The sequence below is a fragment of the Benincasa hispida genome, chromosome 1 (genome assembly GCF_027475165.1).
Source record: "Benincasa hispida cultivar pf3 chromosome 1, pf3_genome.v1.1, whole genome shotgun sequence".
Classification (NCBI taxonomy): Eukaryota; Viridiplantae; Streptophyta; class Magnoliopsida; order Cucurbitales; family Cucurbitaceae; genus Benincasa; species Benincasa hispida.
The window spans coordinates 83,808,873-83,880,961 of NC_143478.1; the positions used below are offsets into that span (position 1 = coordinate 83,808,873).

Here is a 72,089-nt window from a genome sequence, read left to right on the forward strand (position 1 = left end):
GAGTCAAGATCAAGGTGAATAGGGGAAGTAGTTCATAATAAGTGGGTGAAAAATATGTGTCAAAGTGTCCTGCGGTCTCTTTCGTTAGTTTGGAGTGTGAGATTCGTATGTTGTACCTACTGATTAGCTTTAGGCGGCCCTTGCTAGTCGTTTAACAACAACTATCCCCTCGAAGGTTTGTAACATAGAAATGGATAGGATTTCTTAGGTCCATTCCCAACCTTGACTTTCCAATTCGATAGCATTGTTAGGTTCTACCTCTAAAGTCTGAAATTAGAGGGTTATACTCACATAATTACTAAGTGTTAGTAATTTCTGACCGAAAATGATAACTAAATGACTATAGGAATAAGAGTTATTTTGGAGATAGTATTTAGTCAAGAATGTCTTGCTTTAGTGAAGAAGTATTTGACTGCCCCTCAGTAGCACTTATTCTGACTTACTATAGTATCGTTGCAAATAAATAATGATAATGAGTACATTATTAATTTTTGCTAAAACTTGATTTGGATTGTCAGCATGTCGAATTCTTCTAAAATACTCGCTTCCGTTTTAATTAATAGTAATAACAATTCAACATGCAAATTACTAGCAAAAGATGATTCAAAACAAGTTTTAACAGAGGATTGTTCTCTATCTCCTCATCTAAAGTTTTGAACTATATAGATGAGAATGCGAAAATCAAATGACAGAGTAAATATGATTTACTTGTAATTGAAACATGCTTAATAGAAAATGATAAAAAAATACTTAGATAATAGATTCAGGTGCCACTAATCATATTTGTACTTTCTCTTAGGAAACAAGTTCCTGAAGACAATTTATAAAAGGCGAAGCAACCTTTAAAGTAAGGACTGAGGCGGTTTTTTCAGCTAGAGCAGTGGGAGATATGAAGTTATTTATAGGAGATAGGTATATTTCACTTGAAAACTTTTATTACATTCCTTCTATGAAAAAGAATTTAATATTCGTCTCATGTTTACTAGAATAAAATAACAAAGTTTATTTTGAAAATGACGAAGTGTTCATTACTTCAAAAGATACCAAAATTTGTTCCGCAAAATTAGAAAATAACTTATACATGTTAAACCAACTGACGTAAAATTCGTTTCGAACATAGAAATGTTTAAAACAACTGAAACTCAAAATAAATAAATAAATAAATAAAAGGAAAGTTTCTCCAAATACCTATCTTTGGCACTTGAGACTTGGTCACATAAATCTCAATAGGATTAAGAGATTAGTGAAGAATGGTCATCTACATCAGTTAGAAGATAGTTCATTACCACCATGTGAATCTTGTCTTAAAGATAAAATGACTAAAAGATCTTTTTCTGGAAATGGTCTTAGAGCCAAATAACCCTTAGAACTGGTACATTCAAATCTTTGCAGTCCGTTCAATGTTAAAGCTAGAGGAGGGTATGAATATTTCATCAACTTCATTGATGATTATTCAAGGTATTACCATATTTATCTAATGCATCATAAGTCCGAAATACTTGAAAAGTTTAAGGAATATAAGGCTGAGGTTGAGAACCAATTAGGTAAAAGACTTAAAAATTTCGATCAGATTGAGGGGGTGAGTATATGGACTTAAAATTCTAAGACTATTTGATAAAATACAGAATTTAGTCTCAACTCCCAACACCTGGCACACCTCAACAAAATGGTGTGGATGAAAGAAGAAATAGATACTTGTTAGACATGGTTCGTTCTATGATGAGTTATGTTTAGTTACCAAGTTCTTTTTGGGGTTATGCAGTTCAGACTGCAATATATATTTTGAATATGGTTCCCTCGAAAAGTGTTTTTAAAACATCTTACGAGCTATGGAGAAGATATAAAGGTAGTTTACATCACTTCAGGATCTGGGAATGCCCAACACATGTGTTGGTGCAAAATCCTAAGAAATTGAAACGCCGTTAAAAGGTATGCCTATTTGTAGGTTACCCTAAAGAGACAAAAGGTGGTTTCTTTTATGATCCTCAGGAAGATAAGATATTTGTATCGACAAATGCAACTTTCCTAAAAATCATCAACCTCGTAGTAGGCTAGAAATAGATGAAATGACCAAAGAAACGACAAATGCATCAATAAGAGTTATTGATTGAGCAGGTCAATCAATAAGAGTTGTTGATGAAACTGGTACTTCACATCCTTCTCAAGAGTTGAGAATGCGTCGATGTAGTGGGAGGGTTATATGGGTTTAATTGAAACACAAGTTATCATACTAGATAATGGCTTAGAAGATTCATTAACTTTTAAACAAGCAACAGAAGATGTGGATAAGGACCAGTGGATAAAAGTCATGGACCTTGAAATGAAGTCAATGTATTCAATTTAGTCTGGGATCTTGTAGATCAACCAGAAAGAGTAAAACCCATCGGTTGCAAGTGGATTTAGTAAGCTATAGACTTACAATGCTAGGCTTGGGGCAAAAGGGTTTACCCAAAGAGAGGACGTAGACTATGAAGAAACTTTCTCTCCTGTTACTATGATAAAATCTATTAGAACACTCTCGTCCATAGCCATCTTTTATGATTATGAAATATGGCAAATGGATGTTAAGATAGCCTTTCTAAATGGCTATCTTGAGGAGAATATCTATATGTTTCACCCAGAAGTATTTATAGAACGGGGACAAGAGCAAAAAGTGTGCAAGCTTAATCGATCCATTTATGGATTAAAACAAACGTCTTGATTTTGGAATATGAGATTTGACACTGCGATCAAATCTTATGGCTTTGAACAAAATGTTGACGAACCTTGTGTTTACAAGAAAATCGTTAACAAAACTATCGCTTTTCTGTTTCTATATATTGATGATATTCTACTCAGGTAGAATTTCTGGCTGACGTTAAGAGATGGCTTGCTACACAATTCCAAATAAAAGATTTGGGAAATGTACAGTATATTCTTGGGATCCAAATAGTTCGGAACCATAAGAACAAAACTTTAGCATTATCTCAATCATCTTATATAGACAAGATGTTGTCAAAATTTAAAATGCAAAATTCCAAGAAATGAATGTTACCTTTCGGACATGGAATTCATCTATCTAAGGAACAATGCCATAGACACCTCAAGAGGTTGAGGTTATGAAACAAGTTCCATATGCATCAGCAGTAGACAGTTTAATGTATGCCATATTGTGTATCGTCCCCACATATGCTATGCAGTTAGAATTGTCAACAGATTTCAATCCAATCCAAGATATGATCATTGGACTATAGTTAAAAACATCCTCAAGTATCTTCGGAGAACGAGGGACTACATGCTCGTGTATGGGACTAAGGATATGATCTTTACTGGATACACTAATTCTGAGTTTCAGACCGATATTAATTCAAAGAAATCAACTTCGAGGTCAGTTTTCACTCTAAATGGAGGAGCAGTAGTATGGAGGAGTATAAAGTAAAATTGTATTGCTGACTCCACAATGGAAGCTGAGTATGTAGCTACAACTGAAGCAAAAAAAGAAGTAGTATAGCTTAGAAAGTTCCTGATTGATTTGGAAGTAGATCCAAATATGCACCTGCCAGTCACACTATGTTGTGATAAAAGTAGAGCGGTTGCCAAAACTTTATGTGGGGACATAAAAGAGGATCAAGTTTGAATATATAGTCAAAACGACCTATAAGTATATGGATAGGGTTGAGTACCTTATCCTGGGGATATTGAGTACCTTATCGTGGGGACATTATGGATGCGACATGTTTTGTATATTATAAACGATGTGATCCCAAAGTCATTCATGTAGAGACATGTGAGTGAGGGTATCTTATGCACAAGATGTTTGCATAAGACCAGACCATGAAATAGTCGTTTTTCTTTCTATCGATCGTTTACTATTAAAACTGATTATTTTAATCTGATGACCTAAGTTAACTCAATCTCAATCCTGAGCTAACTATGAACTCCTATTTATTCAGGATTATCCTTTAATTTGCAAGGGTGAGAGTGGCTCAACATCATCACTCAATAAGCCTCCCATTTTAGGGGTAAGACCGGATAGATAGCTAGGGACATAGTTTTGCAAGATGGAATTCCCTCTTACCGTTTTAGGGTTAGTAAATAGGTTGTTTCCTTAAGTATTGATACCTAGTCTTGAACAAAGAGGCTTTTCCCTTTCAATTACTGAGAGAGACTCAATTTATTGATAGGACTATGAACCAATTGTTCATTGTGGATCAGTGGAGACTTAAGGAGGAAGATGTATTACAGGGATAAAATGGTAATTTTGACCCAGCTGTAGATACGAATACCTTGTGAAGGATGGACTCACTGATTATGGTTAAATTAAATGGACAAAAATATATCTATGGTGAGGAGAGTGCAACTACTGAGCTATAGTTAAGTGTCTCGGTAGTAAATAAATATTGATTAATTTAGTTAAAGGAGTTTAGCTAGTTAATCTCAAATTGTTGGAGCTCATGATCTGTAGGTCTAGGTCCCTCTACTAGCTCATGAAAAGGATTAAACCTTAGAATAACATGTTGAGAGAATTTGAAATTTTCAAATTCGATTTAGGGTTTGGATTATTATATTCAATATAATTAATGTTTAATTAATGAATTAAACGGTTCTAAAGAGTTAAAAATATTTAAATGAGATTTAAATTACATGAATATGGATTCATGTTCGGATTAGGTGTTATATTAATTTAATATCTTATATTAAATTAATTTAATTAATTAAATTTTGTTAATTAATTAATTATTTATTTTAAATAAATTTGAATTTGAAAATTTCAAATTCAGAATTAATATCTTTTAAATTTAATTTTACTAGAAAATTAAATCAAAATTGTTTAAAAAATGGGAAGTGGGATTTTCCCACTTTCTTCCATTTTATCTACACCTAATCTACTAAATTAGCGGAAGATTGAGTGTCAATCTCACATCTCAACTTTTTTGCATGTTTAATTTGCATAAATACAAGTTTAATCTAAAAGAAATTCGTGTATGCAAGTTGAATTTTAAGAGAAAATTTATGACAAACTTTTTCTCTCTAACTCTCCAAAGTCATCCCAAATCTCTCTCAATTTGAATCTCACAATCCAATCTAAGGTTTGAGAATAGTGGAGAAGACTTTTGTTGTAGTCTACAACCTATTGGAAAGAAGAAATCAGCTTGAACTTGCACCAATTGGAAGTTCTTTAAAGATTGTGTTCTTGAAACCCAATTTCTAAGTTTTATTTAAACTTGCATGTCTTTACTAAAATTAATGTAATTAAAGTGCTTAAGATCCAAAAAGCTTTCGTTGGTTGAATATCAACTCCATTAGTTCAAACCAATCCAATTTATATCGCATTACCTTAATGGAGTCAGATATAGCGTGATTTAAAAACATTAGGACTTAAAATATACTAAATTGAACGAGACCATATTTCTCCCGTTGCAGCATAATTTCACTCAAATTGTACTGAATGTTCCAAGTTGAGATCTCATCTCATCTTTGTCTATTAAGCTTAGTACATCAAATATCCAGTAGTAATTATGATCAGATCATATGTCACAATACATTTGCCTAAGTGATTTAAACTTTAGTCTATTTTTTTTTTTTAACCTTTCAAAGAAAATAAGACTTAAGTTGCATGAGAACAAGATACATTTATTCATAAATACTCATCAATCATATTATTAGATTATCTATGAAATCAGACTTATGCTTTCTAACATAAGACCACTTGGGTCAAAGAAAGAAAGACTCACATTGGCTAGATAACCTTATCTAATAAGGTTTAATAACACACATGTATGAGAAGCAAGACTTTTGACAGGTAATAATAATTTAACTCTGACTCTTAGAGAATTATCCATAGCTGTTATTTCTAAAAATCAAAGTCATGTATTCATCAGGAGAATAGATTTTTTCTTCATTTCTAGATTCATTAATCCTCCACAATTGAGTAGTAAATGTGTTAACATTTAACATTACAAAATGTGTATATATTTAATGTTGAACATATTTTCAAAACAATTTTTGAAAACATATCTAATTACTAAAACTATTCATACGTTATGAAATATTTTAGTAAATTTTCTTGGAAAAATTGAATGTCCCTCGTAGTGATAAAAGCACCATACTCAACATAAATAAACATTATTACATTTTGATGCACAAAAATACATTTAATTAAAGTTGAACATGTTTTCAAAAGTAACTTTTGAAAACCATGCCTTATCACTAACTATTCGTACACTATGAAATATTTAGTAATAAAGCTTAGAGAAATGGAATTTCTCTTATGGTGATAAAAACACCATATTCAACAAAAATTAAATAATATTTTAATGTCTCCCACTACTTACTGAGATGAGCATCCTATTGCCAATTAGTAGAATTATTCCACTTAAATAAGTATTCGTTAAGATTTATAATCTAATTGTAATGAAAAAAAAAATCTGATAGTGAATCATTATTCAGCTATCAAGGTGTGAATCTGTATTCTCTACCATGAACTTAGAAAATTAGATTTATTTGTTCTCATTTTCTTCTTTTTGAGACATTTCCAAAATTCCTCAATAACTGACATCCCAAATTAATTAGGAAACTTTTTCCTCATTAGCTCTAGTCATTATAATTTTCTTGGAACCTCGATGATACTTAACTTTGTAGGTCATTTAGCTTCCCATGACTCCAACATACAATATGTTTTGTCATGCTTTTATCTAGACACATCATATGTTATGTAGACAATTACAATAAGCTATCGCTGCAAAGTTTATTCATGAACACTTCATGAAATGACAACAATTCTTTTGAAATCATTTCCTAAATTTAAAGATAAAATTACACTGCTATTATGTGTTGATGAGCTTTCAAAGTAATATATTCATCAAAACCGTTGACTTATACCGGTAATTAAAACTTTTAGAGAAAAAGGCATAACTTTAAATTATATAAAATATGTTAATCAATTATATGCAATCTATTATCCATTCCAATTCAGCAAAGAAATTTAAAGATGAACCCATTAATTTTAATATGAATCCCATTCATATTAATGTAAAATTTCTATTGTTGTGATACTGCACTAAGTCAGAATAAAAGTCGCCGTAGGGTAGTCAGACATTCCTTCACTGGATTAAGATATTCTCAACCAAATGTTATACCAGAACAACTTTTTATTCCTATAACATCTAGTTACCATATTTTGGTCAAGAAATCATGAACTTACTTAGCAATTTTTTGTAAGTGTAACTTTTCATTTTAGATTCTAGAGTTCCGCCCCAATGAGCCAACCATAGGTAAAAACCAATTGGGACAAAAACTAAAGCAATCCTATCCATTTTTGGAGTTTGGGTCAAATTTCATGCAACTACCATCCATAGGGGGCACAAGCAAAGGTGTCTCGAGGTCAAGCATGAAAGTTTACTGCAAACCAATGAAGGAGACCTTGGGATATGTTGACACACTTCGCTCTCCCACTTATTATAAACACTCATTCCATTCACCTTGGTATTGATCTATGCAAACATCATCTATAAGGGGACACAAGCAAAAGTGTCTTGAGGTCGAGCATAGATATCACGGTGTGAACTATTTAGGGAGAAACATGAAAAAAAAAAATTGAAGTATCATATACAACATTTTCCTCCCACTGAGTATTTTACAAATGATGGTTCATTACTTAGGTAAATTAGGCTAATAAATTTATCTAAGTGAATTGTTAACTTGGCCCAATATAATAATTATATTGGATAGTTTAACAATGTTGATTTACGTTCATTAAACATTTTAATAAACATTAATCACTCATTGCATGCTTGTAACAAATTTATCTAATTCACCTTCCAGGTCAGTTTCCAAGTAGGGATGTTCCGTTTTCGTCAGCTTAAATATCCCAACCTAGACAGAACCAACCTTAGACAAAGATCCCTTATAGATATATTTGCTACAATTTTAATCTTTTATTTGAACTAGTTTAATCCTATTAAACTGAATTAAAAGATTAAACTTATGTCGAATCATATTAGAAATATGTCCACATAAGTCTATCTCAATTAGTTTTAAACTATTCAAAATTAATTTTTGACCTATGTTTGTATACAACTCTTCATCATAGGTTTTAAGTCTAGGTCATTAATAATATAACCATTATAAAATATAATGAGTGAATGAAACCTATAACAAACATCTACACGACATTCATTCGAATACAACATTTATATTCCTAAGTAATGCCATGCTCAATGCTGTTCATTTTCAATAAACAAACATAATACAACTCTTATATTAAAATATTAATGAAAATCACATAGTAAACATACATTACTTTAATATAACTCTTATATTAAAATTAATACATGCATATTATATAGTCATGCCATCATATATTATAGCTATTATAAACATGATGCATGAACATGCTTTTCATTAATAAAATATAACTCTTATTAATGAAACTATATCAACATGACTTTAAATATAACCCTTATATTAAAATGCATGAGCATGCTTAAATATTCATATAATCATATAATATAACTCTCATATTATATTAAATATAATGCATGAAACATCTTTATCCGATTTGCTCCATTCTTGTTCCACAATTTCACTGAACGAAGTCGAAACTCCATCACAAATAACATAGACAATTACAGACTCGATTAAATGAATTTAAACATCCAAAACACCAGGCAATAACAACTTTAAACACCTTGAAAGCAGTAAATTCTAAGCTAATTTTGAAACCATCCAATATGCAAAAATCCATACATTCAAAATGCATGCACCCACCAAAACTCTGAACTAAAGTTCGAAAATTAAAAATTCGGACTCGACTGACACTCTGATATCAATTGAAGGAGTAGGTGACTCACAGTGGAAAAGATCATGTCTCAATTTTAATTTTACAGAACAATAATTAGAGGACAAAAACACAAGGTAAACCAAACCTATTAAGCATGGTATCTACTGTGCAATTAGAGAGGAAGAGATTAAGAAATCACATATTCGTTGAAGACCAATTCTTCACGTTCCTCTCTAATTCGAGTCGTCATCTCCCGATCTCACAAACTCGGCGTCCACAAGCTTAACGAATAGGAACAAACACCACTAAAGGGTCTTTCCCGTTATTCTCAAGCATGAGCACCGTGTAGAGGTGCGGCATAAGGAGGAGTATGGGAGAATTTTTCTTCTCTGTAAACTCATTGCATTACCCAGAGAGCAAGAGGATAGAGAGAACAAGAGAGAGAGCAAGATTCTCTGCTTTCTTTTTTCAGTTTTTGTTACGTGAGAGCTATTGAGAAATATAATGGGTAAGGGAATTATAACTCGCTCCCCTTTAATTTTAATTAAATTAAATTCAAATTCAAATTTTAAATTAAATATATACATAAACTACATGTTATATCACATATAATATATATAATCTATAGTTAATGTTATATCATATATAACATAAACTGTAGTTTATTATTCTCTCAAATAACCTAAAGTATTAATATGAATCATATTCGTATTAATTTTAACCTATAGTTTTATATAAATCACATTCATATAAATATAATTGAATCATATTCAAATTACGATACCTCTTAATAAAATATATAAATTTAATATGAATCATATTACTTTTAACATATAGGAACTATATTCATATAATTAATATTTGAATTATATTCAAATATTTATTTCTCTCATAAAACTATATAAATATGAATCAAGTTCACATGAAATTTTAATATATAGATTTTATATGAATCATATTCATATAATTAATATTTGAATCATATTTAAATATTTATTTCTCTCATAAAATTATATAATGTATCAACAAACATAATATTATATAATGTATCAATATGCATTATTTAATTGTATCTTATACAATTAATTCCCTTTAATTAATTTGACCAATTCAAACTAAACCAAAATTAATTTGATTCCAATCAATCCTCATTGAGCTAACAAGGAGACCTTATGGACCTATAGATTGAAGCTCCAATGATATGAGATTAATTGATCGAACTCTTTTAATCAAATTAATCAACATTCATTAACTGTCGGTCAATCCATTAAAGATCGATAGGTGAACTCTTCACAGTATAAATATATTTTTCTGTGTCCATTCGATATAACCAATCAATAGTGCATTGACCCTTCACAAATTGCTCATAAGTAATTATTGTTTCACCCTTGTACTTACATCGAACTCCTTAAGTACCATTGATCCCTCTAATGAATAAATAGTCATAGTCCAACTATGACTGAACCTTTCTCAGGCCAGGAGAGGGTGAGATGCCTCATTGTTTAAGTCTTGGAATCAGTCCTTAAGAGAGCAGTTTATCTTCTTATCCTAACTATAAGGAATGAGTGAATTTCTTCTTGTGTAGCTGTATTCTCAACTCCTCAATCAGACAAATCCCCAAAATGGTAGACTTATTGAGTCGATGAATCTGGCTAGTCTCACCCATACAAATCAAAGGATCACCGTCATAAGCAGGAGTTCACAACTCACTTAGGATTAAGGTCAAGTAACTTATCGTCATTCTAGTGAAATGTAAGTTTCTTGTAACAATTGCGTTATGAAGAGAGACTTAACATTTTGTGGTCTGATTTTTATACAAACTCTTTTGTATAAGATACTCCCGCTCACATGTCTCCACAAAAATGATCAAGATTAGATCATTTGTAGTACTTTACAACAATTGTAATAACTACAAAGCGGGTCGTATCAGTAGTGTTACTAGGATAAGGCACTTAACCTTATCCATATACTACAGACCATTTAGGTTATCACTTAAATATGATCCACTTGTATATCTCCACATACATGTTTAAGTTACATTAGATAACCTTGGATCTTAGGTTAATAGTTATTGCACAAGCAATATAAAATTAATCAACCACTAATGCAACTAATATAAAACCACGAGGCTTTAGAACATACACCCCAACACTATATGCAATATAATTCATAACCCAGGGTCAAGAGTAAAGGTTTGCAAGCTTAATCAGTCCATTTATGGATTAAAACAAGCTTCTCGATCTTGGAATGTAAGATTTGATACTGCAATCAAATCTTATGGTTTTGATCAAAATGTTGATGAACCTTGTGTATACAAGAAAATCATTAACAATTCAATGGCTTTCTTGCTGTTATATGTAGACGATATTGACTGATATAAAACAGTGGCTAATGGCCCAATCCAAATGAATGATTTGGGAGAGACACATTCAAATCTTTAAAGATCATAAAAACAAATCATTGTTCTTTTCTCAAGCATCACACATTGATAAGTTGCTTGTCAAGTATTCGTTGCATAACTCCAAGAAAGTTTTGCTACCTTTCAGGCACAGAGTTGTCTTGTCCAAGAAATAGTGTCCTAAAATACCTCAAGAAGTTGAGGAGATGAGATGGATTCTTTGTGCATCGACTATTGGCAGCCTGATGTATGCAATGTTATGTACTAGACCTGACATTCACTATATAGTGGGGATAGTCGGTAGATATAAGTCTAATCCAGGATTAGATCATTGGAACGTTGTTAAAACCATCCTCAAATATCTTAGGAGAACGAGAGACTACATGCTTGTGTATAGGTTAAGAATTTGATCCTTACAGGATACACTAACTCTGATTTTCAGATTGATAGGGATTCTAGAAAATCCACTTTAGGATCGGTGTTTACTCTTCATGGAGAAGTTGTAGTCTGAAAAAGCACCAAGCAGGGATGCATTGTTAAATCCACTATGAAGGAAAAATATGTAGCGATTTGTGAAGCTACCAAGGTAGCTGTTTGACTCAGGAAATTCCAGACATGTCAAGGCCCATCACTCTTTATTATGATTATAGTGGTGTTGCCGCTAATTCTAGAGAACCTAGAAGTTACAAGTGTGGAAAGCATATTGAGTGCAAGTATCACCTGATATTGGAGATTATGCATAGAGTAGATTTGATAGTCACAAAAATCGCTTCAGAGCACAACATTGTTGATCTGTTTAGAAAGGCCCTCACGTCTAAGGTGTTTAAATATCACCTGGAGAGTTTGGGTTTGCGAGACAAGTCAAATTTAGTCTAGGACAAGTAGGAGATTTTACTGGGTGCATATTGTATGCTCTAGTTTCTTGTTTTTTGTAATATGTACTTGTTGTACTTTTGTTATGTATACCCCACCAACTTTAAGACAAGTGGGAGATTGTTGGGGTTGATGCCCTAAATCTCGTGGTCTTGTAATTGTAATTGTATTGTACAAACATTTTATTTATCTAATAAAATATGAGGTATTTTATTTGATATTTAGTTGCATTAACACATAAAAACCAATAAACTAAGATCCAGGGTTATCTTCTGTAACTTAAACCTGTATGCAGAGACATACAGGTGGATCATGTTTAAAAGGTAACCTAAACGATCTATAGTAGATGGATAAGGCTGGGTACCTTATCCTGGTGATACTACGAATATAACCTACTTTGTAGTTGTTACAATTGTTGCAAAGTACTACAAATGATCTAATCCTGATCATTCATGTTCTGATATATGAGCAAAGATATTCTATAGAAAGAGTTTGTATAAGATTAGACCACAAAATGAATAGTCTCTCTATATAACATCATTGCTAGAAGAGACCTACATTTCATCAGGATGACCATAGGTGACTTCTAAATGAGTTGTAAACTCCTGCCTATGAAGGTGATTCTTTAATTTGTATGGGTGAGAGTGACCACTTTTGTTGACTCAATACACCTACCATTTTAGGATGATTAGGGAGCTAGGAATGCAAATACACAAGAAAGAATTCACTCATTCCTTATTGTTAGGATAACTAGAGAAATTACTCTCTTAAGAGCTGATTCTGGGGTTTGAATAATGTGACACCACACCCTTTCCTTGTTTGAGAGGGGTTCAGTTATAGTTGGACTATAACTTATTGTTCATTAGAGGGATCAGTGGTACTTAATCTTAGCCCAGTTTTACTTACAAGCAATGTGAAGGGTTAACACATTGTTGATTAGTTATATCTGATGGACACCAAAATTTATCTATAGTGTGAAAAGTGCAGCTATCGGTCTTTAGTGGAGTGACCGACAGTTAATGAAAGTTGATTAACTCAATTAAAGAGTCTAATTAATTAATCAAGTACCATAGAAGCTTCAATCTATAGGTATATAAGGTCCTCTCGTTAGCTTAATTAGGATTAAAGGGAATTGAACTAATTTGGATTAATTTGAATTGTTCAAATTATTAAAGGAAATTAGTTATATAAGATATAATTAATATAAAATTATTTATATGAGATATTATAATATAAAGTTTTATTTGAGAGAAAATGAATATTTGAATATGGTTCAAATATTAAAATCAATATGAATTTGATTCATATTAAATACTATAGGTTAAATGAGAGAATATTAAACTATAGGTTATATTATATGTGATATAATATAAACTATAGGTAATGTGTTATATTAGATATAACATATAGAAGTGGGAAGAGTTGAATCTTTCATCTTCCCCTTGCGTTTTAGTATAAATAGGTGTGTATTGCTCTCTCAAATTGTAGAATTTTGTCTCTTACAAGTTAATCTTGAAGTTCACAAAACTCTCACCGATTCCCTACCCTTCGAGAATATCGAGGTTGCCGTGTGGTTGTGTTTGGGATTTGGAGATTTGTTGCTGCATTTTTTCTAGTTGTTAGGGATTTCGAAGAGTTCGTCACTTCGAGAGGAACGTGAAGAATTTAGGTATTCAAAGGTGAGTGATCTTCCGATCTCCCCTTCCTTTTCATTTTCTATGTGATGATATACTGATTTATATCAAATGTTTACGATTTTGTTCTCTAATTATTATATGTTCTCTAAAACAATTTTGGGATACCGATCCTTTTCGTATAGAGTGTCATCTACTCTTTCAGATCATTAGCTCGAGGATGGGAGTGAAAGGAGTGATGGACAATCTTGCATGCTCTTCATGGTTGTCAATTTAATTAGGTATTCATTCTATTGGCAAAATGCAAAAGTAGAGGAGATTTCACATGTTTGTGAAATCTTCGACTCATTAAGAGATTTCAGAACCAAAGCAGATTCCTATGCATTTGCCTCCAATGTTAGTCCAGTCATGGTTCCACGTTTCAATTAGCCATACATCATATAATAATAAAAAGAAAAATACATGCGTTCAAATTGGAAAATCACCCTTTCTCGATCTAAACCGCAGGCAGATTCAACTCTTTTGTAGCAACCAAAAAGTTATGGCACAACTTCATAGTTATTTTTCCACTTTGACAAATGAAAGTTCCTAGGTTTTATCATGAGTTAAATTATATAAATTACACATAAATTTTTAGTAGGTTTAAATTATGTCCTAAACTTTGAATAGTTTCATTTTTAACGATGAATTTTAAATTTATTAAAAAATTACCTTTCAACTTCAACTTTGAATTTGTTCGAAAACACTATTAAATAAGGATGAACATTGATGTGGTAAGTGATGTGGAAAAATTTGAAAACTTGTTATTTTTCACTTTTTGAGAAATTAATTAACGTACTTGATGCTATTTACAATGTAATAAAATATTTTTTTCAAGGAAAACTTTATAAGCTTTTTTTTTTCCGATAAACTATAAAAAATTAAGATCGTTATTACCATTTATTTTATCTTAAAGATATTGTTAAAATAGTACTTAAAAAAGATATCATTAAAGTCACTTACGTGATTATTTTTAAGTAATTTTAGTATATCAATTGTCACATCAATTTATGTGAATAATGTTATAAATGTGGTGTCACATATGACTTTCAATTTTTACGCAACAATTTCTATTTATTTTTATAGAAAAAATTTCAAGGGCATTTTTTGGAACATATTCAATGTTCATGGACAAAAATGGAACTTTGTAAAACCTAAGGATATAATTAAAATATATTTAAAAATTTAGGAGTATTTTTTATAATTAAACCTACTTGAAGCATCTTCAATTTTTTTCTTTTTTAAAAAAAGATAGAACTATTCATATTCTATACCTTTTTCATATTCCATTCATTTATCAATAAACGATCATGTGCGCAATTTTTTACAAAAAATTTAAATTTTGTGTAACTTTTGATATATTCCAAAACATTTAAAAATTGTATGAAATATTTATAAATGAAGGTAAATTTATACATATAATATATACATTTTTATATTCTCTTCATTTGTTTGTTTTTTTTTTTTTTTTTTTTTTTATAACATAGGAAGGGTAAAAATCAAATCTTTGACTTTAAAGTCAACATACTCTCTTTAAATTTCTTAAAATATTTTTAAATTTTTACAAACGAAAAAAAAATTATTCAGATTCTACACTTCCCCTTTATTTATCAATAACCATAAATTTTAAGAATAAAATAAAAACTATGTGTGATTTGTGGGCTAGAAAGTAAAAATGACATAACAAACAAGAGGAAACTATCAGGTCAAGAAAATGATAGTAAACAGACAAATAATTAAGCCAAGAAGATGAAATGAGGTTAAGAAAAATGGCTAATTTGGCTTTAAGCCAAAATAACTCAGTCGGCCTTGGCCTCGATCAAGGATGAGGGTAAGGTCGACCCTCTTTGTTTGGTGAATGCAGTGTACTATGCCTTGTTTAGGCCTTGAGAAGAAGATAGTTTAGGTCAAAAGTTCAAACCAACCTCCTCGCCCAAGGATAAGGTCGAGATCGATCCTCTTCGTTTGGTGAATGGAACCTAATATGGCCTATTTAGGCCTTGAGAAGAAGATAATTTGGGTCAAAAACTCAAACCAATCTCCTAAGCCAAGGACGCCCCTCTCCGTTTGGTGAATGGAGCATAGTAGTATTTGGGCCTTAAGAAGCTGATAATTTGTGTTAAAAGCCTAAACCAAGCTCAAGGATGAGATCAAGGCCGAGCCTCCTTGGCTCATTTGGCTCGCGAGTTAACTTAATATGATTTGAAAAAAGGTCCCATGTCAAAATTTCCTTATAAATACATCTTCATGACTCCCGAGAAAGTAAATCAATTCTAATATTCAATCTCTACTTGCTACACAATTACACTTTCTGATTTAAGCATCGGAGTCTGTGTGGCAAACACCAGTGTCTAGATCTTTAATTTTCTAGGTCACATTCTTCTCCAAATCATAAATTTATCGTTGTTGTTACGTGAAGGCTAGATGCATCTTCCCTATCTAAAATTTAGTGTCAACACATATACTTTTAAATATCCATTATAAAATTTTTAATATGAGCTTAGGTCAATGGTAGTCTCTCATCTCCACAATTATTATACTAAAATATATTAATTATAATTTTAAATCTTTTAAAAAATAACCAAACTAGCCATTAGTATCATTTTGTTAAAATGTCCAAACTCATAAACTCGCTACGACCAACTTTTTGATACAGAAAGTTCCACAAGGAGGGGGGGCAACTTTTACGTTTTGTAATCTTTATGTTTATTTAATATAATTTTGAAAATTTAACAACTTTTTCAATACAATTCTTTTCTCATCAAAGACAATATTTAGGGACAACTACTTTGATCCGATATTTATATTTGCAATTGTCCCTTATTCATACGTTACATAATAGACACACACAAAAAAAAGAGTAAAATTACAAAGTTAGTTCTTGAATTTTTAACGTTGTATCTAATAGATCTTTGAATTTTAGAGAATGTCTAATAAAATCCTAAACTTTTAATTTTGTATCTAATAGGTCTTTGAATATTAAAATTGTTTATTACACATTTGAATTTTTAAGTTTACAAATTATTGACTTATTTATCATTTTTTAAAATTGACTATATATATATATATAGGACCTTAACACATTTCAATTTTGTATCTAACATATCGGTGAACATTTTGATTCTATTTGATTCAAATTTTAAAGTATACTATCTATTCAAATTTATTATAAATTAAGAATCTATCTTAGATAAACTCTCGAAGTTTAGAGAATAAACTAGATAGTCATTTAACTTAAAAAAAAAAGAAAAAGAAAAATCGATATATATATATATATATATATCTAAAATAGAAAACCAAAACACAGCTGAAAGAAAGGTAGAGAATCTGCTCTTAAAGCATACAATAAATACATTTTGTATTGTAGCAAAACCTCGTCCAAATTCAGTGGAAATGACAATGCTGCTAAATTAGCTTCTCAACTCTCATGCATGGGGGTAATTTTATGAGGAAATTAAGGACCTTGAATTATTATATCATATTTATCAGACCTATCACATTTTTACGTATTTATAAGTTTTTACGTATTTATAAGTTCGACATCGATATTGAAGTGAATTGATAAAAAAAAATTATTGAAGCATAAGTAAAAAACTAAAAAAATGTTCTATTGAGGTGAATATATAATGTAAACAAAAAGATGATTTTAAGTGATAAAACTACTAAAAATATTTACAAACAATAAAAAAAATATCAATGTTTATCTACGATATACTATATGTATCTATCTGTGTTATGATAGGCAAAGATAGTAGTAGTCTATAGTGATCTATTACAAATAAAAAGTGAAATTTTGTTACATTTGTAAATATTTTGGTTCGTTTTTCTATATTTGAAAACAACCCATATAAATATGAGACATTTTAACTTATTTAAGAAAGTAAAAAAAGTTATTTTAATTTAAATAATTTTTCAGTTGAAATACAATTTTGGTTCACACTTTGAAACTTGTCAAATCCTATTTACTGTACTTTCAATAAATCTTAAAATTTAATCTATACTACTAGTTTGTTATCAATTTTTTCAAAACCACCTTATTATCTATTAACATGTATACAATAACCCTAGAAATAAATTGTGTTTTTTTTATGAAAATTATTATTATTATTTAACTAATTTCGATAAAAATGAACTTTTCGGTCTAAATTTTAGATTTTATTGAAAGGATATAAATTGAAAATTGAACCATCTTTAAGTTATAAATACCAAAATAATATTTTAATCCAATTGCTTTTCATTTTCTAATTTTTTTAGAAATATTTATCAACATCAACATTTTATCAATGTATATATCGACATTGTCGTAAGACTAAGACCTTGATATTTTGCTTAGCATCAACATTTTAGATTTGGGTGTTATTACAATCCCTAATTTTAAAAAACATAGTTTAACTCACATCGTATTTATATTATCTACATCAAAGTTAGAGATTTGATACACCGACTTGACTTATTGTTATTTAAAAAAAAAACTATCTCCGTTGTGAGGTGATAAGATAACAAGTCAACTCCAAAGATGAAAATTTGTTGTTGTTTTTTATATGATATATTATAAATATATTATATAAATTTTGTTAGTAACGGACGAAAAAGAAATGGGTACGTCATCATTTACGTTTCTTTTATTTGTCGATTTTCTATTCTGAAAAAACGTCCCCACAATCTTCACTCACTTTAAGGCGCACTCTCTCTTTTTCGTCTGTGTGAGGAATAAACCCCATGAGATGAGAGTTTGGTATTAGTAGGCCAAACCCAAACCCAAACCCAAATTCCCAATTCCTCTCTCTCTCTCTCTCTCTCTCTCTCTCTCTCTCCCTTTCTCTCTCTCTGATCAATTCCCTCAAGAACCCTAATTCCACTTTCTCTCTTCCCATTTCTGGCCTCTCTCAAATGGGGTCTCTTCAATTCTTCTCTTAAATGACTCCCTTCTTAATCCCAATTCCAGTTTGTCCGACTGCTGGGAATTTTCACATGGACTCACACACCCTTTTTTCTCCAGTTTAATTTCCTTTGCTAATTCACTCTTTTCTCTTTTGTATATTATACATACCATATATACACTTTTTTAATATAAATATATTATTTTTTTTTCCAATTCTGTTTTTTGTCACCTGGGTTTTGATTCTATGGCCGCGGTTGCTGAGGATTCCAGTGAGGCAGCGGCTGCCAAGAATTTTGATCCCACCATGAATACCAAATCAGAATTTGATGCTCATAAGCTTGCTGAAATGTTCAGCAATTTGAACCCTTTGGCCAAGGAGTTTTTTCCTTCCTCTTACTCTCATCATGATCGCCAAGATTTTCATTTTTATTATCAAAATAATAATCGATCGTTCGCCAAGAACTTTCAGGTCGCCGATCAACTGTTGCACAGTGATAATAATCGCAGGGTATTCCTTTTTTTTTTTTTTTCCCTTTTTCTCACCCACTTTTAATTCTGTAATCTGATCTGCTTTCGCTGTTCTTATTTAGATTTGGGTTGTCGAAATTCAATCCATATTTTAAGTGTTGGAATTTAATTGAATTAGACTTTGTGTATGATCTGGGATTGTCTGTTCGTATTGATTGATTCCGAGTTAATGTGTTTATGTTTAATGTGATGAAATTTACTCTGGGGTGTCTGAACCAGTGGTACTATTGTGGGAATATTTCAAAAGTGAATTCTTGGAAATGATCAGTGTGCTATTAGTATTATTTAATGCCCTTGACACTGCAATTTGTTGACGATGTCTACATTTAATTCATAATTTAATTCCCAAAAATGAATTCGGTTATACTTTTTGTTTGATCTTGAACTGTTTGTTCTGACTCATTGATTTCAAGTTAATGTGTATATGTTTAATACAACGAAATTTACTCTGGGGTGTCTGCATCACTGGTACCTCTGATGGGAATTTTTCCAAAGTGAGTTCCTGGAATTGTTTAGATGCTATTAATATTACTTACTATCCCTGACACTGAAGTTATTTTAACAGTCCTTGTGTATTGGTTATTTCCCATAACAAGTGAATTTTACTGCAATTTTGAGTAATAATATCATATCATTGAATTCTATAATCTTCAAATTACAACTGAGCTCAGTCCAGAACCCCTTGTGAGAATTTTATGGGTTTGGGTCTTTTTATCACATTGGCCGTTTTTGTTATGATTTGTCAAATTCTCCCCTACATTCCCATTTCTAATGCTATTTTGGAGAATGTCGTTCAATTGAAAAAGTTTTTGTATCCACCTTCCGATTATCTTGTAAATCACCTCTGATCTGTTTGGTGAAGTAATAACTGGCATTTTCTGTTTAGGTTGCTGCAAGTCTTTTATTATTGTAGATGATATGATGATTTTTACTTCTTTTCACCTAATTTCTGAAGAATATAATCAAGAGATCCATTTACATATGTTATTTTCTGTTTGTCACTGATCCACTCTGTTCATGTCTTAAAATAAAGAGCATTTCCTTTCTAATTTGCTAAAACAATGAGATTTTTTTTTACACATGAATTAAATGAAATTGGTGCATAATAATTATTGAAGATGTTCCCATTTGTGGCCTTAAGTTCTTATCTCTACATTAGATGCTTACCCCCTGTTTCATATTGCGTCTTGTATTAGGCTCTTAATAGTTAAGACTGATAATCTTCACTTAAGGTTTGTGCTTGGCACCTTGAACAAGGATTAGCCCATCTTGTGCAATGTAAGTTACTGAGATTAGTTTGACAATCTAGTCTCCACTGTCCAATTCTATAATTGTTACCAATATTTGAAGAATGGAGCAGAACCACCAATCTTTCTATCCTGATATTATTTATTGTTAATTTTTTTTTAACCTTATTAATTGTAAGCACCAAAATAGTGTGAGCATGCTTGTCTAAATTGTGGCTTGTTGATAAATTGTGGCTTGGTGTTCTCGCTCAAAGGATTTTTCTTATTATTATATTCAAGACATTTGTTAGAATTGGAATGCTTTAATTTTCTTTGTCTAATTTAGTTTGTATCCTTTAGTTAAAACTTTTTTTTTTCAGTTTCTACATTACTATATTTTGAGTGTTAGATTCTTTTCATCATACCAATGAAAGGTCTCATTCCCTTTTCAAGAAGAAGAAGAAGAAGTAGAACAGTTCATTTTTGTAACTCCTGTAACTTGTTGACTGTGTTGAAACTATAATATGAGTGCCATTAACATGCTTGAGGTTAAATGCAAAAGATATAGCCATACAGAACATATGAACAGACACATGATAGCATGTAGTAAAATAAAATATTCCTTTTGTATCTTGTAGCACTCTCTTTTCCTCCTTTAGATATAGTGTTGCATCTTAATTGTTTTTATCTGCCACACAAAGTTGAGATGCGTTTATAAAATCTTGTCACTGGATAAAATTTCGTATCTTTTGATTTCTAGAATCACAGATATAGCAATTGCATGCAATTGACGGAAAGAAAAAATAAAAAGAATCAATCACCATGATTGCAATTGAATGGTATTAAACTTTTTCTATGCTATATGTTAACACTCCCCTCTTTATCGGTCTCTTTCAGAGAAGGCCTGACTTTAATAACCAGGGGAGAAGAAGACTGAATAATAATAGATCTGTCAGAGCACAACAAGAGGAAAGTATAAGGAGGACCGTTTATGTCTCTGATATTGATAAGGATGTGAGTATCATATCTTTACAAGCTTGGACTCTTATTATAATACATCAAGATTATTTTTGAACGAGAGGCTTGTTTCTAAAATCTAGGTCTCTGAAGAGGAGCTTGCCAAGGTATTCAGGGAGTTTTGTGGTTATGTAAGTATACTCAGTCTCTATTCTAAGAAATTATTTCACCTCACATTTTTTTGGAAAAGATATGTTTTCTGTGTATTTTGACGAGCATGAACTATGGTTCACCTAGAAATTTCCTATACCTTCCCCCTCTCCCTGTCACAAACAATAATAATACACACATGAAAAGGAACAAGGATTTTTTTTAAAATTTATTATTATTTTTATTTTTTAAATGATAGAAGTCAGTTATCATTAATGAAAATGGAAAAACATTACAATAAAAGGAAGAGGGAAGTAAGAAATCGACCAATTTGTTACTTAATATTCAATGCATTGGTGTTGTTATGCCCCATCACCACTGAAGCAAATCAGTTCAGCTAACTTTTTTTTTATATATATATATATATATATATATTGGCTAACTATATTGATCTAGATGGGCCTATCTACGAGATTCTTATTCCCAGTGGATTTATTTTTCAGTTCTTCTCGGTCCTCCCTCTTTCAGTTGAAGATCTTTCGCATTCCTATGCCTATTCTCATTCTTGCAAACCAAACATTACTAAGGTCCAATGGAGATATGGGTACTGTCATTTTGTGGGGGATAAGAGATGTCTAAGTGGATGTTATTGATTGATGTTGTTAAAGGGTGATGTCAAGGTGGGTTGTTACAGGACTAGGTTTTGGCTTTCAACTAACATTTTCGGTAGATATCCTCTTATTGGTAATCTTATTAATGAAAAGACAGGGTTTGGTTTGTTTTATATTGGCCATTGGGTGATATGAGCTATTTTTCTGAAGTAGGTGCATGTCTTCACATGATATCATGATTATTCCTTTCTTTTCTGGAAATAGTGTACATTTAAGGTTTCAGGATGTTGAGAACAAAATTATCTTGAACGCTATTTGGGCACACAATTATCAAACTATTTTGGTAGCATCTCACCACATTAGGGGAGTTCAAGCAGTCTGGTGGATACTTCTAATGGTAGACCCGTTTCATTTTTTGGTGTTCAAAAGAAGATACACATGTGCACTTTCACAGAAATTATGACTTTTACATGTTGGAAGTATAATGAAAAGAGGATTATTAAATGTGAGCTCAATGTCCTACCACGCATGTGAAATTAGAGTCCACTTTCACGGAAAATATCTAGAAATTTTTGTTGTTTATGAAAATACAAGGATTGGTTGTCATTTCAACTGGGGAAATGCTTTATTAATAAGTATTTAAGTTTCAGTCAAATAAAACAAGTGATGCTCCTTGTTTCCACCAGTTCATTTAAATTTTAAGATTTAAGAAGTGAGAATTTAAACTATGCACATTTTTTTTTGTTAGCCATGCACTGAAGGATGTCTAAATAGCGGATGGGGGAAGAAAAGATGCTAGCATGAGCCCATGTCAATTTCACTATGAGTATAATGGATAACAATTACTGCACACAATGATACGGAAACCTAGTTATTCCCTTTCCATAGGCTGTGTGGTTAATGTAAAGATCGCTCTTTTTTCTTAGATAAATACAGCATCCACCTTTGCATTGTTTATCGATGTGTATGGCATGTCCTTGTGTGTATAAATAAAGACCATGCTTTTATGGCTAGAGATACAAAGTTGTACCAAACCATGTTTCATTTAGATGAAAATATGGTTTTATTGTGCTTGAATGAGGAGGTGATTTGGTTTAGATTGTTGAACATTCTTTAGATTGTCTTTCTGCCTGTGAAACTTAATCGAAGTCATTGTTTATGTGTAAATTTTATATTGTTGAAGGTTAATGATTGCCGAATATGCGGCGACCCCCATTCAGTTCTTCGTTTTGCTTTTGTGGAGTTCGCTAATGAGCGTAAGTTAATCTTTGCTCCTTGAAGTTCTTTCCCAGCATTTTTCTGAAAAGAAGTATATAAGTTGATCTTACATGCCACCTGGAATGTTTTGGCAACAGATAGTGCTAGAGCAGCCATAGGCCTCAGTGGGACGGTGGTTGGGTCTTATCCAGTTAAGGTATTACCTTCAAAGACTGCCATTCTTCCTGTGAATCCTACCTTTCTCCCCAAGGTATGGTGTTTCCTTATCTCTGTCTATATGGATACATTTATATACTCCCCACAAAGGTTCTTTTGTAACCTGATTTGATCTTTTGTTCTTTTACGTTTATCACAGTCAAATGATGAATGGGATATGTGTACAAGGACTATCTACTGCACAAATATTGATAAGAAGGTATTATTGCTTTCTTCAGTAGGATCATATGAACATGATTAGTGTGAATCTTGATGTGTTTGAAATGGAAGAGAACAATGTGACATTGAAGAAAAGGAAATAATACTTTTTTCACTTCATTTTTATCCTTTGTATTTCCCACTATAGAAACTTAATAGCTCTCCCATTGGGCTCCTTAGCTTCCAAAAGCCAACCTCAACTGTGTTTTTCCACAATAGCTTAGTTTTCCCTTTAAAAACATGTGCGACAAAGAATTTCCTGAATAAATTCTAACTAGTCCATGGCTCAGCCTAATAAAAACCGAACTTCTGAAATCTCTCATATTTTGACGCACTACGATGATCGAAAAGGTGGCTTTGGCGTTTCTCAGCTTTCTTATTCTTACACAAAATGTATCAAATAGGATGAAGGAGAGAATTTAGAAATTCTTCTGCAGCACGTCAAGGGAGTTAAGTTTGTTCACCAAAGTAGAAAAAATGTAGTCTAGAAAAATGTTTCCACTTTTCTCCTTCTCCTTTAAATATCAGTCCCCTTTCCTTCCTTTTTTTTTTCCCCTTTTATTTACTGTTTGTGAAGAAAACACATTTTATTTTAATAGATAGATATGTTAACTTCACCTAAACCATCCTTCAACTTTAAAGTCATAATCTTTTGGCTGTTTAACCACATATCTTAAACATCACCCCTTGTCCTTCTGCTGGTATTTTATCCATCTTTGTTAATTGTGTCTAGTTTTTAGAACTAGACACTGTAAATGTTTGGTTTCATTCTGTTTATAACATGTCAGGCACATGCTTCATCTGCTTGTACTTTTTAAAAATAGTCTATTACTTTTAGAAATTCAGCACAATTAGTGAAAAAGAAAGGACCCAGAGCTTACATGGATCCCCATAAGTTGAGATCTTTGTTCTTTAATCAATTCTTCCTGCCATGGATTGTTGCAACTGATGCGTACAAGCCTTGTGCATATGATAATTAATTCAGTGAAACATTGTTTGTTATATACATTTAAAAAGATCAAGTCTGTTGCTTTTTATTCATATCTCTGCTTTGGTACTGGAGATTTGCTTCCCTGGATTTCTCTAATTTAAAAAATTCTACTACTGATTGTTTCCTGGAAAAAGTCAAGAATGCAAATTAATTTTTTCAGAGGAAAGATGCGACATGGTCTCTTAGCGTTGTTTTACTTTTATGTCGTTATTTTCTTCCCTATTTACTCTTTTGTCAAAAAATATTATTATCTTTGATTAGAAGTAAACGTGGTTGTGGAGAAAATTGACAAAAACAAAGTCTTACATTATGCAATTACATAAAACATACTTAATCTGATGGGACAATGGCACAATGTTTCCAATTTTTATACCATGTACTATGCTTCTTGGCATCCATACTCCTCATTTGATCTCCTTCAATTTCAATCTGAGGTCTACAGTTTCCTATTTTGCACACACGGTCCATTTGACTCCCTATTAGCGATCTCTGTATTCCATCATTGCATTTCAGATGAATATTGTGCATTAGAAACATGAGGAAGAAATCTGTAAAAATGTTGGGCTGATGCAGTTCTCTATTATGAATAATGGGATATTGTCCAATGAATTTGATGACCAGCTCGGACTTGTGCCCTTGTTGTTTACGTTCCAACTGCACCATTTAGCGAATAGGCTGCCTTGAGTAATATGTATATGCTGTGTAGTGGAGAAAATTAGTTTTCAAAAGAGAGAGATGCTTTCCTTTCGAATTGTATGGATATCTGGGTTTTAAAATATTTTAAATTAAATTTGTTTTATTTTTTGTTTATAGGTATCTCAGGCTGAAGTTAAGAGTTTCTTTGAAACTTCTTGTGGTGAGGTAAGATATAACTTATAAGCTGATGTCATATTTTTTCTGTTTTTAACTCAGTATTTTGACAATAAAATCTTTCCTATGAATTTAGGTAACTCGTTTGAGGTTGTTGGGTGATCAGTTGCATTCGACTCGTATAGCTTTTGTTGAATTTGCTCTGGTAAGCTTTTTCTCATTGCACGAAGTTAATCATATGTTTAAGATATAATGATTAGTTGCAACAGATTTTATCTAGCTCTTTCTAATTCATGCTGTCGTATCTCACATAGCCAATTTTGCCTTCCTACGGAACAGGTTTCTATACATTTTTCCTTTCACATAGCCGAGGTTTTATATATTCATTTTTATCTTGAAATATTTAGTCAAAGCTGAAATTTTTCGGTGCACCTCCAGATAATTCTGTCTTTTTCAATATGTATCTGTTTAAATTGGTATATCTATCTTAACAAAATTATGATTCTCTTGGGTTTTCCCTGTTCATTCAATATCCCTGTAATTTTAACATCAAATAAGACTCAATCGTGAAGAAAAGAAACATCAGTAAAAGATTTTGTGCTACAACCAATCTAAGTACTATTCTAAAACTCGATTAAGAACAGCTCTATTCAGCAAAGTGATTTTGTCCTATCATTTCATTGTAATGTCCTCTGAATTGCTTCCTCTATGTGAAGCCACATATCTTTTGTGTTTCTGCTTTTCCTTTATTCAAAATGAAATAAAAGTTGATTTTTTGTTCGTCTTTATGCTAGTTTGTAATGATAAAGAAGACCAGTATAAATCTCTGAACATTGTGATGTTTTTTGATGATACATTCTTAATTCGTTTGCATTTCTTAGACCAGTGAACTCTCACATTTTTAAGTTACTAAAATCATATTCTCATTCAAGTTAATGTTCTTAAGCATAAGTGGAGTCAGCCCTACACAATTTGTAGACTGGGCCTTCTGATGTGTGTATATGCCGATATCACAAAGAATCAGATATGAAAGCTTATTAGAAGATAACATAAATTGGTTCTTTGTTGAGATCAGTCTGTTTGTTTGATGTTTGTATGCACACATACTATCTGACGTGAATGACAAACCATCATTTCACTATTTACATTACATTGCATTGACGAGTTATAAGCGTTTGTCTTTGTCCCTGATGACTTGCCTAGCTTTGTAAGATACTTGGGTGCATTTATTTCCATTTTTGTAAAAATAGTTCTGTTTGTTTCTGTGAGCAGGCAGAGACTGCTCTTCAAGCACTCAATTGTAGTGGAATGATCTTGGGTGCTCAGCCAATCAGGTATGGTGTCAAGTTCTCACTGTTCTCAAATATTGATTCATGCATTGGTTTATTTACATTGTTTCATTTTATGAAAATTTGTAGGGTAAGTCCATCTAAGACACCTGTTAGGCCCCGAGTTACTCGCCCAGGAAGCATGAAGCCATCTTGAAAAGCAAACTCTCTCCAATATGGGTGGATGAAATTTCAGACAATGTATGAATTGTCCCATGTGTTGGTGAAACTTTCATTACAGTAGTTGGTTGGACAATGAAATTCAGACAAACTTGTGAATTGTTGAAGCGTTGGTGAAACTTTTTTGTCACAAAAGTTGGCTATAGCTTATGTGGCTGAACTTGTTCATAACTCTTCTTCAATTGAAGTTCATTTGACTGAGTTTCAATCTTTGACATTTATTTCCCTTCCCCTCACTGAGAGCTAAGGCCTTAGGTTTTTCTTCAATCACTAGTTAATGTTTTGTTAATCTACAGAGTTGTTGGAGTTTTTACCATATTATGCTTACTTTCATCCCATTATTTTACCGTTATGCTGCTTGCTCCTTTTTTCTTCAAAAGGGGTCTATTTTGGAAATAGAATTTAAAGAGTTAAAAAAATGAAAGAAATCATGCCGTTTCTGCAAGGGGAGACTCAATAATTCTGACACTAGTTAGGTCTGGAGTTAATTGGTGTTTGATGTGCTTTTTGAGGTTTATCAGGTTTAAACTGTACATTTTATTTCTGCTATTCATGGTTTTTTTTTTTTTTTTTTTTAAAAAAATTATTATTATTATTATTAAATATAGAATCTGTGCTTAAGATTTTCAAGTTTTTTCATCTCTTCTCTTCTCTTTTTCTTAAGTTTTAATTGCAGGGTGAGTTTCGAAGCAATAACACATTTAGAAGGGTATTTGTAAAATTGGAATTGTAGCTTTAAGCAAAATGAGCATAGCTATTCGTTTCTTTTTGAAGTCTTAAATTTTTATACTCTACTTTTTGTAATATATATATATTAGATTTGGTTTTGATTGTCTATGAAATCCAAGGTGGGTCTTTTATATACTAAAAGGATTTGACTTCTCTTTCAAAATAATATTATATAGTAAATAAGAATGTGGAGTCAATTTTTTTTTTTTTTTTAATAAAGGGAATTATAAATGTTCAACGCCAATTGAGTTATTCTTAAATTATGTTTTGATCTTGAAAAATAAAATTTCCATGAAATATCACACACATTGACTTAAGATTATATCGTTAAATATAATATAAGAGTTGATGAAAATAATCAAGACAATAATGCCTTAAATAGTTCAAAAGCAAAATGAGGAAATTCAAAGGTAATGATTAAGATACAAATTGAAAATTTGGACAAAAGTAAAGAAACAGATTTATAAATATGTCAATCTGAACGTATAGTTGGGAGATGTTTACTATTAAAATAAAAGTTTAAATATTCTTCATTATTGCAAAGAAAATCTAGTCATTCTTATAGATTAAGTTAAAAACATACATTATCTTTTAACCAATGGAAATCTTTTTTGAAAATCATTACAAAGACCTAGCACTATTTTATATAAATAGTTTCCCTTATTATTCTATTTTTGAAAATTCCCTTAATTAGTTGTCATATTTTGCATCCTCTACCACATATTCAAAATTTCTAGTTGTTTCTCTAACAAATTAACATGGGAACAAGGTGAAGAAAAAGATAATAAAAAGAAAGTAAAATGAATTATGTGAAGGGTTTTACAAGCAAGGATAAGGGTTTTGATTGCCATAAGAGAAGCCATGAGCATGAAAGCAAGAAGAAAAAAGTTGTCCTACATTTGGATAGCTTGTGAGATTAATATTGTCAAGCACTATGTTCTTGCATGGCCTGCTTTTGCTGCATCTCAATGTCACTGCACTTGCTGATTTGCTACTACCCCATATGTCTTTGAATGTCACATTGCTTATTTGCACCCTTGAAGATTCCTATATTCCAACAAATAAAAAACAATTATCGATCATCGTATAAAACTGTCACTCACATCGTAACAAAAAAAACATCAATGTAGATAAATGATTACTACATGTTGATTGCATGGAGGAACAGGGCAATATTGTTGATCTATGATGATTGGGTTTTCAACTCCATCCATGAATATATCTTCATAGTAAATGTTGTAAGCATTTCCAATTGAAGGTGTAGCCCATGTTTTAATTCTCACACCATCAGTTGTGTTCTTAAAACTACAATTCTTCACTGTGATCCCCATAACATCCTCTTCTTTCTCATATTTCCCTAAGCTTCCAATGCTAATCCCATGTCCCGGGCCGCAAATGACGTTTGATATGTTGATATTCTTGCTTCCGGACAACATCGAAATGCAGTCGTCACCCGTGCCTATGATTGAGTTTGTGATATCGATGAGATCGGAGTTTCCAATTTTTATTCCATCCGTGTTGGGGCTATCACCAGGAGTGGAGATACGAATGTTGGTGATGCTCATCTTGCTACATCCAAAGATCATGAAATGGTTGTTCTTGCTATTGATTGATCTCAAGTTGTGAACTTTTGAATTTGTAATAAAATCAAATTTCATTGTCTGAGTAAAAGATAGATATTAGTTCATGAATACTATTTAAGCTTTTATACATGGAATTTTAAAAAAATAAATAAATAAAATACCGTGGGAAGAGATTGGCAATTAGGGTTTTTTTTGCACTCATTTCTTGGCCAAGCCGTAGCTCCTTGACCATCCAATGAACCACCTCCACTAACAGTCAACCGATCGACATATCGAAAATTAATCCAACTGTCAGCATAAAGAGACGACATGTCGGTTGGAGCCTTTAGAATGCCCTTTATCACAAAGGCCATTTGCCCTTCACATGGTCCCAAAAAAAGCACTGCTCTCAATTTGAATGTTCCTTTTGGGACATATACCCTTCCCCTCCCCTTCCATTCACATGCATCATTCCATGCCTCTAAAAATGCCTTTAAAAAAAAAACGAAACAATTATCAAACGAAAATATTCTAATTAAAGATTTATAATCAACGAAATGACGAGTCTACTTTAGAATTATCTGTTTTGCCATCTGGGATAGCTCCATAGTTGACAACATTGAAGAATTTGGGTTTGCCAACATGATTATGAGCTTCTAATTCTTTGATGGAAAACAAGAAGAAACCAAACATAAAAACCTTAAAAACACAACATTTCTTCAAATCCATTTTCTTCTGCTTCTTCTTCTCTTGTTCAGAAATGGGATTTCATGATGGCTTTGACTTTTTAAATACAATATGATAGTGATTGTATTAATAATGTTGTTAAAAAATGAAATCAACTTTCATATTTTGTTACCAAGTTTGTACACAATTGTTTTTGGCAAGTTTTTTTCCCCTTCCTCTTACTGTTTTTGGTAATTGGTTTTTTGTTCTGTATTTTTCAATAAAAAAAGTTCCAAAGAAAAAAAATTAATAATAACAGAACGCATAATAAGAAAGAAAAATGAAGGATTTTATCCTTTTTTTTCTTGCCTTCATTATCCAAAGTTGGAAAATGATTTTGTAAATTTGGAAGAAGTTTGGAGAGGGGCTTCAGTTTCTGTGTTTGATTGATTTGGTTCGGAAATTTCGGCAGTGATGATCCTGTGAGGCAGGGTTTATGGTAATCAAGATCATGAACCTTTGGATTGAAGAGGGACCGCTAGGGATTAGAGAATCTGACGGTGTGGATGGACAGTGTAGATGGGAATTGTGTGAGTTTTGTCGTAGTAGATCATTGGGATGGTATAAATCCCGGCCGAAATTATTTCCTATAATTAAGAAAGATTTTATACCATTTACATTGGTTTTTTTTTTTTGGACAAATTGCACGATATACTCTAATGGAAATGGTTACTTGTAACGTTACATCAAAAATATATGTATATATATGATTAGAAAAGTTAAACTATAAGGTTTTATTTTTCTTTTAACAAGCTACTAGAAATAAGGGGTAAGTATGTGCATCGAAATCTCTTTAACACCTTTATCATTCCTCCAAAGTCGTAATAGAATAATATTTTTTTTAAAAAAAGAATAGAGAATATATACAGGGAGAGCTTACAAAATATGGTAGATTTTGTACATCAAAGAGCTATCAACAAGATGATATCATGTCAATTAGATCCTTGAAGTTTGAAGAGTTTTGAAGTTTAAAGAGTTTTAAGAAAAAAATATTTTTTTTCTCTACATTTGAGTGTAATTTCTATTTAGTATTTAAGTTAAAATATTACATTTTTATTATTATGCTTGGGTTTCAAAATGTGGCATTTTTTTACCATTAAATTGAGTTTCAATTTGATTTCTAGGTTTCTTTCGGCTAATGCTCACTTTTATTCATTTATATTAGTTTTGTATCTACTAATTTGAAGGACAACAAATGAGTGTTACCGTCCTTAATTATCCCTTGAAATGCGTGCTAATAAAAATTCAAAACATAAATCTTAGAGATCAAATGAAAATTAAACTCAAAACTTATGGATAAAAATGTTTAAATATTTTGAAGCATATGGACTAAATGAAAACTAATTTCAAAACTTAGAAGTAAAAATGTAACATTTGATGTATTCTCCAATAAGTTTCCTTGTTATTCAAGAAGTTTCTTGGAAGACAATTGGGGTCATTTGATCTTACACTTTGTTCAAGATTAATTTGTGGCCATTAGATCTTACACATTGTCCAAGGCCAATTTGTGACCCTTAGATCTTCCACATTGATCAAGATGAATTTGAAGCCATTAGATGTTCTTGATGGTCAAGTTTCTTTGGGCTATAAATATATCGTGGAGACCCATGATTGTCTAACCATCCCAAAATCTTAATTCAAGTGAGCAAAGTGTGAGACAAAATGGAGAGAGTTTCTTGACTTTGTTTTTCTTCTATGAGAAAGAAAGTTTGTAACTCCTATTTTATGTAGTCGAATTCTTTTATCCTTGCCCCTAGTCTTTACCCTAATTTATTTAGGAGTTTTCAACATAAAATCATCGTTTGTTTATTCTCTCTCTTCTTCTTCTTCTTCATCAACATAATTATTATTCCCAATCTATTTTAGGTGTAGTTTTACTCTATTGGGTCACAATGCTTTTACAATATCTGAAACATAAAAGACCAAAAATGAAAACAATACCAATCAAAACTTAAAGATTAAAAAGGAATTATTTTTCCAAAAATTTATAATAGGTCTTTAAATTTTTCCAATTTTATATCTAAATTAAGTTCTTCAAATAATGTGTCGTTAAAGTTTTGATTTTGTATCTAAATATAGGTTTAAGACTAATTCTAAGTGTTATACAATTAACAAATCTAGTAGACATAGAATTAAATTTTGTATCGTATAGATTTTTCTTTCCATAAGTGTGGAAGGAGAGAAAAAGAAATCGTAAACACTATAAATTTGTTTTAAATTAAGAAAATTAACTTCTAAAAATTATGATATAATTTGTCCATCGTAAATTTTAAGAACTGAAATTCCATGTATGTAAAATTGTCTTTCTATCAAAATTTTCAACTTTGCAAGGTTTGAATATGCTATTGCGTTTCTTTCTACGAGACCTCATACAAATTAGAATATTATCGAACTGTCACAAGAAAAAAGAAATTAGATAGAGATGAAAGGTTTTATGGAAGAGTTAAAGGTACAATGAAACTCTTCTTCTATACATCGAAGATTGAGGTGAAAGACCAAGCAAAGAGATTGTCTTTTGCAAGCAAATGCTACATTTTTGTTTGTGAGGTGATGAACAATATCTCAGGCCATTTTCACACATTTTCAAGTGGACGGAACTAGAAGAGACATGTCTTTGAATAGTCAATCTAATTTAAAATCACATCAAGTAAGTCATGATAAGAACATTATATTTCTCTTATATTATTGAATTTATTTGGGAGTTATCGTATCAAACAAGTGAGATATGACTGCAACGTATACGACATATTAGAATAATTCAAATTTTTTTTTACGTTGGGTAATTATGTCCTAATATACCCATAATTCATGAATTATATATGTTTAGGTTGATAAGTTGTATATTCTAATTATAATAACACTAATAATATATTAAACATTGAATAATTATAAATTTATATTATATATATGTTGGTGAAGTCAATAAGAACTAGTTCTCTCACAAGACTTGGTTTTTTTTTTTCTTTTTAAAAAAGATTTAGATAATTTAAACCGTTCGCAGTCATTCACAATAATGTTTTGAAAATTTAAATTACTATATTCATATGGCCACATTAAGAAAAAATAATAATAATAACAATAATAAAATAGAAGTTTACATGACATGATAAATCAATATAAACATGCCAAATCAACATTTCTAGTAATATATATGTCAAACTACAAGTTTAGTTCTTAAAATTTTCAAAATTGTGATTAATATGTCTCGAGTTTAAAAAGTGTACATAATCTTCGTACTTTTTTGGCCTATGAAATCTTTAAATTTTATAAAATATATAATAGATTTTCAAACTTTCATTTTTGTGTGTTAATTAGACAATTTAAAGATATTTGTACACATTCAAAATTGGTTAAAATATCAATTTGATTCCTATACTTTGAGTTTGTTCAATTTTGGTCCATAATGTATTATCAAATGTTCTATTTTAATATATGTACTTTCAATAAATCTTAAAATTAGTACATACCACTTGTTTATTGTTTATTTTTTTAAAAAAAAATTGTTATATATTCTCATTTTTACTCTCAATTTTGAAAACATATTCACATTTTATATATAGTTATTTTCAAATATAGGAAAATGAGTTAATTTATATACAAATATAGCAAAATATCAGTGCCTATTATTAATAGACATTGATATTTTACTATATTTATAAATAAAATGGCTCATTTTCCTATATTTAAAAGCAACCCTATATTGTATTTTAATTATAATTTGGTTATGTTTATTAAAAAATAATAATATACTAATAATTCTAAAACGTTGTTCTTCATTATCATTTAAGAGTGAGTGTTTGGTGTACTGACATAATGAGTTGAGTTTAAATAAAAACTCAACTCAATGTTTGACCCATCAACTTCACAAATCGGTATTAAATAACTCAACTTCACCAACTTCAACAATGTTTACTATTGAAGTTTGAACATTAATCGATAAACTTCATCTTTCCATCTTTCTCTCTCTCCCTCCCTCCAATTTTCGTAATAACTCCACCCACGGGCCACCGTCGACAATCAATTGGCGACAATTATCATCGATGACATGCTTCGACAACCACCTCGACAAAACCACTGTCGGCAACATACTTTGACAACCACCTCTAGTGCCACCTCAGACAATCATCTCCAGTGACAACCTTCGACGTTTGACTCCACGTAACTAACACTTCCGACAACTGACTTCGACAATCACCTCTGGAATAAAGGTTATCTAAAACATAACAAAACTTGTTAAACACAATGTTACAACAATTCCAAGAATATCAAAGATAAACACAAAAAAAATACAACAAGAACAGAATATAGAGTTTGGTAACCCAACTCGGTGCAATACCACCTAAGTCTTGAGGGCAGTTTGCCCAAGAAAGATAATATTCACTAATAAGAAGTTAAACAATTATAACGTTGTACTTATCTGTAAATAAATAACAGTTACAGTAACACAAATATAGTCTAACTTAGTGTAGAATCACTTAAGCTCTCTTTAAGTGTGAGGCTCTATTTCAATGAAACTTAGGCTCTCCCTAAGTATGAGAATATTAGTGAATAATCACTTAGGCTCCCTCTAAGCATGAGATTCTCTCTCGATGGTTGTTTATCTTTCCACCTTCACTTGAATAATTTAGGGTCTCCTAAGTACGAGAATCCCTTCTCAATATGTGGTAGAATAAATCTCTAACTATCTCTAGTGACCAACTCTATTATCGATCATCTCCAATGACTAACTCTAACGACCAACTCAATTAATCATATACTTAAAAACATAAAAACAAAAAACTTGGTCGATGAAAATGTTTCTAAATAAAAATTTGATATTATTAGTCCATAATGTTTAATAATCATTTTATATAGCATAGTTTTGGTTTCACCCAAGAGGCCTTATACGATTGGTGATCGTTGTTTCCATTGTATACTCATGACCATACCTCTATCTAACTAACGTGGGGGCTTCTATTGCATTTCCAACACCAACATATATGCATAATAAACCATAACCTATAGGATGCCATAAAAAGCCCTAAACTCCTTGATAACCTACTTTTTTTGTGCATTATACTCATACTTTCCATAATTGTAAAAGGATATTATAATTTTATTGTTTGTATGAAATAGAAGTATTTTATCTACCTCGTGCACAATGGTTACATGTAAAGACTATACACATACACGTGATTTAACAACTCAACCATACACCTTAAATATAGATTAAGATTGAACAATTCTACACCTCAAATACAGACTTCCTAACTCCACGGACATATTAACTCTTTACTTTATAACTCAACTCAATGTCCCAACAACCTAGTACAAAATGAACACAATTTTTAAATGGTACATATTTTTGTTCCTTAAGTTTTTCAATTAATTTTTTTGTGGAATTTAATTAATTCATTTGTATATTTCATCTATATTATAGTCAATTAAATAAGCCTTTAAATATTTTAAGAAGATTCGATATAATATACTATGGTAACAATTAATCGATTTTTTAAATTACAAAGTAATATAATAATCAAATCATCTAGAAACAAAATTACTTTTTGTGGCTATTCAAAATCTCTTTTGATTTTAATATCGTATCACAACAAAAAAAATAATAAAATATTTCATCGTTTTAGTTCGGTCAAAATAAATTTCTTTATAAAAAAATTGTCGTGTAAAAAATATTATTATATCGAATTATACTAGACTGTGGACATTTATTGAAAAAGAATAGGGAAAAAAAACAAAAAAAAAAACAAAAATTTACATGAAAAAACTCTAAATTTAGAGAAAAAAAACCATAACTCATCCTAAATAAATCCTAAAAAATTATTACAATTACACATAATTCACTCCTTCAATCTCAATTACATAGAGTAATTTATCAAAATTGTTGTAGTCACTCAAACTTCTTTATCATTGTAATAAAAGAATATCAAAATGAAATTTTAACCGTATTTAGTATACTCAAACTTAAAGTGTATCTAATTGAAACGACTTAAAATCAAAGTCATAGACTTTTTTCATACTTCGTTAAACCTATCCCTTCCTTTCATCTTCATATTCATAAGGTGGGACGACTATTCTTATAACATTTTACCAAATTTCTACGCATTTTAAAGCAACACATCAAAGTCAAGTGTTAAATGTTAAGTATTAAATTAAAACTAACCTTTTGAATTGCAAATATTAAATTAATATTTCCCAACCTAAAAGTCAAAAGTAACCTAATAAATTTTAATATTTTTCCTTTTCGTTATTGAATCATACGGTTACCATATAAGAAAAAAAAAAAGATAAATCTAATTACTTTTTTGCCTTTTTTTTTTTTTTTTTTTTTTTTTGTATACATTCATTTTTCCATGTATCTCTACAAATTTAATGTTTAACCCTTTTTAACAGATGGTGTTTGAATTCTATATTTGAATTAAATAAGTTGTAAAACTAAACATTTACTTAATTAGTTCGATCATAACAAATTTTCATGGATTTAAGATTAAATAGGAACCTTTTTTTAATTGATATAAGATGATTATATTGTGCAATGTTCATTTTTGCACGAAAGACTAAATTGAACGTTTAAATTGAGTGGTTTAGTATATTATAGAAGTAGGAGTGTTATTGTAATATTTAAATTTTGATTTTTAAAAATTATAGGAATTGAATATTTTAATTATACCATCATTACACCTAGAATATTGTTGTTATTATTATGAAATTTTATAATGTTTTCTTTACATCGAAACTATTTAAAAAATGATAGGTTTAAACTTAGAAAATTTTGAAAATTCTGTTTGGTTAAAAATAAACTAAAATATTATTTAAAAAAGAATAAATTAGGGGAAAGAAAAAAAAAATTTGCCATGGAGAATCTGATGTCCGTGGATTTTCCTTTGGGGAATTCCCGAAACTAAGCGAAAAAAAATTTAAAAAAGATAGTAAAAAATAACATAATTAAATTTTCACCTTACAAAATTAGCATTCTTTTTTAAAGTTTTTTTCTTGATCCACCTCGAGTGAGATCGACTTCCGAGATTTAGTTAAAAAAATTAGTCTTTTCTAACTTATCAATAAATTCTCGGACAGATTCATATCGAGATTTTATATAATTTTTATATCTTATTTTTCTTTTTACAAAATTTAATCTTTCCCGAAATTTAAAAATCAAAATGTAATTATCCATCTAAAAATCTAATAGACAAATTCATTTGTAAATTTAAATATTTATATAATTGTGTAAACAGAAATTGACCTGAAGTTAGGTAAGAATTAAATATAATATTCAGTAAGGATAACCAAATTTAGAAAAAATTTGAAAACATATAATAATTGGATAGATTATCTAATATTTGAAGAAAAAAAAAACTAGAATCTCAATGTTTAATCTCTTCGAAATGTTTCGAGAAAGACCTAAAAGAGCCAAAACAATCCATAACTTAGAAAAAGTGAATTATTTAACTCTCTTTGTTGATCTCTCCCGACATCCATCGAAAAAAACTAGTTTAACGAATTTTCAAAAAACGTGCTAATTTTGAAATATGAAAAGTTGAGGGTACTATTTCTGATAATTTTTCCAGATCTACATTTTTGCTTGGTAAAATTAAAGCTTAGTGTCTATTTAATTAAATATTAGACAAAATACATTTATTACTAGAGAAATTAAAGCTTAATGTCTATTTCATTTCGTTCCAAAGATTTAAAAAATATTATACTTTTTTTAATCGAAAGTTTGTTTTAAGTATGAAGTTGAACGGTCCAAGTTGAGGTGATGATATATTATTTTATTTGTTTCTTTTACTTTGATGTGATATAAATTCTTTAATGAGATCATTGTAATGTGACTAATAGCTTTTCACGGTTGGCAATTTATATTCAATGGTCATTTATGGTTGTAGAGATTTTTTTTAAACCACATCTAACGTTTATAATGAGGATACCACATTGATTTGTACTTCATGTCACATTCTTTTTCTAAACTCTAAACTATAAACCTTAAATCCTTTTAAATCTTATTAATTCATCACCTAGTAAATTTTTTAAAATGAAAAGAAATATCAAAAGTTTTTTTTAATGAAAAAAACTACTCATTTGAATAATTTTGACACAAAATTAACCGTAAATAATTTTACCAAAACTTACATAAAAAAAATAAAATAATAATAATAATAAATAATTATTAAGAAAAAAGTTGCAATCTCTTTTGTTTGCGGAATGCTATCAATTTCATACAAAACATATATCAGATAATTTATTATTCATAAATTAAAAAAAAAACAATTTCTTTAACAATTGTGCCAGAAAAAAAAAATATCAAAAGTGTTTTTTTCGTTTTAAAAAAAATTGAATTTAGCACCTATTCAAAATTTAAGATAAAGTTGCAAATAGCAAGTTGCGGTAAGATGAAATGAAAGTTTAAAGTAAAAGTTAATACACAGGTAAATTTTGATTTTTATTCATCTTTTCAAAGTATATATATTTTAGTGAATAGTGAGATTCCAAACACAAACTTTTTAGTTGTTATATTTATATGCCTTGATTTTTCAAAATATATGTTATCATAAATTAAAGTGGAGTATTTATAGAAAATCTTCCGCCTCCTAAACTTTCACAACTATTATTTTATCTTAATCTTTCAAATGTTTGGGTTTTTTTCTCTTGTATATGAGAATCAATAATAAGATTTTGATTAAGATATCTTTTTGGTCCATAGGTTTTGTGTATCGTCTTGAATTTTCATGTAATATCCTTTAAATTATCTTAAAATATTTGTTTGTTATTTTAGATAAATTGGGTGTATTCAATATCTTGCAAAGGAGGTGCTACGCAATCGGAAGATAGCTTTGGTAAAAGTTTTATGGCAGAACTATTAGTTTAAAGAAGCAACATGGGAACTAGAGGACGAGATGAGATCACAATATCCCAAGCTCTTTCAGGATTAAAACTTTTGAGAACGAAAGTTTCTTAGGGAGGAAAGAATGTGTAATTTTCTTTAAATTAGCTTGAAATATTTGGGCATTATTTTGGATAAAGTAGGGCTAAAAATTTAATTTGAAGGCAAGATAATTAATTTAAAAGATATTTGTAAAGAATTGAAATTTTAATTCAATTTAAGGAAAATTTTAATTGATTTAATTAGGAGAAATTGTGGTTTTAAATTTTTGTTCCCATTTAATTTCGAAGTTTTGATCCAAAATTGAATTAACGAGTTAAAAGATTAAGAAATTTGGAGATTCAGATTCTTGAATGAGTGTGTGCATGTGTATGCGTGCGTGCGTTCATGACAGAGCCATATGGGGATAGGAAAAATCGCTTCTGCACAATCTAGGTTATTTTAAAGTTATTTGAATGTTTTGAACTAGCTCTTAATGTTGGACAGAAAATCTTATTTCATTGTTTTGATTGATTTCTTAATTTTAGGGTACATCGAAAAAATGTTTTGTTTATTGTTTATTTTATATATATATATATATAAATTGATTTCAGATTGTCATCCTTGTTTTAATAAATTTTTCTTTAGTGGTCAAAATGTTTTAGATGTGTTCTTATGAAGTGTCGACCATTGTTATAGATCTCAAAATGTTGGGTCATTATAACTGGTATTAGAGCCAAAGTTTTAGGTTCTATAAACTGACTTACGACGTAAGTCTAGATTATATGTCCCTTATGGCTGCTACGGATCCTTCGTCCTTGTCAGGTATGTTTCTAATTAAGATGTTCTAAAAGAATTGAAGTGCATGACCTTGCCTATTTTCTTTAAATGTGGTATTAGACTATTTTCTTCAACTGATATTTTAAAAAAGGTTGACTGTGAATGATAGGGAATTTCGTCACCTTGAAGTGCAAGAAGGGGTGGTCGTGGAGGTAGAACTGGTGGAAGGGATGAACGTCACCCACTTATTGAAAATGTTGCAGAGAATGAGGAACAAACACCAGCACACCCACCTCCTGATGCACCGTCTGTTGGGTTTTATGCCCTAAAACTCGTAGATAGTAAATGTTATTAATTGACCGTCATTAATAAAGAGTTAGAGATGTTAATTCAATAAATGTTATTATTTGTGTTGATTGTCTATTTTGTCTTAATAGCCCTAAATCCAATAAACTAACATCCAAGGCTGCCTTATGAGTCTTAAACTATATGTGCAAACATGTAGGGATCAATGTTCAAGATACAACCTGAAGGGTCTATAGTATAGGGATAAGACTAGGTACCTTATCCTAGTAACACTATGGATACGACCCACTTTGTATTTGATACAAACACAATGATCGAACGCGTTCATGTAGTTGAAATGCGAGTAGGGGTATTCTATGTAATGAGTTTGTATAAGACTGGACCGCGAAATAGTAACCACTATATGTAACACCATTAACTAGTTAGGTTCATATTTTAATAGGATGATTTAGGCAACTTAGTCTTAATCTTGTGTATATTATGAACTCCTATTCACGAGGGATTATCCTTTGATTTGTATGAGTGAGGGTGACCAGTTTGCCAACCCAATATGCCTACTATTTTGGGGACAAAACCAAGTGGAGAGCTGGGAACATAATAATACAAGATGGAATTCACTCTTTCCCGTATGAAGAGTAAGTAGATGATTGTTTCTTAAGTGGTGTCTCCAGGACTTGAACAAAGGGCCCTACCCCTCTCATTGGCCCGAGAGAGATTTCTATTTATTCGTTGTACTATAAACAGGTTGTTCATTAGAGGAGCACTAGTACTTAAGAAATCAGAGGTAACCTAAGGGTAAAATGGAATATAACCCAGTTGGAGTTAAAAACACTCGTGAAGGACTGACTTGCTATTATTGGTCTATATCCGTGGATATAGAAATATATTTGTAGTGAGAAGAGTGCAACTGTGAGTTTTTAGTGAAGTGTACTCACAATTAACAAATATTGATTAACTTGGTTAATGAGTTTAGCCAATTAATCTAATATTTTTGGAGCTTTTGATCTACAGGTCCACCAGGTCCCCTTGTTAGCTCACTAGAGGATATTTAAGAGAAATGATTTGAATTGTTCAAATTAATTTGAGGAAACCATATATTAATATGATTAATATATAATTGATTATGGATATGATCTATAATTCAAATTGAATTAGAAAATAATATTTGAATAAGATTCAAATTAATTAATTCAAGTGAATTAGATTCACAAATAATTAATTAATAGAGAGGTATTGCGCATATACATCGATGTTTATGATAATTAAATATATATATGCTAAATTAAATTTAATAGTTATTTAATTAATGTGGAAATTAAATTAAATAAGTGTTATTTAATTAATTGGGCTAATTAATTAAATAAGTGTTGTTGAATGAGAAATTTCATCGAATCACGAGTTGCCACATCATCAATGAAAGCCCGAGCTTATTGGAAAGATTATAAGTTGGATTGGGTCGAGTAATTAAAGTCACTCGGGTCTAATCCAATTTAAACCCACGGTGAAATTTTGGGCTAAATTAAAGATTAAGCTCAAACCTAGTATTTCGTCCCAACAACAAATGGGCCCAAGCCCAACTTTAGCCCAAACCCAATTTTGGCCCAGTAAAGTAATTAGGCCCAAACCCATGTAAGGCCCATGAGAAACCTCTATAAATAGAGACATTATCTCTTCATTTGGGAGGAGGTTGAAGGAATTGAAGGCAAAATCTCTCTGAAGATCCGAAGTCTGAAGCTCCAAGGATCTTAAGAACATAACTCCTCCAAAGCTTTGAATATTAGAAGACACTAAAGCTCTGAAGATCAGAAGACATATCAAAACTCTGAAGATCAAAAGACATCAAAGTTCTGAAAGTTCTGAACACCAAAGTCCTTTGAAGATACAAGCATTCTGACCAAACTTAAAGACTAAAGTCCTTTGAAGATACAAACATTCTAAAGGCTGAAGTCGTTTGGAGATATAAGCATTCTTCCAAGACTTCAACTCCAATATCATCATGCACTTCGCTTCCTTAAATCAAGCGTACGCATTCGACTGAGAGAGAATCAGGGGATCAAGTACTAGAGATCGAATCACATCGCATCAAATCAACATCAACATCAAACCAACTCAAGTTCAACTCCACGAAACAAGTTTCTCCGGAAACCTCGTCCAAACACTAATCCTCTAAGAAGATCAATAAGCCCAAAGGCCGATCATTAGGAAGATCATCAAGCCCAAAGACCGATCGTCTAAGAAGATCAATAAGCCCAAAGGCCGATCGTCCAAGAAGATCATCAAGCCCAAATGCTGATCGTCCAAGAAGATCATCAAGCCCAAAGAACGATTGTCCAAGAAGATCAACAAGCGCAAAGGCTGATCGTCCAAGAAGATCAACAAGTCCAAAGGCCGATCATCCAAGAAGATCAACAAGCCCAAAGGCCGATCGTCCAAGAAGATCAACAAGCCCAAAGGCCGATCGTCTAGGAAGATCATCAAACCCAAAGGCCGATTGTCCAAGAAGATCATCAAGCCTAAAGGCCGATCGCCCAAGAAGATCATCAAGCCCAAAGACCAATCACCCAAGAAGATCATCAAGCCCAAAGACTGATCGTTCAAGAAAATCATTAAGCCTAAAGGTCGATCGTCTAAGAAGATCAACAAGCCTAAAGGCCGATCGTTCAAGAAGATCATCAAGCCCAAAGGCTGATCATCCAAGAAGATCAATAAGCCTAAAGGCTGAGAAGATTAACCAGCTTAAAGATTATAGTTTATTTTGAAAGCATCAAAATATTATGTATAGAGATTGTACTCACTTTCCACAAAATTAATACAAATACAAAGTTCAAGTTCCACGAAATAAATTTCTCTTGAAATCTCGTGCGAACAAATTGGCACGCCCAATGGGACCTCTCTACCTTTCGTCTCTCTTTCGTCATCCAAATCAACAAATCTACATATGGTACTAAAGAAAGTTGCATCCAAAGCTACCATCGCAAGAAATACTTACATAAGCTCTGTCATCATAGAGAAAATTTGGGAGCAACTAATGGAATCTCCTAAAGGCGGGATCGCCATAAAAGAAAATCCCTTGTTCGACAACTATGCTTCTACTACTGATCCATCAGATAAAGAATCACACTTTGATGTAGTATCTGTCATGGTGACTGACGTAGCGGTTGAGTCAGCCATGGCAGAGATGGAGAGAAAGATAAATCTCCTCATGAAAGCTGTAGAAAGCGAGATCATGAAATCGCTACTTTAAGAGATTAAATAAAGGCTCGAGAAGCTGCTGAGTTGAGTCAATCTCCAGCTACAAAAGTCAATGATAAAGAAAAAACTGTCTTGCAAGAAAGTTAGCCACCACAATCCACCTGGGTTGCCTCTCTGTCAATTCAACAGCTCCAGAATATGATCACAAACTCCATAAGAGCTCAGTACGGAGGACCGTTGCAAACTTCTTTTTTGTACTCCAAGTCGTACACCAAAATAATCGATATCCTGAGAATGTCAGTTGGGTATCAACCTCTAAAGTTCCAATAGTTCGATGGAAAGGGTAATCCAAAAGAATGCTCACTTCATTGAAACCTGCAAAAATGCAAGAACCAGAGAAAACCAGCTAGTCAAATAGTTCATCCATACCTTTAAAAGAAACGCTTTTGATTGGTATACTGATCTAGAGTTGTAAGTAATTGACAGATGGGAACAGTTGGAAAGAGAGTTCCTCAACTGCTTCTACAACACAAGGCGCATCGTTAACATGATGGAGTTGAGGAACACAAAATAGTGGAAAGAAGAGTCGGTCATCGACTACATCAACCGATGGAGAGCTCTGAGTCTGGATTGCAAAGATAGACTCACTGAATTATCTACAGTGGAGATGTGCACCCAAGGCATGCACTGGGAACATCTCTACATTCTGCAAGGGATAAAGCCTCGTACATTTGAGGAGTTGGCAACAACGCTCATGATGTGGAGCTGAGCATCACCAATAGGGGAACTAAAGATTTCTCATCACCAATAGGGGAACTAAAGATTTCTTAGTCCCTGAATTGAGAAAATACAAGAATGAAGCTAAGGGCACTGAAAAGATCATGGATAGTGCCACAAGAGAATCTATGGTCATTTAGATGACCTCGCTGAAACTTTCCTCCAAAGGAAAAGAAATGAAGTCTGAAAGAAAGCATGATGGCGGCCAGAAGCATCACCTAACTCTCAAAGAAAGACATGAAAAGGTTTATCTATTCTCGGACTCTAATGTTATTGACATGTTGGAGCAATTATTAGAGAAACAACTTATTCAACTGGCAGAATACAAGTGACCGGAACAAGTAAGAAAAGTAGATGATCCTAACTACTGTAAGTATCATTGAGTCATTAGTCACCCGGTTGAAAAGTGCTTTGTGCTGATGAAGTTGATTCTAAAGTTGGCTCATGAATAGAAGATTGAGCTGGTGCTTGATGAAATAACTCAAACAAATCACATGGCAGTAGTGATGACTTCAAGTGTCCCAACACCATCTGCGTCTAATGATAAAAAAAAAAGCTTCATCCAGTTTGGGACTTTTGAGCCTATAGTCATTCAGTTCCAACAAGAGATTCCAACAACAGATTTTCGAAGCAAAGATGATCCTGTTGAAGATGACAATGAAGGGTGGATAGTTGTGACTCGTTGAAAAAAAAGACAGCCAAATTCCACCCAAAAAGAGTTGTGCTCCTATTGAAGCTATAGAAGAAGGAACAAGACTCCTAAAAAGAAAGAGAAAAAGAAGGCATGGAAGCCTAAGCCTACTAAGGAAGACGAAGACTTTCTTCAACTTCGACGGCCGATAACTTTGGCAGAATTTCTCCCAAAAAGCTTTCTCAATAATCATTCAGAGGAAGTATCAGAAGTTATTGGATGTCATGCTGGCAGCATAGCGAAAGTTGACAATAACTATATAACTATTAAAGAAGTCAATGATTCAAAAGAAATCGAGTAAAGAGTTTCTGTCTTGGATCGTATCAAGCATTCAACTACTCAATTTCCAATCTTCCAAGAATTGAGTATGGCCATGATAGAAGAAGGAAACCAATGTCCAATGTCTACTGCAATTCAAACTTCAACTTTCAAGAGGCTAAGTATCTTCACATTAAAGAAAGATTGACCTTCAACATATTCTTTTGATCGTCTCAAGATGACAGGTGATCACCATAAAAGAAAGATGAAAACCTTGAAGGAAAGACCATTTCGTGAAGAAGACAACGATTAGAAGATTCACAGTCATGTCTCTTCACACACGAAGAGGAAATTATCTGTTGATATAAGTACAGGTTTCTTGATAGTGAAGTCAAAACTCATCATATTGACTACTACAAATGAAGAGGATGATCAAAGTCATGATGAAATAAGAACTTATGAAGTTTAAGTAAAGAAGTTCCTTATTGCAAGAGCCTAAATTGCATGGTGCTCCTTGCCCGCATGAGCTTAAATGGTGAATGACCCAAAAAAAATCTCTTCATTGAACTACATTATGACTTGATCCCTGTCATTGTAAAGGGTAGTAAGCAGCTTGAAAGAAACTTTTAATTCAATAAAAAAAAATATTTGAACTACGTCATGACTTGATCACTTTCTTTAAGGGTACATAGGCAATTTAAAGAAATTTAAGTTCAATCCATAAAAAAAGGGTACCATAGTAACCCTATGTATGATGCTACACGAAAGATTGAAGATGTTCAACCTTGTTGGGGGCAACAAAATAAATTGAAGATGTTTATCTCTTTAAGGAGCTAACACAATAAATCAAAAGCACACACCTGGAATGACGCTTCACTCCCTCTTCGAAGTCAAGTTCAGAGGCTTCACTGCTTCCTCTTTGAAGTCAAATTTTGATGTTTCATTTCTTCCTTTTCGAAGTTCAACTTTAGTGCGACTTCCCCGCTTCCCCTAAAAATTATTATTCCCTGCAACTTTTCTCCTTATCTAAAAGTTATTGTAGTTCTACCTTCTCTACAAAGATGTTAGCGTTGCTGTTTCTTCATCTTCAAGTTCGAGGATCAAACTACTGCTTTGATGGTTGCACCGCTGTTTCTCCACCTCCGAATTTGATGGTCGCATTGATGCTTCCCTGCCTCTAACTTTGATGGTTGCATTGATGCCTCTCCATCTCCAAATTCAATTTGCTTTTTGCCGATTTCCCTCTATCTTCATGTTTAGAAGTTTTGCCGATTTCCCTCTATCTTCATGTTTAGAAGTTTCGTCGATTTCCCTCTATCTTCATGTTTAGAAGCTTCGCCGATTTACCTCTATCTTCATGTTTAGAAGCTTCGCCGATTTCCCTCTATCTTCATGTTTAGAAGCTTCGCCGATTTCCCTCTATCTTCATGTTTAGAAGCTTCGCCGATTTCCCTCTATCTTCATGTTTAGAAGCTTCGCCGATTTCCCTCTATCTTCATGTTTAGAAGCTTCGCCGATTTCCCTCTATCTTCATGTTTAGAAGCTTCGCCGATTAAATTTGACTTGTTGAGAAGAAACAAAAGGTGGAAACAAAACGTAAAAAAAGGGTCAAAAAAAAAAAAAAAGAAGAAAAAGAAAATGAAAAGAAAATGAAAAGGGAAAATTAAAAAAAAAAACATGTGAAAAAAAAAAAGAAAAGAAAAGAGGAAAAAAGGAAAAGAAGAAAATAAAAGAAAAAAGAATGAAAACAAAAAAAAAAAAGAAAAAAAGTAAAAGAGAAGAAGAAAAAAGGTAAGAAAAGAAAAAAATGAAAAAGAATTTATAAAAAAAAAGAGTATATGAACCAAACAAAACAAAAATGTGAAATAAGAACAAGAAAAAAAAAAAGGAAAGAAAAAAGTGTAAAAAGATTTTTTTTTTTAAAAGAAAGGAAATTAAGAAGGAAAAAAAAAACTAAAAAATATAAAAAAAAATTGGTTAAAAGATAAAACCAAACCTTTATTATTATTTTTTAAAAAAACCTAAATCGTTCTTTTTCTTCTACACATTCAGCGCCCCCTATAATTTCTCTCACATCCCGCTAAATCTCTCTCTACTATGTCACTCCCTCCCAAGCTCATGTCAGTAGACCCTATCCTTTCTCGCCATCTGCGACGGGTGGCTTCAATCTCCACGGTGCTAGACAACAGTGATGTTGCAAACAATGGTGGTAGAAGAATTTGCAAGAAAAAAATGTTGAAAGTGAAATAAAACAAGGAAGAAGAAAGAAAGATTAAGAAAAAAAAAAAGATTTTCATAAAAGGAAGAAATTAAGAAAGAAAAAAAAAAAGACTCTATTCTCTTCCTTTCTCACACATCATCTCAGCACCATGAGAAATTGGTGGTAAAAAAAATTCAGTAGAAGCAAAAGCCAATGTCGTCTATGACCACACATCAAGTGCAATGTAATGCTGATGGGTCCCAAAGGAGATGATCAACCACAAAAGCCTTAAAAAATGTGAAGAAAAAGAAAGGTTGAAAGCATGCTAAAGAAATTAGAAAAAAAAAAGGAAAAAAAAAAAAGAAAGATCGGTCACAAAAGAGTAGAAAAAAAAAAAAGAAAAAAAAGAAAAGATTGATCACAAGAGAGTGCTCTATTTCCATCGACTTGGCGAAGCAAAACAAGAAGCATAAAAAAAAGCTAAAGAAATAATAAAAAGCTCCCAAAGAAGTTTTCAGAGATGCAATGGAGGTGATTCATTCAATGTGAATTCTATGAAGTTTATGAGTTCAATTTATAGATGAATAATCAAAGATGGTTAAGATTTAAAAGCCAAATTTGGAGAAGAAGTTTAGATTTTATATTGGACTAAACACATAAGATTTGAGAAGAACTAACAAATTTTGGGTTGAATTGATATATATACTTTTTTTTGGGATTTACCCAATTTAACAAAAAGAAGGTGGTTTTATTTTCGGTAAGTTTGAAGGCCCATATTCAACTTCACTAAATAATAATAATAATAATAATAATAATTTAGGTTGGAATAAGATTCGAATCCATATTTATCCAAATCTCAAGTTCAAAGTCCTAGATTATCCAAGCTTCAAGTCAAAATTAGTTTAAGATTGTAATTCTATCCAAATCAAATTTTAGATTTCAATTTCTGTTAAAATTCAAATTTGGGTATATTCCAAATTTTATTTCAATTTCATCTAGGTTCATATCCTTAGATCCAAGTCAAATTATGGTAAGATCTAAAACTTCTCTCAAATTAAAATTTGGCCATATTCCAAATTTTATTCAGAATCAAATTGTTCAACTTTTAAGATTAAATTATGGATAAAATCTCAAATTTGGGCATCTTCCAAATTTTATATCAAACTCATCCAAATTTAGGTTCTCTCATCCCTATTTTCAAAACAAATTGCGGGAAAGATCTAAAATTTATCGATCTAAAATTTATCCCAAATTGAAATTTGGTTGTATTCCAAATTTTATTTCAAATTCAGATTATCCAACCTTGAGTTTTTACCTTCAATCAAAATAAATTGCGGATAAAAAAATGTCTCAGTTGGTCTTTTATTAAAATTTGGGCATATCCCAAATTTTTGATCTCAAACCAAAATTGATCGAGATTCAATTTCACCCCAAATTCTATTCCAAATTCAAGCCAAGACTTGAGTACCAACAAAATTTCATCCCAATGTCAAAACCTTGGCATAACCTAAGTGTCGTCTCAAATCAAAATATAGTCACACTCCAAGCATCTACCAAATCAAAGTTAAAGGAAAGAGAAAGACAAAATCACAAATTCTACTTCAAATTCACATGAAGAATTTAGTATATTCTAAATCGAAAAAGAAAAAAAATGATTGATAGAATTTGGGATATTAAATTAAATTTGCAATTAAAGTGGAACATAAATTCTACTTTAGTTCAAATTAAAGTTTACTTGGGAGCAAGAAAGTCAATGACTAAAATTAATCTTTTGTTTACTTGGCGAGAGTGTGTCAAGCAAACAAAATCTCAAATAAAAAATTTGAGCTAAATTCTCATATTTTGATCATGATGATGCACAAAATTAAAAGAGTCAAAATCATACTTTGATTCCAAATTATTTTTTCGAGATTCACACACCATATAGACGTGCATAAATCTCGAAAAGGAGGCATTTGTTGAGTGAGAAATTTCAGTGACTCACAAGTTGCCACATCATCAATGAAAGCCCGAGCCTATTGAAAAAATTATAAGTTGGATTGGGCCAAGTAATTAAAGTCGCTCGTGCCCAACCCAATTCAAACCCATGGTAAATTTTTGGGCTAAATTAAAGATTAAGCTCAAGCCCAGTATTTCGGCCCAACAACAAATGGGCCCAAGCCCAATTTTGGCCCAATAAAATAATAAAGCCCAAGTCCATGTAAGGCCCATGAGAAATCTCTATAAATAGAGAAATTATCTCTTCATTTGGGGAGGAGGTTGAAGGAATTGAAGACAACTCTCTGAAGATCTGAAGTTTGAAACTCCAAGGATCCGAAGAACATAACTCCTCTAAAGCTTTGAAGATTAGAAGACACTAAAGTTCTGAAGATCAGAAGACATATCAAAACTCTGAAGATCAAAAGATACTAAAGCTCTGAAGATCAGAAGACATATCAAAATTCTGAAAGTTCTGAAGACCGAAGTTCTTTGAAGATACAAGCATTTTGACCAGACTTGAAGACCGAAGCCCTTTGAGATACAAGCATTCTGAAGACTGAAGTTCTTTGGAGATATAAGCATTCTTCCAAGACTTCAACTCCAATATCATCACGCGCTTCGCTTCCTCAAATCAAGCGTATGTATTCGACTGAGAGAGAATCAAATGATCAAGTACTAGAGATCGAACCACATCGCATCAAATCAACATCAACATCAACACCAACTCAAGTTTGACTCCACAAAACAAGTTTCTCCAGAAGCCTCGTACAAACACTAATGCTCCAAGAAGATCAATAAGCCCAAAGGCCAATTGTCCAAGAAAATCATCAAGCCCAAAGGACGATCGTTCAAGAAGATTAACAAGCCCAAATGTTGATCATCCAAGAAGATCAACAAGCCCAAAGGCTGATCATCCAAGAAGATCATCAAGCCCAAAGACCAATCGTCCAAGAAGATCATCAAGCCTAAAGGTTGATCATCCAAGAAGATCAACAAGCCCAAAGGCCGATCATCCAAGAAGATCATCAAGCCCAAAGGCCAATCATCCAAGAAGATCAACAAGCCCAAAGGCCGATCATTCAAGATGATCAACCAACTTAAAGAATATAGTTTATTTTGAAAGCATCAAAATATTATGTATTAGAGATTGTACTCACATTCCACAAAATTAATACAACTACAAAGTTCAAGTTCCACGAGATAAATTTCTCTTGAAATCTCGTGCGAACAAATGTTATTTAATTAATTAATTGTGGAAAAGAGAAATAGAAAAATGATTAGAAAAAAGGGGCTTGACCCTTCTCTATATAAAGACCTCCATATGCCCTTCTGGAGATATTGATACAAACATTGACAATACACAACACAAAAGTATTATTGGGCAAAATTTTCCCTAAGCCTTAAAGAGAATCCTCTCTACTCTTCAAAACCCTTTTCTCTTCTTCCTCTCCAAATAGTTGGATACCACTTATCCCTCTATTAGAATTCTAGAGAGAACTGTAGTAGGATAAACCAAACTATAATAGAAGAGCTTGGGGCTCTTTCGAATTATGATCACTTTTATGCGAGAAAGGATCACCCTCAACAATTACCTTTGGGTTTCGAACTCCATATGGGGAATGAGTGTTACGAGGTTACTCTCATGGTAGTGTTCGAGATTGTTTAAGAAATTGTTCATGATCAAGATCGTTGGAGGAGCCGTTTGTTGGAACTTGAAGAGGATTGTTCGTGAAGCTTGGGAATCTAAAAAGGTAAGAATGATTTTAATATTTTTCCCTAAAGCATGTTATATTACATGTTTATGTTATGTTTTAGTATACTGAATTTGTTTATGTAAAACTTGAATTACGGGATGCAACACATCCACAAAATACTTCTGCTACGAGATTCGATCTTTTCATCGTCACCCAGGCTGATCTTGCTACATTTATAGTTCAACTAGAGAAAAAATTCAATAGTATAATGAAGGAGGTGTTAGCTTGATGAGCACTGCCTCAGAAGGTCCTGACCCCCAAGGCCCTGCTTCACAACAAAATATGCAGGATCTATCCACCAAGGTCAAGCATCTGAGGGTTTTCAAGAAGTATAATCCCCACATGTTTAATGGGTCATTGAAGTACCCTACAAAGGCAGAGTTGTGGTTATCTTCCATAGAGATGATTTTTCGATATACGAAATGCCTGGATGACCAAAAGGCACAATGTGCATTTTTCTTGCTTGATAATGCTGCCATCTAATGGTAGTCCGCTGAAGGATGGTTGATGCTAAAGCTGGAGCAATAACCTGGGAGCAGTTCAAGGAATGATTTTACACAAAATACTTTTCCGCCAGCCTGAGAAATGCTAAACAACAGGATTTCCTAGATTTAAAATAGGGTCATTTAATGGTTAAGGAATATGACCGGGAGTTTGATAGGTTATCTCGTTCTTTTTCTGAATTGGTCACCACAGAGGTTAAGAGAGCAGAAAGATTTATTCAAGGCCTGACGGGTGATATACGTGGGTTTGTGTGAGCCTTCAAGCCGACTACCCATGTGGAGGCACTCCGTTTAGCAGTAGAGATGGATTTCCAGGAAGAAGGAGAACACCTAAAACCTCAAAGGTCGGAACCCTTATCGGGACAGAAGAGAAAAGTACAGCAAAAAGCCACCGAGCCTCCACAAAAAGGTTCTAGTTTGGTCAAGTCATTATGAAATTATCAGTAGCTAATCACTGATACAGGAGGAGTTTGGAGAGAAAATCCCTTATGTAAGTCGTGTGGGAAGTCCCATGTAGGATGATGTTTAGTGGACATGGGGTTATGCTTTAAATGCAAGCGAAAGGGGCATACGACAGATAGATGCTATGGTCATCCTGTTGAAAGTGGCCAGATTCAACCATCGAATGCTCAGAATAATGAAAATAGACAGCAATAACATGGTTGTGTCTATGCCACTAATCAATGAGCGGTCGAGCAATTGAGAATGGTAGTGACAGATATGCTCCCTATCTTGAGACATTATGCATTGGTATTGTTTGATTCTGGGTCATCTCATTCGTATATCTCATATGTGTTTGTGAGGCATGCTATGTTAGAAGTAGAACCTTTGAATTACATTTTATCAGTTGCTACTGTATTTGGAGAAATTATGATAGCAAAAGAAAAGATAAAAGCATGCCAGATATAGATAACAAACCATACGTTAGATGTAACTCTGATAGTTTTGGATATGCTTGACTTTGATGTGATGCTAGGCATGGATTGATTGGCTGCTAACCATGCCAATATAGAATGTTCCCATAAGGAGGTGATTTTTAACCTTTGTATGGAAGTTAGCTTTAAGTTCAAAGGGGTCAAGACCGTGGTCTTGCCCAAGGTAATCTTTGTTATGAAGGCCAAGAAGTTACTTAACCAAGGTACCTGAAGTACCTTAGCTAATGTAGTCAAAACTAGAGAAGCTGAGGTTGTTTTGACATTAGAACCAGTTGTGAGAGAATACCCAAATGTGTTCCCAGAGGAACTTCTAGGTTTGCAACCGCCGAGGGAGATTGATTTTACGATCGAGTTGGAGCCAAGCCCCATTCCTATATCAAAAGCTCCATACATAACGACTTCAGTAGAATTGAAAGAACTCAAGATCCAACTACAAGAATTGTTTGATAAAGGTTTCATACGACCAAGTGTGTCTCCATGGGGTGCACAAGTGTTGTTTGTAAAGAAGAAAGATGGCTCGCTACATTTATGTATAGATTACAAAGAACTGAACAGATGGACTATAAGAACAAGTATCCTCTCACTATATTCGACGATTTGTTTGATCAGTTACAAGGAGCCATAGTGTTTTCTAATATTGATCAACAATCAGGATATCGCCAATTAAGGATAAAGGACAGCGATATTCTCAAGACTTCATTTTGCTTTAGATATGGACATTATGAGTTTATTGTAATATCATTTGGTTTGATAAATGTTCCTACAATATTATGGATTTGATGAACAAAGTGCTTAAGAAGTTTCTGGACACTTTGTCATAGTCTTTATGATGACATCTTGGTTTATTCTAATACAGAGGAAGAACACAAGGAGCACTTATGTAAAAGTCTTAGATACCTTAAGGTCAAACAAGTTATATGCTAAAATTTTCAAATGTGAGTTCTGGTTAAAGCAAGTGACTTTTTTAGTGTGGTGATTAGGGATGGAGTTTCTGTGGACCCAACGAAGATTGAAGCGATTACCAGTTGGTCTCCACCTACTACAGTTAGTGAGGTGCATTGTTTTCTTGGTTTATGATAACTTGTAGAAATACAAGTTATTGTCTCTCGAAAGTTGGAACAATCACGATTTTTAATGATAAAATCTCATCTATCTTAAAGAAAAATGCATGGAATTCTTCAAACATTACTAGCCTTTACAAAAACATTCTTTTTGATAAAACTGCGTCACTAATGCATCTCATCGTAGGATTTCAATTAAATTCGCTAAGTGTCGCAGGCTCAACTAATGCAAAGGCATGCATATGAAGGATTCCAACGCATAGAAGATACATTGGTTTGTGTTGTTCCTGTCAAATCATCACTTGCAAGTATGGGTATCTGAATGTCAATATCTGAAAAGCAACTGAAATGGGAGGTGACTGACTAGGGCATGGAAATTAATGCTATCATATCACAAGTTGCTGAGGGAAAATGCCTATAAATAGAAGACTTGCAATTGAAAAAAGTAGTATAAAATAGATAGAGCATCTTAGAGTTTAGATTATAGTAGTTTTGCTACTGCAAGAAGAACACATGAGGAAAAGAACCATTGCCATTGTTGATCAAGGAGAATTGAAGAGAACCAGCTCGAGAGAGAACTTTTCTTAATTTCCTTAACAAGTTGGTTGTACACACATTAAGATCAAGCCAAAGAGGACAAGAAATTGAACTCTACGGCTTGACTCTTTTCTTTTTACTTTATTTCCATTCATCATACCAAGTGATTAAGTGTTGTTATTGTAAAGACAATTTCATTCTTTACAAAATCGTGCATTTGATCCATCACATTTGCCTCCGCTTACAATCTACTATGTTAAATATGTTTTTGATTTTGTGCATGCTAAAATTCTAAAGCTTTAATCATTTTGATCATTTAGTTGAAGTTATCTCAGCTAAAACCATTTGAGAGAATAGGATAGCTGGAAACGCATTAAGTCAAAATGCACAGTAGCTTTAGAGATAAAAATACTTGTGCTTCACTGCTTTCTATGACCAACGCATGCACCCTATAGATAGGAACATGTGGCATTTTCATTGAGAAATGTTGAATGATTAGATAAATAGAAATCCAACGCATTGACATACATTTGATTGTAAACAAGCATCTTTCATCTTCATCCATACCCACGCTCTTTCGTGTTCATCTTACTTGGATTAATGCATTCACCTATCGCTTAGCACCATTTTTTCATTGAACCCTATATTTCACTTTAACTCTTGTTTCTTCTTGTATGTATGTAGTTAAAATAGTGTAGATAACTTTTCCAGCATTTATTTAGAACCCTTTTACATCTGTTGCAATGCAAGACCTGCATTAGTGTTATCTAAATCCTTGTGTTCGACCTTGGACTTACCAGGAGCCTGAATTAGATTTATACTTGGATCTAGCTCAGGTAAAGCTTGTATGCATTAGCGAGAGTGTGTGACGCATCACCTAATCTTCTCACTTAGAGAAGTCATTTACCATTTATCTTCATTTACGTCAATCTTATCTTCCATCTCCACTTATAATACACTCCTAGCGCACATCACAAACCACGAACAAGTTTTTGGCACCGTTGTCGGGGATTAGCAATAAAACTAACCAGAATTTTGCTTGTGTTTTTTGTAAAAAAACTTGCAGCTGAGGGAGTATTACAAGCTAAGCCTAAGCTTTCAAATGTTTTATGAGTAGGGAAAACATTCCTGAGCTTCTATACGACCTCGAAGTTGAAAGGACCTTTAGACGAAGAAACCGATCGAATCATCATCGAAGGTTAAGGAAAAAACTAAGACGACACTAATAAAGACAACAACAAATGGTAGGTGAACAAATAAACCAGAACTTAGCTTAGTAATTAGCCAATGTTGCTCCAAATCCAATCCTAATGGTGAACAATAGTATGTGTCCAATGCGGGAGTATGTGTCACCTTGTTGTATGTAGTTTTACCAGGAATCATATACCCAACGCCAAATGGAACGAGATTCGAAATGAAGTTTATAATGCTCCAGATGTTTCAAACTGCAGGTCAGTTTGGAGGTACCTATGGTGAAGATCCATATGCCCACATGAAACGCTTCCTAGAAATGTGCAATTCGTTTGTGATTCCTGGAATCACCCCAGAAACCATCAGACTCTCTTTATTCCCTTATTCTCTCTGCGACAATGCAAAGCAATGGCCAAGAAGGCGTAGAGAAATTATGAACTTTGAACAAGGAGAATTTGAGACTTTGAGTGCCGCATGGGAACGCTTCAAGGGATTAGTCAAGAACTGTCCTAACCATAGACTACCTTTAACTGTTCAAATGGAAACCTTTTATGGGGGGCTGAATTGAGCTTCTCAGATGGCAACTGACGCAATCGCAGCTGGGGCATAATGGATAAGTCTTAAAATGAAGCTAAGAAAATATTAGATCACATTGCCAAACATAACATGGAATGGGTAGACGATACTTACGATGCCAGAACAGACAGTAGAAGGCGTTCTCAGAATGTGAACAATGTTGAGTCAAATGCAATAGCCACACTTTCTGCACAGGTGGCTGCCATGACAAACCTTTTGCAAACTCTATCATTAGGAAATGCACCTCACACTCAAAAGGTGAATCAGGTGGACGCATTTGTACAACCCATGGTTAGCTGTGTGGGCTGTGGAGAACCTCACTCCTATATTAATTGCCCACAGAATCTGCAGCCAGTATGTTTTATCAAGAACAACCCACTCTCGAACATTTACAACTCTGGATGGAGAAACCATCCAAATTTTTCTTGGGGAGGTCACCAGCAAGAACAACATCAACTGGGGACAAACCAACAATAGAAGGGATTGCCGCCTGGATTCCAGTCATCACAGAAACCTCAGCATCAATCCTTCAATAGAGGTCATCAGGCGTCGAGTTCAACATCTCCACTTGAAAATCTCTTGAAGGAGTATATAGCCCAGAGTGACACATTGTTAAAGAGCCAGGCATCATCTATTAGGAACTTGGAGATGCAAGTGGGATATATTGCTAGTGAACTGAAGGATCGGCCGCAAGGAGTGCTGCCTAGCAATACAGAAACTCTGGGAAGTAATAATGGAAAGGAGCAATGTCATGCGGTGACATTGCGAAGTGGTAGACCTCTAGTGGAGAAGAAGATGAACCCAAGAAATAACAATCCTTCAGCAGATGAGCACACAACACACATAATGGCATTTGAAGATTGAGAAGAAAGAACGCCTAAAGCTACAAGTCATTCTGAACCAAACACGTCTAACGTAGAAGCACCTTTGGTACAATTGAGTGCACCATTTCCTAGACGCCTGCAAAAGAAGAATGATGAGCAGCAATTCAAGCATTTCCTTGAAATCCTAAGGCAGTTGCACATTAACATTCCTTTTATAGAAGCCTTGGAGCAAATGCCAATGTAAGTAAATGTCACACCCTCTCCCAGATTACCCTATTAACCTGGAAGAAGATGTGACGGTAGTAGTTACTAGGCCTATCACCAGCACTTACTACCTTTACTTACTTAACTCTTGAAGTGCCAACCTAATGAACATTATTAACTTATATAATTAGCCCACATCAAGAAGGCTCAACATTAACTTCCATACAATCAGATGCTTAACAAACCATAACACAATATCTACAGATAAAATATTTACAACTGGGCCCAAACTTTACTAACAAAACCCTGACTCCCTTCACAACATGCGTACATTGTTATAGACCATTAATCTAAATTCTTTTAACTAGTCGGGTCTTTCAGTGGCAAGTAGTAGCAAGATTAACCTTGAGGAATCTGACCGCTACCTGGAAAAAGAAAAAAATAGGAAAATTGTGACCTAGTTGCCCAGTAAGTGACTATATAATCATATTATGCCATGCTTCACATTATTATACACATGTAAATATACTGGAAAATGTTTCAAGTAACTTCTGATAAAACATAAACATAATCATAATCTCATGCTTTTTTTGAAGAAAAACTCATCAATCATCAATAAATCTCAAACCTTAGTTGAGAATGAGCATACATCGCTCTAGCTCCCAATGTCTGTATCCGACCAAGAGACCCATACTTCAGCCTCAGATTACTGGTATATGGCCTAGGAGACCCATACTTCATCCTCTCATTCAGAACTACCTACGTGCATATAGAGTTTCTAAGTACCGTCAAAACTTTAGGTACTTTTTTGGATACCTTCTATACCTTCAGTATCCAACTTACTAAACAAATCATGCTTAAAAAACATATACATTAAGAATCATTCAATCCTACCCTTTAGCATAGCATTTGTAGAAACATAGCTTTTATCTTAAAAACACATGCTTCATCTGAAGGAAATCGAACACAAGGATTTCCATGAGCAGCGGAAACATCATTCTAAATTACAATCGTATATGAACTTTACAATTACAATCAAAACAGAAACATACGGTAACATAAAATATATAAATTACAGCATGTTATATAAATGATCAAGGGCTAGAATAACACACATTTGTCAACTCATCTACAAGCTCCTTGATCACTAACGCTCGATCACAGCAACATAGCTACATACGAATGCTCGTCCAACACGACCGCTACACAGCACAAACACCGCGCACTCAAACTCAGTGATCGCCTAGGTCATGAACACCCCGAACAACAGGAATGGCCTCCACAGAACCTCGACAGTTTCGAGTTGAGTATGACACCACAAAGAAGGCTACCTTGGTATTCTCAGTGTGAGAATCCAGAGGGTGGGCTCTGTGTGGACTTGGTTTGAGGCAGAAAACAGGAGGAAACACAATCTTGTAAACAATTGAGCAAGTGGGAGATGGAAGAACCTATTGTATAGGTCAATGCCCAATCATTTAGGAAAAGCTAAACGATCGTCTAGCAAAAGCTATGGGATCATTTAGCTCATCGCTTAGCTGAGTGTCTATCGCCTACTAACACTCCACAATCGTTTAGCTCACTCCAAGCTGTCGCTTAGTAAATCCAATTTACTTGACAACTTCCGTGAGAGTTTTTCCGAGATTGGAAATCTCAAATCAATATTCTTTCTTTTTTGTTTTTACTAAAATTAGAAAAACATTTTTCCTTTTATCTCATGGTTACCATGAAACTACCATGAAACTACCAATAACCTCCCACTCAATTGGTTACTAGAGGAAAAGAGATAATTATCCAATAATTAATATTATTATAAATATAAATGATAAATAACTTATCATACTATATTTATAACCTATAGTTTTAATATTTCATCTCATGAAACATATAAACCATAGCTCTTTTTCTATTCCATGGAACTTAATGCAAATCTCATTTACATTAATCCTCCACTAGATGTATCTCATACACCATACCGATCATATGAAATATAATTGAATTACCTCTTGTCAATTTGAACATTTCAAATCAACACCAAGAACTGATCATCAACTGAATCCATTGAGCTACCAATGGGACCTTATGGATCTGTAGCTCGAAGCTCCAACGGTACATGAATAACTAACTAAACTCTTTAGTCACGAGATCCACCATCCGTTAACTATCAGACACTCTACTAAAGACCGACAACTAAAATCTCCTTACCACAAATATATTATGTGTCCATCTTAACCAATCAACAGTGTGACAACCCTTCACATATTGCTCATAAGTACAACTCGGCCAATAACCATTATACCCCTGTAGTTACATCTAACTCCTTAAGTACCACTGAATGCTCTAATGAACATAAGTCATAGTTCTACTATGAATGAGTCCTCTCTTCCAAAGAGAAGTTGTGGCCACTATGTTCAAGCCTCAGAATTAGCCCTTAAGGAAGCAATCTCTCTACTTATCCCTGCTCTGGGAAAGAAGTGAGTTCCATCTTGTGTAAGTGAATTCCTAGCTCCCAGATCAGACAAGTCCACAAAAAGGTAGGCTTGTTGAGTTGACAATCTGGCCACTCTCACCCATACTAATCAAAAGACTGCCCTCAAAGGCAGGAGTTTCCAAAACACTTAGAATTAAGGTCGTGTCACCTATGGTCGTTTAGGTGAGATGTAAGACTCTAGTATCAACCGCGTTATATATAGAGTCTAGTCACCTCGTGGTCCGATCTTATACAAACTCTTTGTATAGGACACCCTCGCTCGCATGTCTCCACATAAATGGTCAGGATCTACCATCTGTAGTAGTTTATAACACTTGAAACTTCTATAAAGCGGGTCGTATTCGTAGTGTCACCAGGATCAGGTATCCCACCTTAATCCTTATACTATAGACCTATTTAGGTTATCACTTAAGGCATGATCCACTTGTATATCACATATACATGCTTAAGTTTACATAAGATAACCATGGGGCTTTGTTTATTGGATATGAGTAAATGGCAGAATGAAATAATAGTTATTTTATTCATAAAACAATGTGTATCATTACAAACAACGAGTCTCGGTAGAATTAGGACACCAATCCCAACATCATCATAGATACTTAGCTTTTGTAATGAATTAACATATAACCTTGGCATGCGATAAAATATATATGCTGGAGAAGAAATGCTATGCAATTCATAAAACTTGGTTGCTTGAAAACATATAAACTTATCATCAAACATCATTGAAATCACATGGTCTTTTATGCACAAAACATTGAAAAGATTAAGTTAATTTTAGTCACTCACTACTCGTCTAGGCTCTTAATGGTTTATGGGCTTCTCTCAGCTCCTCTTGGCCTGAAACAGTATAATTTCCTTTGTTAGTTTCCTTAGGATTCTCATCAAGGTGTTTCAAATAGTTTGCTTACTAGTGAGACATTCTTTAGTGAGATCATCACTAACGAGATTGTACTAGTGAGATCATCAACACTAGTAAGACTACCATTTATCCTTATGAGCGAGACTATCATTATCTAGCCGAGATCGTCCTCATGAATGAGACCTCTTATGAGCGAGACCATCTTATGAGCACGACTTAGCATGAAAATCAGCGAGACTAGGCACAAAACTAGCGAGCTTTTTCATTCTTAGCGAGACTTAACATTATCAGCAAGACTTAGCATAAAATGTAGCGAGACTAGGCAGTAAATCAGCGAATTTAAGTGACCAGTGAGACCTACATGATCCTTGTTTCGCTTTCAATCCCTCGAGTGAGCTGCTTGCTTGATCTTCCCAAGTAGCTGCCTGCTTACGTAACAAATTCCTGTTTCAACTTCAAAAATTTGTAACTCGAAATCTAGAACTCATTTAAAAAAACTTCCTTCCACAAATCGAGTTAACTATCTTACCTTAAAATTTCAGTCCTAAATTCCTCGTGGTTTGGCCTGGAGCTTCCAATCTTTACCACTGGCACCGATAATCCGAAAACTTGGCCCTTTTGCAATTTCTTCACTTTTCAACCTTCTTCATGTGTGATCCTTCTCTGGAACCCTACCACAAAAACTAGACTCTTTCAACTTTCAAATGGCACTAATTTCACTTAGATCGCACGAGTCACTTGCCTAAATCGAGCCTTTGAACTTCATATTCCTTTTTATTCAATCTGACTGCCTTCTCATGCATGAAATTATTGACCGCCACCTCGCCCACTAATGGGTTTAGTGCATTTCGTCCGGGAAGACTTAATTTAATTTTAATTAATTGATCTTTTTTTTTCCTTCTCTTCACTTATCTTCTTCGTTCCCGTTTTCTTATTTTCTTCCTTCTTCTTCTCTTTTTTTCTTCTTACTTCCTTGTATTAAACCATAAATTTCACTTATTACTTATTTAACATACTATCCTCATGGCTAAATATACTTATGTAGAGAATATAGGATTTGGGGTTTACAATAAAATTCTTAAAGGATGTTCTAACAAAGAAGAATAAAGTCGATGAGTTGGAAGTCGTGGCACTGATGTAGGAATGCAATGCATTGATCAATAACAAAATTCCTAAGAAGCAGAAGGATGTGGGAAACTTTACAGTCCCTTGTTCAATTGGAGGGATAGATGTGGGTTATGCGTTGTGCGACCTGTGAACCAGCATTAACCTCATGCCCCTTTTAGTTTTCAAGAAGCTAGAAATTGGTGAAGTGTAACCCACTTCTGTGACGTTCCAGCTCACTAACAAGACAATCACACACCCTAAAGGAAAGATTGAAGATGTTTTGGTGAAGGCCAACAAGTTTATATACCCAGCAGATTTCATTATCTTAGATTATGAAGCAAATCGAGATGTTCCAATCATCCTTGGATGCCCATTTCTTTCCATTGGGAAGGTATTGATAGACGTGCACAAGGGAGAGCTTACTATGCGCATGAACGACTAGGAAGTAAAATTTAATGTGTTGAACGCATTGAAGTTCTGATAACTGGTAGAAATACAAGTTATTGTAGCCTCTTATTTAAAATTATGAGGGCTAACAAGTAGAATATGCGGTGATTATATTAAGAATTCATGTGAAAAGTGAGCTTGCATCGATCAGCATTGAAAATCTTGGCTAACCCAATATTATGCTTTATTCTGTGTTCACAGAAATCGATCGCATGCGGTGAATCCCAGACCATCGCAAGGGTGATCGCATATACGTCCATCGCGTGGATGTTGCGGCTATTGATCGTGTACGTTCATCGCATGGACGTTGCGGCTACAAAGTAATAACCATGATAGAAGGGTGATCGTAAGGTTGGTGGAATGCGGTGGTACTTTGGCAAAAAAGAGCATGAACGCATACCCTGGGAGTACTAAAAAGATGATGTTGACATTTCACCTACCGCGCCGTTAGTGGCGGAGGTTCAGAGTTGGACCATCATGTCGTTAGTGGCAGAGATTCAGAGCGGGACCATTAATATTGTCGGTGATTGAGCTCTATAAATAGAGCCTTAGAGCCCAAATTCAAGGCATCCGAGCTTCTGCCTTAAGGAAAATCCTTGTGATAAAAGATGAGAGCGTGAGAAGACATTCTTTGAGAGTTCTTCATTCATTCATCCATTCCGAGTGACAACCGAAGCTTTGTCGGAGATAGATCTCGAGAGAGACTACTCCATCGCCCTTCCATGGCACCACCGGCTGCCTTGACACATATCTGATGGAAGCAAGAGATTACCTACATCTAGCCATCCATTTCTCTTCTATCTTTGTATTGTATTACATTTTGGCTTAAGACATTAACACATTTTGTAATCAATTCATCTTTTTTTTTTCCTTCGACTCCATCTTCATTTACTTCTTCTTTATCATCACTTATTTTCATTGCAATGAACTAAGTAAGATTGCAAGAGTATCGCATACTCAATCATGCGACATAGACATATGAAGCATGTAGCAAACCACCGAGAGGTGTGTGTTGCGCTAGTATAGTGAGTAAATCCTCTTTACTTAGTGTGAGGGTGTAGCAACGCTTGTCTATGAGCGGTCACAATGCTTGTCTATGAGCTCATCAACGGCGACTAACTACCCGAGAGGCTAAGTAGTGGAACTCACTAAGCAAAGTATGCAGTGTTCCTAGAGATAGGAATAATCTTATGTTCAACCATGCTTTATGTGACCATCTTGTCTTATGAGTGCATCATTCATCATTTGGACATACTTAGGAGAGTAGTCTAAAGACCAAATCTAGGCTTGGGAGAGTCAGATTGGATTGCATAAGCAAGAGTAGAAGCTTAGGAATAAGTTCTATTTGCTATTTACACAGCACATGCGCCCTAGAAATAGGATGTGGTGGTATGCGGTCACCTTGTCTTATGTGTGTTAGATCGCATAAGCAAGAATAGAGACTTAGACATAAGTTCTATCGACATTTTCGCATATCATCACATGCGTATATTTGTGTATAGCATGATCGCATAACTTGTGCTGGCTAGGGTTACCCTTGCGATCAAGCTTAATGATGCGGTGAAGTTATCCCTTCCATTATTTTATCTATTTTTTCATGTGTCTTATTACGCGTTAACAGTTGTCGCGTCTTTAACAACTCTCATAGTCATACTTCCATTGCTTAATCTGTTTAGTTAGGAGTAGGAATAACGCATAGTCTTTTAACTCCCTCATTCTTTTATTCTTCGCCGCAAACACATTACTTCACAACATTTAGTTATAAGTCCCTAAGTTCGACCTTGGATCACCCCGAGAAACTTGTGATCTCGTTATACTTGGCGAGAGAGCAAGAAAACTTGTGGCAGGAACACATGGTCATCACATATATTCTTAAGCGCATCTTGCATATTTCTTAGACCAATGCATGACCATCGACACATGGAGAACAAACGCATATCATAAGACGAATGCATATTTACTCTTCATTTTCCACGCATCAAGTTTTTGGCGCCGTTGCTGGGGACTACGGTATATATTGTGCTAACAGCAAGCTTTTTTTTAACCCATTCTTGGAAACTTTGCGTTTATCTTTTTACAATGCGTTCATTTAAAACAATTCAAAGCTTTGCGATATATTATTGGAGTTGGGCGTTGAACCTGGCTACGGTCTTCATTTTGGCTTGCTCCCACGGGTGTCATGCGGACATCCAACTTCGGTTGCATGCCATATTCACCTCAACTCTTGCCTTAGCTTAGTTTGGGCTTGCCCCAGACAAAGGAGTTATTCCTATGCATTGATCTTGGCCACTTACTTTCGTTTTGGCTTACCTGCACGGGTGTCATGTGAAACATCCAATTACGGGTAAGTGCCTTTTCACAACTTTAACTCTTATCAGCATGGGTTTCCCCTTTGTGCTGACAATGGAGTTTTTTTTACCATTTTCATTTATTATTATTATTATTATTTTCAAAGTATCGTAATGTGATGGATGCATTTGCCCGGACCACTGCCACCCCCAAACTTAGAAAGTGGCAACGCTCTTGCCAAAAAGCTAAAAACAAACTCATCAGAAATGCGGTAACAAATGTTTGAGCAGAGGATTAGACATGATAAAACTTAGACTGTCAAACCTTGAAGAAGCTATCAAGTGAGGTGAGCCTTGCGATGTTTAGTTAGTAAATGTAGTGAATTATAAGTATCATCATGGATGCTAATTTATCAACGCAAAAGTAGGCAAGCTGACAAAAGAGAATTTCAAAAGGATAATGCATAAAAGATAACAAGAAAAGAACCTTTGAGTAGAATAACACTTGCGACCATACTTTAGAATTCATGCGGTCATAGCCATGCGTTGAATGATGGAGAGGATTCTTCCGTTGAAACTACGCACCGAGGAGAATTATTATCGCATCTACAAGGAGCGAATGCACACCAGATCCAAGAAAGAAACCGCAAAAACAATAATCAAATAAATAAACTAACTAGGAAAGCAAGGTAAAGATAGAGTAGAAGACGTCCCTAGAGAAATTGGAGTGAAGCAACTGCAAGGAGTCTTCCATGCAGGAGATTGATCTCAACTGCTTAGGTCAAGAGACTCGTCCCGACTATTGGAACTTTTGGCAATTGTTGGTCGCATATTGGTTGACACGCGCCTATAACTGCTTTCAGCTCATGTGACAAATAGTCTTTCTATCTCGAGGTCAATATTGGCTTTCGGCGCATCGCTTACACTTCAAATATTGTTTACAACTTGGTCGCACAAGCTATAATATACCCAAGATAAAAAGGGTGCCTGCGAAATCACAAAACTCAATAAACTATTAGCTGCCAAGTCCCCAGCAATGGCGCCAAAAACTTGATGCATTTAAGTTGTGATGCGTTATGGTGTGAGTTTGCGATGATATGTTATGCGGTGAACATGCAAGTTTTCCTTACAAGACCCAAGTATAAGTCTTCTTAGGTTTCTTGGTAAGTCCAGGGTCGAACACAGGGACTACTAAGTAAATATGTGACAGACTCTTTGATTTTATTGCAGTGATAAATAAATGAAGTGGGTAGTGTTTGAGTAAGATTTTTCCCATGTGACGGAGTTGAACGCAAAGTGATGAAAGTGTTGAGTTACAACGAGTATGCGATGAAGGGGTTGAGAAGGGGTTTAGCTAGCATTTCCTAAGATTACGCACAAGCTATGCGATCATGCTAAACATAAATATTAGTACTACATCTCTAAATGCATAATGCCATTATTCCTATTTCTAGGACGCATGCGATATATATACAAAAGAGTCGATAGGACTTATTTCTAAGCCTCTACTCTTGTCTATGCGATGATGAATAATTCACATATAAAACAAGGTGACCGCATACAATAATTCCTATTTCTAGGGTGCATGCGATATGTAGATAACAATAGAGCTTATGTCTAAGTCTTTATTTCTTGTTTATGCGATTCTAATCCGACTCTCTCAAGCCTAGATTCTAATCTGACTCTTTCAAGCCTAGATTCTATCTTTAGACTACTCTTTCAAGTATGTCCAAAGGATGAATGATGCATACATAAGACAAGATGATCACATAAAATGTAAATCTTAAGTTATGCTAGCTAAGCACATCTCAACCCATTCAGAAATTTAGCTACTCATGCGTGGTATGAAGAGATTGAACATAGATTGAAATGAGATTTCCATTTTCTATAAATAAAGTACTGAATAGAAAATAACAAATGAATTTGAGAGATAAGAAGCCCGGTAAGCAATGTTTTGCTTCCCGCGACCTTTTACACTACTCTTGTTCACTCTAAATCTGTTTAAGATGTGTATTCTTACTATCGCAAGTGTTGGCCCTCTCTCCTTTGTAACGCTTTTTGGCAATCTCTTGATCTGTCCGGGAATGATCTCTCGGCTTTCTCGTCTCCTTGATTTTCTCCGTCCCCTAAATATATGTACGAATATGTGCGTGAACAGACTAACTACTATCTAACTCCTAAGTTCGTAACCCCTTTTACATTGGTGGCCTTCGATATTTATAGAGCTGAAGGTGAAGCAGCTTTTCTTGTGAATGATTGCAATGATGAGCGGCATTAATTCCCCTGCTCTGATGTGCCAATTAATGGTCACTGAAAGTTGAGTGTACTTGCTACAGTGTGGCTCTTAATGGCTTGTCAACTAAATTCAGATTCGACCGTTATCAGCTTTCCGTCCCATCATGATTTATTATTCTGTCAGTTTGATGCACAGTCTTTATGCGACCACCTTTTAAAGAAGCTTCCCATGATCACATGTCTTGCGATCGCAATCTTCGAGCGCACTGACACCTTGTTCCTTAGGATTGCAACTTCTCATTCGCCAACGCATGCCATGCGGTCGCATTGTTCCTTGCCAACGCATATGCGCTATCGCTTTGCAGTCTTTATGCAGCCGCCTTTTTAAGGAACTTCTCACGATCTCATGTCTTGTGATCGCAATCTTCAAGCGTGTTGACGCCTTGTTCCTTTGGATCGTAATTTCTTATGTACCATCACATTATTTCTACACAAAACAAGTAAACTAATTTTTTTTATGCGATGGGCGCTTGCGATCACAACTCCTTTCAGTTTAGCGCTTTCGGACATGATATTGCTTATTTTACCGTAGCATTCTCTCATTGTTTTACTTATTTGAGCTGTAATAACGTGCATTTCTAACAGTTATCAAGTTCCCAGAGGATGAACAATGTCAACTTAAAAGTCCAATTGAGTTGCCTGATGAAGAAGAAATGGACCAAATCTGCGAGGTCCATATGTTGGGGGAAACCATAAGAAAATTTGAACCGCTAAGTCTGAATACGTGGCAAACCAAACCAACGCGGCCATTTTAGAAGAAAAACCAGCACTGGAAATAAAATCTCTACCTCATCATTTAAAATATGCTTTTCTTGGATCCAATAACAATTTTCCTGTGATTATTTCAGCCAATCTCTCTGAGCCTAAAGAGCGTTCTCTTTTACAGATGTTGCAAAGGCATATGCATGCAACCGAGTGGACGCTGGCTGATATTCGTGGCATGAGCCCATCCTACTACATGCACAAGATTCGGCTAGAGGAAGGGAAAATTGGATTGATCGAGCTTCAACACAGGCTAAATCCTATAATAAAAGAAGTGATGCGTCCCTAAAAAAGGAGACACCACCGTGATAGTTAACAGTAAAAATTAACTCATTCCTTCGAGAACTGTCACAGGGTGGAGAATATGCATGGATTACAGGAAGCTTAATGCATTGACAAAGAAAGACCACTTCCCTCTTCCCTTCATTGATCAGATGCTTGAACGGCTAGCTGGCAAAGAATTTTATTGTTTCTTAGATGGATACTCTAGATATAACCAAATCCTTATTGACCTTGAAGACCAAGAGAAAACAACGTTCACGTGCCCCTTGGAACATTCGCATTCAAATGTAGGCCTTTTAGGCTATGTAACGCTCCTAGGACTTTCCAGAGATGCATGATGGTGATTTTCTCTGACTTTATAGAATAGACCTTTGAAGTTTTTATGGATGATTTTTCTATTTTTGGGAACTTTTTTCGATCCTGTCTAGACAACTTAGAGGTTGTTCCCGCATGATGCGAGGAAACAAATATTGTACTGAATTGGGAGAAATGTCACTTCATGGTGACTAAAGTGTCCAAAGAAGGATTGGAAGTTGATGAAGCGAAAATTGACGTCATAGCGAAACTTCCCCCGTCTGCAAATGTTAAAGCACTACAAGGCTTCTAGGCCACGCGGGCTTCTACAGAAGGTTTGTGAAAGGATTCTTTCAAATTGCGCAACCTCTGAGCACATTGTTAGAATTAAACAGGTCCTATATATTTAATGAAGATCGCATCAACGCATTGATACATTGAAGTATGCGTTAACAACAGCTCCGATACTGATAGCCCCGGACTGGACGCAAACCTTCATTTTGATGTGCGATGCGATTGATGTAGCAGTTGGAGCCATGTTATGGCAGAAAAAAAGAAATTTGATACATCTTATCTCTTATGTGTCAAAGACATTAAACGAGCCCCAAGAACATTATACCACAATTGAAAAGGAGATGTTGGTGGTAGTGTTTGATATTGAGAAGTTTAGAGCATATTTGGTTGGTGTGGCAGCAACAATCTACATGAACCACTCCGCTATTAAGTTTTTTATGGACAAAAGGACACAAAACCAAGGCTAATTAGATGGGAACTGCTATTACAAGAATTTAATGTAGAGATTAAAGATAGAAAAGAAACTGAGAATCAGGTGGCTGATCACCTGTCAAGGCTGGAAAACAACGAAATATAGGAAAAACAAGTTAAAGTCAGATGCGTTCCCTAATGAACGCTTGCTTAAAATTGAAGACAGGGAACCATGGTATGCTGACATTGGTAATTATTTAACCATAAAATAATTTCCTGAGCACTTCAATGCGCAATAGAAGAAACAACTTATTCATGATAAGAAGTTCTATTTCTAGGATGAACTGTTTCTGTACAAGCAAGGTCCTGACTCCTTTATGCGTCGATGCATTCCGAAAGTTGAAACGCAATGTATCTTGGTTGAATGTCATGACTCTTCTTATGGGGGTCATTACGAAGGAAAAAGAATTGTTGCAAAAGTTCTTCAAAGTGGGTATTTCTGGCCCACCCTTTTTAAAGATGCTAAAGAGTTTGTGCTGAAATATGATCCCTGCCAACGCATTGGAAATATTTCATCAAGGGATGCTATGCCTCTGAACAACATATTGGAAGTTGAGTTGTTCGATGTATGGGGCATTGATTTCATGGGACCTTTCCCTCTGTCTTGTAGACAACAATACATCTTGTTAGAAGTCGATTATATATCAAAGTGGGTCGAGGCTGTAGCGTGTGCCAAGAATGATGCGGCAACTATTTCAAAATTTCATACCAGAAACATTTTCACGCGCTTTAGAACGACCAGGGCACTAATAAGTGACGAAGGTACGCATTTCATTAACCATATCATATTGCTAAATATAATGTCAATCACAAAATCGCTACCGCATACCACCCCCAGACCAACAATCAAGCTGAAGTATCCAACAGAGAGATCAAATCTATATTGGAAAAAGTGGTCAATGCATTTAGGAATGATTGGGCACCGAAGTTGGATGAGGCACTATGGGCACAGAACTGCCAACATGACGCCAATAGGTATGTCTCCTTATTCTTTGGTATTTGGAAAAACATGCCACTTACCATTGTAATTGGAGTACAAAGAATTTTGGGCAGTGAAGAAGCTAAATCTTAATTTGGAGATTGTTGGTGAACATCGCAAGCTGCAACTCAATGAGCTTGATGAATGGTGGCTTAACGCATATGAAAAGGCCATGATCTACAAAAAAAAAGACCAAGCATTAGCATGACCAATGCATCAGTAAGAAAGAATTTTACATTGGTTAAAAGGTCTTGCTATTTAACCAGTTTGCAATTGTTCCCAGGAAAATTGAAATCTAGGTGGTCATGTCCATTCATTGTAAAAACGATCTTTCCTCACGAAGTTGTGGAACTCACACGAAAGGATGGTTGTAATGGAAATTTTATATGCGTTGGTTGTTTGGTCGTCAACAACTTGTTAGGGTTGTTGATGACGTATGCGACAATGATAATACGATACTACGTTCTAAATGTATGCGATCATAATGATATGCGTTCGTAGTATGCATTCGTGTAGTGTGTGTTGATGACATGCAGAAATGCATGCCATCTTAGTTCTTTTACTTAGAATTATGAAGGTTGTTAGGCAAAAATTGCGTCGATCATGATAAGAATTCATGAGAAAAGGAGTTTGCGTCGATCAGCATGGCGAATCTCAGCTAACCCATTACTTTGAGTTAATTATGCGTTCAATGTTCTATTTTTGTAGCCAATGCAGGAAATGAATGCAGACAAGAAAACCGGACCACCACATAGACGACCGCATGCAGAGAAACACTCCATCGCAAGGCAAACGCATCGATCAACGCATGAATGTTGCGATAATATGCCGTATGCGTCTATCGCATGGGAGTTGCACTCGTTAAGTGATTGCGGTCATCATGTAGAGTTGCGGTGTTAAACGAATGCGACCATTGAATGATTGTGGCTACGCGACAATGCATTCTAATGGGATCAACGCGAGGTTGGTGGAATGAACGTATCAACGCATCTACCTTGAGAAAATCCAAAGCTGATTCTGACATTTCACCTACCGCGCCGCTGGTGGCAGAGGTTCAAAAAGGATTGACGCGCCGAACGTCAGACTCAGAGCAGTCCAATTAATGCTGTCGAAGATCCAAATCATGCGGGGGAGGATCCTTGTGAATCGGGGGACTTTCCCCGCGATCCAGACAAATTGCGTGAGAAGGTGGCTGAGAGTTTTTCATCTCGTTCATCCCTTCCGAGTGATGATCGGAGCCTTTAACCGGAGCTCGATCTCGAGAGATTCAGCTCCTTCACCCTTCCATGGCACCACCGGCAGCCTTATCGCACATCCGCTGGAAGCAAAGTTATGCTTCCAGCCAGTCATTCCTTTTCCCTTTCTTTTCCTATATTGTATTGTATGACATTTTGAATTAATAAATTAATACAATGTGGTTTTCAATGCATTTCTCTATTCCATTGACTTCATCTCCATCTTCTTGCTTAGCATCTTTACTTTCATTGCAACACTTAGTGGGATTGCTTGGGTATTGCATACTTAGTCATGTGGATTAGGGATATGAAGCATGTAGCAACCCATCGAAAGGTGTGTGTTGTGCGAGTATGTAAGTAATCTTATTTGCTCAGTGTAAAGCTGCTGCAACGCCTGTCTATAGGCTAATGCATTGCTTGTCTATGAGTGAAGTCAACAACAATCAATTGCCCAAGAGGGTAAGTGGTTGGACGCATTAAGCAAGGTAAGCGTTATTCACTAGGGATAGTAACAATCTTGCGTCAACCAAGTTCATGCGTTTGTCTTGTCTTATGTTATGCTCAACACCTCCTTAGAGCTACTTGAGAGAGAGTCTAAAGAAAGAACCTAATGACTCGAGAGAGCTAGGTTAGAATCTAGACTCGAGAGAGAAAGATTAGATCGGCATAAGTAAGAGATAGGGACTTAGAAATAAGCTCTGTTTGTCAATACTGCATCACGTGCACCCTAGGAATAGGAATAATGATATGTGGTCGCTTTGTTTGTGTATCATCGCATAGACAAGAATTAGAGGCTTATGTGTAGGCCCTATAGACACCTCTGCACATACATCGCATGCGCTCTAGCATTAGAAGCCGTAGCATTCGCACCGAGAGGTGGTTTACTATTGTATGAGTGTTGCATGATCACATTAGTTTTGCGTTGACTAGGGTTGCCCTTGCGATCACTTTTAAGTTTTGCAATGAAAACATCTCCGCATTTTATCTACTTTCCCATACATTTATTTCATGTCAAGGTTTGTCGCATCTTTACCTTTCATGCATAATTCTCATTGCGTTGTCTATTAGACAGGAGTAGGAGTAGGATTAACTTAGTAACATCCCCTCCATTCTTTTATTCAACCGTCGCATGCACAATCATCGCAAACATATAGTTACAAGTCCCTGTGTTCGACCTCGAATTACTCGAGAAACTTGCATTCATGTTATACTTGGCGTGAACGCAAGAAAACTTGTGGCAGGATGCATGGTCATCAGATACATTCATTAATGCAATTTTCATTCCAACGCATAACCATCAACGCATGACTATCAATGCATAATCTTAGGAACATGCATCGCATACCACGTCCAAGGGAAGTTGGTTGTCGAGTAAAATTGACTTCCTATTTTCCTTTATCACGTTCACAAGTTTTCTTACGCTGGATCCAAGTATAGTTCCAACGCAAGTTTCTCAGAGTGATATGAGGTCGAACACGGGGATTGTTGTGATTAATGTGATACTAATGTGGTATATGCGCCTGGTTAAACAAAAAGAATAATGAATTTATTTGGAAAGTAAAATGCGGTAATAAAAGTAAAGTGTGATGATAAATAAAGTGCAATAAAATAAATTGCGGTGATAAGATAACTTGCAGTGAAG

At 33.8% G+C, this 72,089-nt stretch overlaps 2 protein-coding genes and 1 non-coding gene across 3 annotated transcripts; 1 reads left to right on the forward strand and 2 right to left on the reverse strand.

The window, feature by feature from the left end:
* The first annotated feature begins 15,162 nt into the window (after window positions 1-15,162).
* On the forward strand, window positions 15,163-27,316 carry LOC120073804 (polyadenylate-binding protein-interacting protein 9-like). Its single transcript, XM_039026657.2, has 10 exons — window positions 15,163-19,095; window positions 21,239-21,355; window positions 21,442-21,489; window positions 23,243-23,315; window positions 23,415-23,527; window positions 23,633-23,692; window positions 25,496-25,543; window positions 25,629-25,697; window positions 26,765-26,826; window positions 26,911-27,316. The coding sequence occupies exons 1-10, from the start codon at window positions 18,832-18,834 to the stop codon at window positions 26,975-26,977; spliced, it is 921 nt and encodes a 306-aa protein (XP_038882585.1). The 5' UTR covers window positions 15,163-18,831; the 3' UTR covers window positions 26,978-27,316.
* A 1,219-nt stretch (window positions 27,317-28,535) lies between these two features.
* On the reverse strand, window positions 28,536-30,027 carry LOC120070290 (exopolygalacturonase-like). The gene is made up of 4 exons (XM_039022209.2): window positions 29,862-30,027; window positions 29,474-29,782; window positions 28,875-29,390; window positions 28,536-28,776 (listed from the first exon to the last, which is right to left on the reverse strand). Exons 1-4 carry the CDS (start codon window positions 30,018-30,020, stop codon window positions 28,549-28,551), a joined length of 1,212 nt encoding a protein of 403 aa, XP_038878137.2. The 5' UTR covers window positions 30,021-30,027; the 3' UTR covers window positions 28,536-28,548.
* A 25,427-nt stretch (window positions 30,028-55,454) lies between these two features.
* On the reverse strand, window positions 55,455-55,558 carry LOC120070401 (small nucleolar RNA R71). Its single transcript, XR_005479895.1, has one exon. It is a non-coding gene; the product is annotated as a small nucleolar RNA R71 (small nucleolar RNA).
* Between the last annotated feature and the right edge of the window lie 16,531 nt (window positions 55,559-72,089).

Coding starts and splice junctions, on each gene's coding strand:
- LOC120073804 (XM_039026657.2), top strand. CDS start 18,832: ATGGCCGCGGTTGCTGAGGATTCCAGTGAGGCAGCGGCTGCCAAGAAT. Junction 25,698..26,764: donor CTTTTGTTGAATTTGCTCTG/GTAAGCTTTTTC, acceptor TTCTGTGAGCAG/GCAGAGACTGCTCTTCAAGC. Junction 26,827..26,910: donor TTGGGTGCTCAGCCAATCAG/GTATGGTGTCAA, acceptor GAAAATTTGTAG/GGTAAGTCCATCTAAGACAC.
- LOC120070290 (XM_039022209.2), bottom strand. CDS start 30,020: ATGGATTTGAAGAAATGTTGTGTTTTTAAGGTTTTTATGTTTGGTTTC. Junction 29,391..29,473: donor ATTGCCAATCTCTTCCCACG/GTATTTTATTTA, acceptor TCTTTTACTCAG/ACAATGAAATTTGATTTTAT. Junction 28,777..28,874: donor TTCCTCCATGCAATCAACAT/GTAGTAATCATT, acceptor GTTGGAATATAG/GAATCTTCAAGGGTGCAAAT.